At 37.5% G+C, this 72,089-nt stretch overlaps 1 protein-coding gene and 1 long non-coding RNA gene across 3 annotated transcripts; one reads left to right on the top strand and one right to left on the bottom strand.

Annotated features, from left to right (window-relative positions):
- Positions 1-23,782: 23,782 nt before the first annotated feature.
- Positions 23,783-28,739, bottom strand: LOC122235025. Of its 2 annotated transcripts, none has more exons than XR_006213107.1 (3): positions 28,675-28,739; positions 26,338-26,467; positions 23,783-24,781 (listed from the first exon to the last, which is right to left on the bottom strand). It is a non-coding gene; the product is annotated as an uncharacterized LOC122235025 (long non-coding RNA). The 2 variants fall into 2 exon arrangements; XR_006213108.1 differs by having other exon boundaries at positions 26,257-26,467.
- A 79-nt stretch (positions 28,740-28,818) lies between these two features.
- On the top strand, positions 28,819-36,253 carry LOC122234965 (tigger transposable element-derived protein 1-like). Its single transcript, XM_042973200.1, has 2 exons — positions 28,819-29,015; positions 34,821-36,253. Exons 1-2 carry the CDS (start codon positions 28,973-28,975, stop codon positions 35,063-35,065), a joined length of 288 nt encoding a protein of 95 aa, XP_042829134.1. The 5' UTR covers positions 28,819-28,972; the 3' UTR covers positions 35,066-36,253.
- The last annotated feature ends 35,836 nt before the right edge of the window (positions 36,254-72,089 follow it).

A 72,089-nucleotide genomic window follows, 5' to 3' on the forward strand; every position in this document is an offset into this window, starting at 1 on the left:
TGCATGCAGGTGCATGCTCTCTCGCCATAAGTAAAAAATTAAAAAAATTAAATTTCTTTTCATTTTCCTGTCATCACTTAATAAAATATGGATTAGGTGTTTACTCCCTGCATAGGAAGATAGCACAAATCAGGAAGAGTAAAAGAAAGCAGATTAGGAAGACAATGGTAAGTATGCTCAATGACCTTATACTATAGAGGGGAGTGGAATACAGGACGATATATATCCGTGTCGTATAAGGAAAAAGACATAAAATAGTAATATGATAGAGACACATGAAAACCAAGCCTTTTGGAAAAACAGATTATGCTAGCTGTTTAAAACCATGACAAGGAGTGCCGTCCAGTTCCTAAGTAAGCTGTTACATCCACTTAAAAACTGGAATATGGATGGGACCATTTTGAAAGCTGATTCTTCATAGGGTTTAATTTAGATACTCCAGCATTAAATTCCAAGGATTATTTCCTGAATTCCTGCTCTAAATTGTAACATTGGTTTCTTATTAGCATATATTTTATATTCAGATGATAACCACATTTGCCAGAATTAAGACCTTTAAATGGCTTTAATAGAAACAAGGATATAGAGATATATTATGTTCTTTGACAATAAACATGCATATTTCTCCATCTTTGATGAGTCTTAGAGGTTCTGCTTTTGTAGCCTTACTGCTTTGTACCTGAAAAGTCAAATTTCTAAATGTTTCAGCCATGTTGTGTGGGTCATTGATGCAGATACGCCCATGTTATAAAAAGATCTTCTTCCAATCTTTAGTCATTATTCTTTTAACAATAAATGGGTGTGTAAAAAGGTGTCTTGCTAGAGATAAAGCATGGATCATTTAGAAGATATTTTATTAAATTTAGAGCACATTATACAATCCTCCAAAATGGTGTTTTCAGCTGTGTGTGAAGGAGCACTAACATAGCAAGAATGTGGTGGTTTCCCAACCCTGGGGAGGGATCCCTACCTGTGCAGGAAGCATCAGTGGTTCCCAAAGAAGCAGGGGCCAGGAGGGACTGCTTCATCATATGCTGTACTAGCTTATGCTCTGTGAAGACAGATACCATGTTCTGTAACCTTGACTGAACGACCAGCTGCATTCCCAAGCTATATATGACAACATGGACTTGTAGATCTATTTGCTATCTCTCTGTATTTAGAATGAGGATAAATTACGAGACCTTCATTTTGTGGGTAATTTGTTAAAATTGTGAGACCAGACCTGGTTTGTAATACTTTCTATGAAGTCCAATGGAGCGGCAAATCTCACAATTTGAGCGTGCTATTGGGTAGCTTTGAAATTCCAAAGTTGCCAGTCACTTATTTATATTTACTTAGTGTATACTGTAAAATACCAAATGTATTCTATTTTTCGCATCATGCAAAAGTAAAACATCAGAGATTCAAGCATTCAACCATATAATGGGTATTACTCAATGTATGATGTGCTACGCAAATTGGATGACTAAGATAAATCTGTAAATAACTGGTGTAGTTGGGTGTTGTAGATATTATGACAGAAGTATGTATTATATATGTTAATGCTGAAAAAACAAGATGGGAACAGGCAGATTGTTTTGTTAAAAAGAAATAAAGCAAATACATGTTACAATAGAAAGAAATAAAACTATCTCTATTTGCAGATGACATGATCTTGTACATATAAAATCCAAGGCAACCACACACACACATGAAATCTAGAGCCCCTAAACAAGTTCAGCAAGGGTGTAGGATATTTGGTCAAAATACAACAGTATTTTTATACACCAGCAATGAACAATCCAAAATTTAAATAAAGAGGAAAATTCTCTTTACAACAATAGCATCAATGATGATAAAATAACTAAGAATAAATTTGAAGAAATGGAAAACCTGTCCACCAAAAACCATGAACCGTCATTGTGTATGAGGGAAGGGAAGGGGGAAGGGAAGGTAGAAGAGAATGTGAGAATTAAGAACATATTTATCTTTGTAGACAAGTGTTAAGCTTGCTTATGACTGGAGGGGACCATTTGTTCAACAGTAATTTCTTAATCCGAAATATGGATATAATGTTCTTATTTGATATAAACAGGTAAGTTAATCAAAATGAAAATTTTAATGTTCCCATTTTTTATAGATGCATTTGTGTCTCTGAGAGTATCTGAAGACTTTATTAAGTTCCCACACTACTTGAAAAAAAAAAAATCAGACATGATTATTGTTGGGTACCTGAAACATTCAGGTTCAGACGTCACAAAAATCACTTATAAAATAAAGCCTTGGTGACGCTTTGAATCTTTTTTGTGTTTTACTCTTGTTGCTTCAAAATCTAAGATCTCAGCCTTGCTTCCTGTTTGTGACTCAATTAAGAATGGGTTCATTTATGAAAAGACTTCAAATGAAATGTCTCAAATCCAGGAGTTTTCCTAGACTAGAGAGATGTTAATATTTTACAATATTAAAGTATGGCACATTTAACTCTATATATTATTGGAAAAGCTATAGTATTTTGTATGTTTTATAAGTGATTTCCCACAGCTGAGACCCATTTATGGCAACGTATGTAATAGATACATACATAATAAAAACTATTTGATGTTTTCTGGATATACTACCTTCCCAAAGAGCCATTTTTCTCTAAACGGACAGACTTTCCCCTTCAACCTCAGAAGCCTACGAACAAAGTAAGCATAATCCAACTAAATTTTATAGTGAATTTTTCCAAAATTATTTCGTATGTCTCCGACCCCTTCCACCCAAGAAATCTTTTAAATTTCTGTGTCATCATAAAGAAGCGCAAGTTAGTCTATTTTGAGTTTAAACATTTTAAACATTTGAATTCTTCAAATACTGTTTGAGTTGGCCAACCCATCGACATAGAGCCAAACCAACCTTTTGGAATACTTTTTCAGTCAAGTGATGGAACTTTACGGCCTGAATTTTTATTTTTCCCACTTTTTTTTTTTTTTTTAACTTTCAAATTACTAACTGCATTTCGAATAGGCAGCTCGCCATAGGGGTGAGGTTAGTTAGTGCATGCGCTGTGCCAGCGTCTTAAAAGCCTAGTAATGGTTTCTGAGCACTGAGCCCCTTCCGCCTTTGGTAACTGTTGCCTAAGTGCAGCCCACCCACCCTGCCCATTGCCTTGCTTTTAGAACCGTCTCGGAAACCGAGGAGGGGTGCCACCTTGCACTTATCAGTGGATGGAGGTGTATGCCCCCAAAAAAGCTTTCGAGTTCTTTCCCAGCTCCTGTCAATATTTTAAAATTACTGCTCCGCACACAGCTACGCTGAAAAAGGTCATCACCAAATTATTGACTTTATGATCACGGAATGAACATGAAAACACTTTAGAATGAATATAAAATAAAACGGTCCAGGGAGTACCTTAAACTTGGATTCAAAACCTCACAGCCGGCTTCGCCTGTTCGGAGGGCTGTCCCATGGAAGGGAACTTGAAGGGCCGTCGCTCTCAGGACAAAGCACAGAGCTCAAGGTGCAACTGACTCACAGTCAGGTGGATGTGAAGATCACACGAGGTCTAAGAGAAATCAACGACAAATTTCAAAAGATGGAGATTGTGGCTCAATAAAGGGAGGACATTCGGATAATGTTATCCTCGCTATAGCCCACACCAGAGCAGAAATTGCATTTCTAGTTTTTTCTCAGCAAGTAATTTGATCTTCTCAACCCCCCACGGACAAAACCTCAAATACCAAGATTAAAGGGGTACCTAGTGTAAGAGGAATGGTGGCTGAGGGGGGTAGGCCGAGCAGCAGAAAGAGCACCTACAGGCGTGAGAAACTGAGACACAGAGAGGGAAAGCAACTTGCCTCAGGCCACACAGCAGGGAAATCAGAAGTCAGGATTTGAACCCAGAAAGGCGGACTCCAAAACCCATACTTAACCGATGTTGCTTCTTAACTATGACTTTATGTTGAGTGTTCCGAAACAGAGCCCGTAAATACTTTGCAAACCCAGGTATGGGAAATATTTCCAGATGCTGGCCCAATTGTTAAAAATGAAGCATAAGGTTTTTCTTCAGGCTACAGTTTGCAGGGTGTGGCCTGGTTTCTGTTCAGCCCTGGAATGTTCCCCGGAATGATCACGGCCCTGCCGCTGGGGAGGTCCTTGTGATCAGAGCCCTGCATTGTTCCCTGGCAGTGCCTTCCTGGTGGGGTTTTGCATTTTCATCCAGGAGGTGGCTTCATTAAACCACATGAAACTTAAACTCAAGAATGCTGTCTTTAAGGGTGATGACCAGTAAGGCCTAGAACTTTACCTAGCAATAGTGCCTTCCATGCAGTGGGAAGGAATCTTTCAAACAAAACATCTATCTATCTATCTATCTATCTATCTACACACAATATACATAAATTTATATATATATATATAAATTATTATATATATATATATATATATAGTATATGTATTCATATATGTCTACAAATATATGTGGAGGGTGGAGGTAGGCAGGATTAAGGTGATGCATCCATTTATCCGTGCATGCATTATTTCTTTTACTTTCCAAATGCAGGCCTCTGCACTGTCCCCTTTAGTTGGAATACTTTTCTCCCGCTCTTTATTCCCTTAGTTTTCTACTTAAGGAAAATCTACAGAGAGAGACTCTCCCTCTCTGTCATTATCTATCTCAGGCATTTTTGTTCGTTTGTTTCCTTACTGAATGGATTTCCCCCCCCACTTTTCAGTTTGTTATTTTCAACTCTCTCCTCTACAAAAATGTGAGTTCTGCAAAGGCAGGGTCCACTTCTGTCTTGTTCTCTGTTGTTTCCCTAGCATCTAACACACAGTCTCGCACACTGTATGTGATGAATGCTTGTTTAAGAACGAATTGGGGTGCCTGGGTGGCTCAGTGGTCAAGCGTCAGACCCCTGTTTGGGTCATGGTCTCATGGTTGGTGAGTTCAAGCCCCACATCGGACTCTGTGCTGATAGAACTTTGAGCTTGCTTCAGATTCTGTGTCTCCCTCTCTTTGCCCCTCCCCAGCTCACACTCTGTCTCTCTCCATCTTTCAAAAATGAATAAACATCAAAAAATATTTTTAAAAAAGGAAAAAAAAGAATGAATTCAAACACAAAAATTCACTGAATTACTACTGCATGCCAGTCCACAAAAATAGAAATTACAATGATAGTTTCTATGAAAACTTACAGTCTAATTAAAAGTGTAGTTACAACATAGGAAGGACTATATATATATATATATACACATGTGTATACACATGTGTATATATATATATATATGGAAAGAGAGACGCCCTTTCTACATGTTTGGCAGATACATGGCTTTTTCTCAGTGCATGCACGAAAGATCATTGCAAGCATCTATTAATAGCTAATTAGGTGGGCTAGGAGCTGAGTTATAATAACACACGTAACAACAAGCAAAAACAGATGATGGAGACTCTATTTATAAATTTATCTCTAGAATACTTGCAGACAAAGCAATGAGAATCCTCTGCAGTTAATATAAGGCCAAGGCCAAGATGTGACCGTGTTAATGCACCCAACTTTGGGAAAGTGAGGTTTGACAAATACTTCTCTCTAAGAATTTCTAAAGGCACTGCATAGGATGAGGCAAGAATTACTCCTTACTGCCTATTTTCAATAGGTTGTGGCATATAAATGTTGATGTATTTAGCTCAGTAACTACAGACACATCCCTGAGACATTGTGGGTTTGGCTCCAGACCACTGCAATGAAGTTAATAGTAAGTAAAGTGAGTCAAATGGACTTTTTGGTTTCTCAGAGCATGTAAAAGGTGTGTTGACACTACACTGTCGTCTATTAAGTGTGCAAAAGCTTTTTGCCTGAAAAAAACAATGTATATACTTTAATTAAAAATAATTTATTGCTAAAACGTGCTAACCATCATGCGAGCTTTCAATGAGTCATAGTCACTGATCACAGATAATTATAATAAACACAGTAATATTGAAAAAGTTTGAACAGTTGCAAGAATTACCAAAATGTGACACAGGGACAAGAAGTGAGCAAATGCTTTTGGAAAGGTGGAACCAGTGTGCTTGCTCCATGAAGGGTGGCTACAAGCCTTTAATATATAAAAAATGCACTGTCTGCAAAGTGCAAAGTGCCTGTATGCATACATACATGCATAAACTGCATACTGTGGGCCCAGTCCATTTAGACTAATCTAATTTAAAAATCGTCTGTAGTCCGATGATGCCCAGATTGGTGAGGTTGGGTGATCACCCCTCTACAGATGATGCTTAGACAGGTTTGCCCCTACTGTGTGGGAAGACATTTTTTTAATTTTATTTTTTATTTTTTAAAATTTACGTCCAAATTTGTTAGCATATAGTGAAACAATGATTTCAGGAGTAGATTCCTTAATGCCCCTTTCCCATTTACCCCCTCCCCCCCTCACAACCCCTCCAGCAACCCTCAATTTGTTCTCCGTATTTATGAGTCCCTTCTGTTTTGTCCCCTCTGTTTTTATATTATTTTTGTTTCCCTTCCCTTATGTGCATCTGTTTTGCCTCTTAAAGTCCTCATATGAGGACTTTATGATTTTTGTCTTTCCCTCACTAAGTTCACTTAGCATAATACCCTCCAGTTCCATCCACGTAGTTGCAAATGGCAAGATTTCATTCTTTTTGATTGCTGAGTAATACTCCATTGTATATATAGACCACAACTTCTTAATCCATTCATCCATCGATGGACATTTGGGCTCTTTCCATACTTTGGCTATTGTTGATAGTGCTGGTATAAACATGGGGGTGCATGTGTCCTTTTGAAACAGCACACCTATACCCCGTGAATAAATGCCTAGTTGTGCAATTGCTGGGTCATAAGGTAGTTCTATTTTTAGTTTTTTAAGGAACCTCCATATTGTTTTCCATAGTGACTGCACCAGCTTACACTGCCACCAACAATGCAAAAGAGATCGTCTTTCCCTGCATCCTTGCCAACATCTGTTGTTGCCTGAGTTGTTAATGTTAGCCATTCTGACAGGTGTGAGGTGGTATCTCATTGTGGTTTTGATCTGTATTTCCCTGATGATGAGTGTTGTTGAGCATTTTTTCATGTGTCTGTCAGCCATCTGAATGTCTTCTTTAGAAAAGTGTCTATTCATGTCTTTCGCCCATTTCGTCACTGGATTATTTGGTTTTTTGGGTGTTGAGTTTGATAAGTTCTTTATAGATTTTGGATACTAACACTTTATCTGATATGTCATTTGCAAATATCTTCTCCCATTCTGTCAGTTGCCTTTTAGTTTTGCTGATTGTTTCCTTCACTGTGCAGAAGCTTTTTATTTTGATGAGGTCCCAGTAGTTCATTTTTGCTTTTGTTTCCCTTGCCTCCAGAGATGTGTTAAGAACTTGCTGTGGCCAAGATCAAAGAGGTTTTTGCCTGCTTTCTCCTCAAGGATTTTGATGGCTTCCTGTCTTACATTGAGGTCTTTCATCCATTTTGAGTTTATTTTTGTGTGTGATGTAAGAAAGTGGTCCAGGTTCATTCTTCTGCATGTCACTGTCCAGTTTTTCCAGCACCACTTGCTGAAGAGACTGCCTTTATTCCATTATATATTCTTTCCTGCTTTGTCAAAGATTAGTTGGTCATATGTTTGTGGGTCCATTTTAGGGTTCTCTATTCTGTTCCATTGTTCTGAGTGTCTGTTCTTGTGCCAGTACCATACTGTCTTGGGGATTACAGCTTTGTAGTATAGCTTGAAGTCTGGGATGTGATGCCTCCTGCTTTGGTTTTCTTTTTCAAGATTGCTTTGGCTATTTGGGGTCTTTTCTGGCTCCATACAGATTTTAGGATTATTTGTTCCAGCTCTGTGAAGAATGCTGGTATTACTTTGATAGGGATTGCATTTAATATGTAGATTGCTTTGGGTAGTATTGGCATTTTAACAATATTTGTTCTTCTTATCCAAGAGCATGGAATCTTTTTCCATTTTTTTGTGTCTTCTTCAATTTCTTTCATAAAATTTCTATAGGTTTTAGTGTATAGATTTTTCACCTCTTTGGTTAGATTTATTCCTAGGTATTTTATGTTTTTTTGTGCAACTGTAGATGGGACCGATTCCTTGATTTCTCTTTCTGTCACTTCATTGTTGGTGTATAGGAATGCAACTGATGTCTGTGCGTTGATTTTATATCCTGCAATTTTGATGAATTCATGAATCAATTCTAGCAGGTTTTTGGTGGAATCTTTTGGGTTTTCCATATAGAGTATCATGTCACCTGTGAAGAGTGAAATTTTGACCTCCTCCTGGCCGATTTGCATGCCTTTTATTTCTTTGTGTTGTCTATTGCAGAGGCTAAGACTTCCAATACTATGCTGAATAACAGTGGTGAGAGTGGACATCCCTGTCTTGTTCCTGACTTTAGGGGGAAAGCTCTCAGTTTTTCCCCATTGAGGATGATATTAGTGTTGTGTCATTCATAAATGGCTTTTATGATCTTGAGGTATGATCCTTCTATCCCTACTTTTTTGAGGGTTTTTATAAAAAAAAGCATGCTGTATTTTTCAAATGCTTTCTCTGCATCTATTGAGAGGATCATATGGTTCTTGTCCTTTCATTTATTGATGTGATGAATCATGTTAATTGTTTAGCAGATATTGAACCAGCCCTGCATCCCAGGTATAAATCCCACTTGGTCATGGTGAATAATTTTTTTAATGTATTGTCAGATCCAGTTGGCTAATATCTTGTTGAGAATTTTTGCATCCATGTTCATCAGGGAAATTGGTCTATGGTTCTCCTTTTTAGTGGGGTCTCTGTCTGGTTTTAGAATCAAGGTAATGCTGGCTTCATAGAAAGAGTTTGGTAGTTTTCCTTCCATTTCTATTTTCTGGAACAGTTTCAAGAGAATAGGTGTTAACTCTTCCTTAAATGTTTGGTAGAATTCCCCTGGAAAGCCATCTGGCCCTGGACTCTTGTTTTTTTTGGCAGATTTTTGATTACTAATTCAATTTCCTTACTGGTTATGGATCTGTTCAAATTTTCTATATCTTCCTGTTTCAGTTTGGTAGTGTATATGTTTCTAGGAATTTGTCCATTTCTTCCAGACTACCCATTTTATTGGCATATAATTGCTCATAATATTCTCTTATTATTGTTTTTATTTCTGTTGTGTTGGTTGTGATCTCTCCTCTTTCATTCTTAATTTTATTTATTTGGGTCCTTTCCTTTTTCTTCTTGATCAAACTGGCTAGCGGTTTATTAATTTTGTTAATTCTTTCAAAGAATCAGCTTCTGGTTTCATTGATCTGTTCTACTGTTTTGTTTTGTTTTGTTTTTTGGTTTCAATAGCATTAATTTCTTCTCTAATCTTTATTATTTCCTGCCTTCTGCTGGTTTTGGGTTTTATTTGCAATTCTTTTTCCAGCTCCCTAAAGCATAAGGTTAGGTTGTGTATCTGAGATCTTTCTTCCTTCTTTAGGAAGGACTGGATTGCTATATACTTTCCTCTTATGACCGCCTTTGCTGCATCCCAGAGGTTTTGGGTTGTGGTGTTACCATTTTCATTGCCTTCCGTATACTTTTTAATTTCCTCTTTAACTGCTTGGTTAGCCCACTAATTCTTTATTAGGATCTTCTTCAGTCTCCAAGTATTTGTTACTTTTCCAAATTTTTTCTTGTGGTTGATTTCAAGTTTCATAGCATTGTGGTCTGAAAATATGCACGATATGATCTCAATCTTTTTGTACTTACTTAGGGCTGATTTGTGTCCCAGTATATGGTCTATTCTGGAGAACGTTCCATGTGCACTGGAGAAGAATGTATATTCTGCTGCTTTTGGATGAAATGTTCTGAATATATCTGTTAAGTCCATCTGGTCCAGTGTGTCATTCAAAGCCATTGTTTCCTTGTTGATTTTTTGATTAGATGATCCATCCATTGCTGTGAATGGGGTGTTGAAGTCTCCTACTATTATGGTATTACTATTGATGAGTTTCTTTATGTTTGGGATCAATTGATTTATATATTTGGGTGCTTCCACATTTGGCACATAAATGTTTACAATTTTTAGGTCTTCTTGGTCTATAGACCCCTTGATTATGATATAATGCCCTTCTGCATCCCTCGATACAGTCTTTATTTTAAAGTCTAGATTGTCTGGTATAAGTATGGCTACTCTGGCTTTCTTTTGTTGACCATTAGCATGACAGATGGTTCTCCATTCCCTTATTTTCAATCTGAAGGTGTCTTTAGGTCTAAAGCGGGTCTCTTGTAAACAGCATATAGATGGGTCTTGTTTTTTTTATCCATTCTGTTACCCTATGTCTTTTGATTGGAGCATTGAGTCCATGGACGTTTAGAGTGAGCACTGAAAGATATGAATTTATTACCATTATGATGCTTGTAGAGTTGAAGTTTCTGGTGATGTCCTCTGGTCCTTTCGAATCTTTGGTTGCTTTTGGTGTATATATATATATATATATACATATATATATATATATATGTGTGTGTGTGTGTGTGTGTATACACACATATACATATGTATATATGAAAGTATATATATGTATATGTGTGTATATATATACTTTCATCTTTTCTCCCCTCAGAAAGTCCCCCTTAAAATTTCTTGCAGGGCTGGTTTAGTGGTCACAAACTCCTTTAATTGTTGTTTGTCTGGGAAAGTTTTTATCTCTCCTTCTATTTTGAATGACAGCCTTGCTGGCTAAAGAATTCTTGGCTGCATATTTTTCTGATTCAGCACACTGAATATATCCTGCCACTCCATTCTGGCCTGCCAGGTTTCTGTGGATAAGTCTGCTTGCAAACCTGATCTTGTCTTCCCTTGTAGGTTAGGGACTTTTTTCCCCTTGCTGCTTTCATGATTCTCTCCTTGCCTCAGTGTTTTGTGAATTTGACTATGATATGCCTTGTTGATGGTCAGTTTTTGTTGAATCTAAAGGGGGTCCTCTGTGCTTCCTGGATTTTGATGTCTGTGTCTTTCCCCAGGTTTGGAAAGTTTTCCACTATGATTTTCTCACATAACCTTTCTACCCCTATTTCTCTCTCTTCCTCTTCTAGGACCCCTATGATTCTTTTTTTTTTTTTTAATGTTTATTTATTTCTGAGAGAGAGAGAGACAGAGCATGAGAGGGGGAGGGGCAGAGAGAGAGGAAGACCCAGAATCGGAAGCAGGCTCCAGGTTCCGAGCTGTCAGCACAGAGCCTGACGCGGGGCTCAAACTCACAAACTGTGAGATCATGACCTGAGCTGAAGTTGGCCACTCAACCGACTGAGCCCCCCAGGTGCCCCCTATGATTCTGATGTTGTTCCTTTTTAATGAGTCACTGAGTTCTCTAATTCTTAAATCGTGCTCTTTGCCTTAATCTCCCTCTTTTTTTCTGCTTTGTTATTCTCTATAAGTTTGTCCTCTATATCTTTGATTCTCTGTTCTGCCTTGTCCATCCTTGCCACCACTGCATCCATCCGTGATTGCAGCTCAGTTATAGCATTTTTAATTTCATTCTTACTATTTTTTACTTCTTTTATCTCTGCAGAAAGGGATTCTAATCTATTTTCAACTCCAGCTAGCATTCTTATTATTGTGATTCTAAATTCTGGTTCAGACATCTTGCTTGTATCTGTGTTGGTTAAATCCCTGGCTGTTGTTTCTTCATGCTCTTTCTTTTGGGGTGAATTCGTTCATTTTGTCATTTTGAAGGCAGAAATGGAACTAATGAGGTAGAAAAATTGAAATAAAAAATTAAAATTAAGAAAATATTGAAATTAAAAAGTAAACACACACACACACACACACACACACACACACACAAATCGAGTAGATGATGCTCGATCCTAGGTGTGTTTTGGTCTGGGTGTAGAAAGTGGTTTGACAGACTAGAGAGAAAAAAAGGGGGGGGGGAAGGAAATCGTTTGAGAGTTTGAAAAAATGAATACACTGAAGTAGACTAAAATGAGATGATGGGGGTAAAATAGAATTTGAAAAAATATACACAAAATTAAAGAATGTAGTAGAAAAATTAGAGAAAATATTTTTAATAAAAATTAAAAACAAATATGAATTTTTTCATTTCCTGTATTTAAGAAAAAAGGAAAGAAACAAAAAGGAAAAAAGATAAAAAGAAAAGGAAAAAATCATTTGAAAATTTGAAAAAGTGAATACAATGCAGTAGACTAAAATAAAATCATGGAAGTAACACAGAATTTGAAAAAACTTACATAACAACGAAAAACATAGTAATAAAACTTAAATTAAAATATTTTTAATAGAGATTGAAAGTAAAAATAAAGTTTTTCTCTTTCTGCAGTCAAGAAAAGAAACTAAATGAAAAAGAGAGAAAAAGAAAAACAAAGGAAAAAAGAAAATTGAGAATTTGAAAAGGTGAGTACACTGAAGTAGTTTAAAATAAAATGATGGTAGTGAAGTAGAAATTGAAAAAAAATATACAGAAGTAAATACTAATAAAAATTAAAGAAAGATATTTTTGATAAAAATTGAAAATAAAAATGAATTTTTTCTTTCTGTATTCAAGAAAAAGAATTGTAAAAGAGAAAAAGGAAAAAAAAGAAAGAAAATTGAATAGATGAACCTGCTATCAGATTGAAGTAGGACTGAAATTGCTTCGTTTTCCCCTAGAAGTCAGCCTATGTAGCTCTTTATCGTCCCTAAATTAAGCCGGCGGTGAGACTTGTGTTCTTGAAGAGCGAAGTTGGCCCAGTTGGGCGGGGCTCGGTGTAACGGCTCCGCGCTCCACTAGATGGCGCCGCTGGCCTCCCGGGGTGGAGTGTTGCGGAGCTCATTGGTGCGTATGCGCCTGCGCGGCCGTGGTAAAAATGGCGCCACCCGTCTGTTCCCCCGGATCAGCAATCGCACACCCGTCCTCTGTCGTCAGCTTCTGTCCACTCCCCGCCTCTTCACTCTCCGTGACCGGGCCCCAGGCAGTACCTCCCTCCCGGGTTTGGTCTCAGATGCGGCCCTTTTCCCCGGCCCCTTACTTCCGAAGGACTGCGGCTTTGACCCGTCCCGGCCCTCCGTGGGAGGGTCTCACCAGCAATGGCCAAATGTCGGCCGCAGCCAGGAACGCCTGAGGGACCCTGCTGCTGCCGTGCCCCGAGACTGCGGCCGGGTGCCGGCCCGCCCCAGAAAAAGGTCGCGAGACAGTGTAGCAGCAGCGTCTCAGGGATTACGGAAACTCACAACACACGTCTGGCACCGGGCTTCCCCCTTAACGACCTGGTTCCAGCACCCGCGGATGTGGCCGCCTTCCGGGGTCTGCCGGGACCGGGTGGCTTCAACCGTCTCTACCAAATGTCCTTCCAGCCGTGGAGCCGCTTTTCCCCGTGTGGCCCGAGAACCTACCAGACCCCACTCTGCTCCTGGGGATTCGCCCTTCCCACCAGAGCACCGCCAGGTAGGGAGCTGGAGAGTTGCAGCCTTTGCGCTCCCCTCGTTTACACTCTTAATGGAATTGAAACCCTCTCCTTTCTCCTTTCTCCTTTTTTCATTTAGTCCCTGCGGCGGTTTCCAGTTTTCCACTTTCTCTCCAGCTGCTTTTGGGGAGGGGTGCTTTTCCCGTATTCTCCCTCCCTCCCCTATCTCAGTCTTCTCTCCGCCTGCAAAAGTGGTTCCCTACCTTTTGGGGCTTCTTGCTCCCCAGGTTCAGCTCTCCGCGCCACTTACCTGCTGAATTCTGTGGTTCAGGTTGTGCAGCTTGTTGGGTTCATCCTCCAATCAGTTTTCTAGGTGTGTAGGATGGTTCAGTGTTGGTCTGGCTGTATTTTTGGACACGAGACACACAAAAAGCTTCTCTGCTGTTCCGCCACCTTGGCTCCTCCCCTCCGGAAGTGATGTTGTTGAGTGGCAGGAACACTTGGGGTGGGGAGCATTTGGGAACAGTTCATCTCCCTTCATTGTTGGGGAAGGTGCTTCTCAAGAAGTGAGAAACGAGGAAGAACAGAATGGGTTGCAGCCTTTCCTTCCTAGACACGTGTGGTACATTTATGCCTTACAGCAAAGGATAAACTCTGTTACTGATTAAGAACCTTTATTTCTATGCTTTTTAAATTTTTGTAATGTGTATTTCTTTTTGAGAGAGACAGAGAATGCGAGTGGGTCAGGGGCAGAGAGAGAGAGGGAGACACAGAATCCGAAGCAGGCTCCGGGCTCTGAGCTGCCAGCACAGAGTCTGACTTGGGGCTGGAACTATGAGCTGTGAGATCATGACCTGAGCCAAAGTCAGACACTCAACCGACTGACCCACCCAGGCATGCCTCTATGATTTTTATAATACCTTTTCTACAAATATCTACATTGGAGAGAACATACAGCCACAGGAACACTAAAAGCCATTTCCGGAACATTCAGAATAAACCAAGGGAGGCTGAGCTGCAAGTTTTCTCTTTTTAAAGTAGAAGATATATAGAAATTTTCAAGATAAGCTAAACACACTCTGGCGTCCTGACCTACATCTTTCCAGAGCTTGTACCTTGCGACAGTCAATTGGACCTTAGAGTGTCATGTGAACTTATATAAACTGTTAAGAAACCACTTAGGAGCTGATTACTCCCTGACCTAAATAAGCCTGCTTATTCCTTTAATCTTCCTAGAATACTTAGCCAGTCTGCTTGATAACCAAATGGGCTATGGTAATACCGTGATTCCGATTCCAGAGATGCAGGCAGAACCTACTAATCTCAAATTGTACACTTACTAACACCTTGTACCTCCCCAAAGTGTGCTTAGTTTAATGTACATATTTGCTAATCTGGAGTGGATGAAACATACTACAGCAGGATCTAAGTGTTTATAATCTGAGTCAGGAGAAGATTTTCAAAAGCCAAAGTGAAGTAATTAGAGAACAATTGTGATCAAAGCCGGCATCATTATGTAAAATGCAGGCAGGAGTCCAGTACGAGGAGAGCCTCCTGTGGGCTGAGGCAGTGCTAACAAGCTTTCCAGAGCTCTTGCCAGGTGTGAACACAGATCCTGAAATGGCTCATCTTACCCTGGCTCTCATAAGAAAGTAAATATCCCGAGACACTGGCCCCAGAAGATTTTCCAAGCTTATTTCTCTGTGCACCAACCTTCTTCCATAATAACAGATTCTATTGTCCAATAGATTCCTTTGGGTTATCTTCCTGTGGGGATTTTGGCCATTTAATGCTTTTCCTTAATGAGGTCATTTAATCCCGTCAAGCACTCAACCCCATCAACAGAGAGGAGAGGTTCTATTTTATGGATAAGGAGACCAGGCTCAGCCAGATTATTCGGCCTTTCCCAAGCAACATAGCTGGTAAGTGGTAAAGACTGTTATTCCTGCCCTACTGCCCAACGTGCCATCTACATCCTTCTCGCAACCTGTGTGACCAACTTTTCTTTTCAGGGCCTGAACAAACCCTAGCTCTCTGTGGAGCCTTTTCCTTAACTCCTGGTAATATTAGAAGAGTGGGTCTGTCTCCAGGCTCTATAACTTTCTTGCTGAAAGGCCTTGGATGAGTGACTATTCTATTCTAAAATGCAGTTTGTTGTTTGTAAAATAGGGTGACTAGAGAGGAAAGTTCCAACAGTCCAGTCGCTCTTAATGGGCACCTTGCTCTCACACTGAAATATAAAGGTGGGATTATGGTTGTAAAATCTATGCCCCAATTTGGATTTCCAAAGTAGTTCTGAATTATATTCAAGTTCCAAGATCCAAGTCATGGAGAATGATTTAAAAAAAAAAAAAAAGCATAGGGGCAATGATGGGGTGGAATAATGTGAAAGTAAATAATTAGTGCAAAATTTTGAAAGGGAATTTTTTTTTCTGGCTATGACCACAAACCTTGGTGCATCCCCATGGATAACAGAATAAAAGTTTATTTTACTAAACTTTTGATCTTTTGATGTTTGGCTTCAACATTCTTTTTCTCATTTTCCTCCATAAAATATACCTCCCATCTTTGACTAATCACTGCTCCCCCCGAGCTCTCATAGTTCCCCCCTCCTCTGCCTACATAGACTCTGTTCCCATTCTCACAATGTTTCCATCTCAGCCCATTAATATCCAATTTCAATGTCTTGCCCAATTTCAAATTCTAGACCATTCTTTTTAGGAGAATTAACCTTGGTCTCTTCTGTGCTCTTAAAGTGACCATCTTTTGACTTGATTAGAACACTCTCAGTATAAATGACAAAAACCAAGTTGAACTAGCAAAATCAAAACCAGGAACTTTATTATAAAAATAAAGGATGACTTAGTGAATGCAGCCAAATCTCAGAAAAGAGCTAGAAGTGGGAGATCATGAGTCAAGGACCTGTCTCCATCTGTCCTGTCCACTTTCTGTGGATGATTACTTTGCCCACCACACAGCTGACAGGGATGAAGTTGGTCATGTGTCCAGTAAGGAGACAGCTCAAGTGCATATGGAATCTCTTAGTTCTAATTTCATTTCCTAGGCAAATAATTAATTGTTATCCTGGGCATGGGTCATGATGCAAATACACATTTCATACTGACTGAGAGGGGCATAGTTATTGTTGGCACAAGGACTGACAAGCAAGCTAATACATTTTCCAGCAGAATTCCCCAAAGGAAAGGTCATTTGTCTTCTTCACTCAAGAGACATTACATGCTGGTATTCTTTGCAAAGCTGTGACAGTCTTCTATTTAGAATAAGGTTATTCTTGGGGCGCCTGGGTGGCTCACTCGGTTGAACATCCGACTTGGGCTCAGGTCATGATCTCACGGTCTGTGAGTTTGGGCCCTGCATTGGGCTCTGTGCTGATGGCTCAGAGCCTGGAGCCTGCTTCAGATTCTGTCTCTTTCTCTTGTTTTGCTCCTCCCCCTCTCATGCTCGGTCTCTCTCTCTCTCAAGAATAAATAAAAAACCATAAAAAATTTAGAATAAGGTTGTTCTTGTTTCTGAAATTGCAATACTGGTAGGTAGGAACCTGAGAGAGGTTAAGGATAATAAAACAGAACAATAACAAACAATAATAAAAGAATTAGATGGTTTAATGCTTATCATTGCCACAGTTATTAAAGTGGTAACCACAAATCTTTTACAGTCTCCAGTGTTTTGCCTTTTCCAGAATACCATACGGTTGGAATCACACATTATTTCATATATTGGAATCAGACAATCTTTTCAGATTGGATTCATTCATGCAGTAATGTGCATTTAAGGTAGCTCCATGTTTTTTCATGGCTTGATAGTTTATTTCATTTTAGTGTTGAATAATATTCCATTGCCTGAGTGTACCACAATTAATTTATTCATTCTTCTACTGAAGACCATCTTGGTTGCTTCAGAGTTTTGGCGATTGTGAATAAAACTGCTATAAACACCCATGTGCAGGTTTTTGTGTGGACATAGGTTTACAATTCGTCTGGTAAAGACCAAAGAACGTTACTGCTGGATCATATGGTGAGGATGTGTTTACTTTTCTAAGAAACAGTCAAACCGTCTTCAAAAATGGTTGAACAATTTGTGTTTCCACCAGCAATGAACTAAAGTTCCTGTTACTTCACATCTTCACCAGCATTTGATATTATCAGTGTTTTGGATTTTGTTCATTCTAATACGTGTGTGGTGGTATCTCATTGTTTTAATTTGCAATCCCCTGATGACATATGATGTAGAGCATCTTTTAATGTGCTTATTTCCCATCTGTATCTCTTCTTTGGCAAAGCGTCTGTTAGTCTCTGGCTCATTTTTAAAAATCAAATTGTTTGCTTTCTTAAGAGTTCTTTGTATATGTTAGAAAACAGTCTCTTGTCAGATATCTTTTGCAAATATTTCTCCCAGGCTGTGGCTCATCTTCTCATTCTCTTGATATCGTCTTTCACAGAGCAGAAGCTTTTAATTTTTATGAAGTCCATCTTATTATTTCTGGCATGAATTATGCCTTTGATGTGCTTTCTAAAATGATATCAACATACACAAGGTCATCTACATTTTCTCTAGTGTTGTGTTCTAGGACTTGTATAGATTTGTGTTTCACACTTGGGGCTATGATCCATTTTGAGTCAAGGTTTGTTAAATTTTTGTGAGATATGTCTAGATCCGTCTTTGTGTGTGTGGATATCCAGTTGTTCCAGAATCATCTGTTGAAAAGATTATCTTTGCTCCACTGTATCGCCTTTGCACTTTCTCAAAGACTTGCCAGCTATATTTTTGAGGGTCTCTTTCTGGACCTCTATTTTGTTCTATTTACTGATTTGTCTTTTCTTTCAACTGTACTCTGATACGTAAATTTTAAAATATTTGAATGTATGGATGTTTTTCAAAGCTGTAGGTACAATGCAGAGGAAAATAGCTGATCTTGTTTGGTTTTAAAGATGACTTGAGATAAAGTGGTGTTGAGAACTTTAAGTTTTTGTGTTATAAAATTTTACCCTAAATAGAGCATGACTGATATTATCTCCTCTGCATTTTGGATTATTTAAAAGGGAAATTCTACAAGAGGGAAACTATATCCATGCTAATATTTGTTGGAAATGGGACCCTCCATCCATATATTTCATGCTAACCTGCATTTTACCAGCACATTCCTATATGATAAATAGGCTGCCTAACCAGGGGCTGAACTCTTAGACGGCAGCAATTACTTCCAGTCACATAGTATATGAGGCTGAAATCACCCTCCTAAAATTATTATGTATTACTATATTCTCTAACAGTATCGCAGTATAATTACATAACAGTAATTATATTGTTCTAGGGAAGGTAGTGCATCTGGTGTTCACACATCGGAGCGTGACACCCAGGGAAGACACTGTGGCGTATTTCAGTTTGTTTTCGACTTTAAATATAAAGAACTTCAGATTTCAAAATGAAAGCTGACTAGGAAGTGATATTGGTGACTGAGCAGGAATCTTCCGTAGCAAAGGGCAGCTAACGTTGCTAGGAATAAATCTTTATATCTGCTTCATCATGGGTTGAAAGAATTAGGTTATTAATGCTACGACTTCTAACGGGATCTATGATTTACAAACTTATACCATATTTCATGCTGTGTGTAAGTGCTTTAAATATATTATTTATAACATTTTTATTAGTCTTGCAAGAGGCTCCATCAATCTTTATTTTGCAAAAAGGTGAGTGGAAGCTTGGAAAAGCTGACTGATTTGGCCAATATCATGAGCTAAGCGTTAGTAGGATCTGGGAGTCAAACTGCACCCATGCATCTCCATCACCTATGTGTCTGCAAGTACAAAGTGACTTCAGAATTACACAGTTAATCGTGTTTTATTTTTGCTTATGACCCTCTGAGCCCAGGGGATTTCCCTTGCTCTCTCTCATCCAGTGGCCAAAGCGTGAATGTCTGACCCACCCTATACCCCCCCATAACTCCATCTCCCCTTCCACCAGCCAAATTCAGTTGAACGTCAGTTCAATTGACCTACATTCAGTTTGGTGTGCCGTGACAATCCGCAGGCATTAGAAAGAGCCAGAAATTTCAGAATATGTGTCTCTGCTACTTACAAGTCATTGGAATGTGCTGCCAATGGTCATGTCTTCTAGCTCAGCTGCAACATGGACTTTCCTTTCCATGATCTGAATGGGACTGAACAAAGTACAATGTTCCTAATGAATCACCTATCATGGTTTAAGAATAACTGGAAGGTTTAACATTCCTGCATTGTCAGAACAGTTTGGGATTCATTGCAATGGCATAACATTTCCAGGAGTCTGATTTATGAATCAGACACCGATTGAAATTTCGTCATATATGTTGTATTTTTTATAGATTTTGTCCTTTAATTATGAATCATTTAAACTTAGATATTAATTCTTCATATATTATAAATGACTTTGCTAATCTTTTATGTGCTTTCAGAGGGTCACTGTTATAAGTGCATTTTATGTGCATAATTTAATTTTAAAACTTATTTTTTTTCACTTATTCAGATGTCTACTAACATCTAATTTGTGCAAAGCTCATAGATAAGACTATCAGGAACAGACACTCTCAAAATCACTCACTTATGAGAGCTCTAGACTTCTGTGCTCCTGGCCTCTTTTCCACTAGTCCTTGGAAGAGATGCTCTTCTCCACTTTAAGGCTAATTCTTCCACAGCTGCTTTTGACTCTAATGCCCCCCACATTGTATCTATGCTACCCAAGTTATTTGTATCTTCTCCTTTCTCCCTATAGTCAACTTCTTGTTACCACGAGAATTTTCCCAGGTACAAGCTATAAAATGTGCTCCAATCATCCCATTCTAAAGCCCACATACCCACATGGGAATTGTTTTTCTTTAGTTTACTGTTGCATGACTCCATATAGCTCCTCAAAACTATGTACTGATTTTAAATAAATGGATAATACAAAATAATAGAAGTGAAGGTTAATATATGATTCAGAGAAAGATACTTTGTAAGTCTATGGGAATGAGTTTGTCTTATTTATTTTTGGAGTGTACTCTTTTTTTTTAATATGAAATTCATTGTCAAATTGGTTTCCATACAACACCCAGTGCTCATCCCAACAGGTGCCCTCCTCAATGCCCATCACCCACTGAAAGTAGGGTTATTTCAAATTTGGTTTTGTACTGCCATTTTCTGAGTGGTTTGTCACCACAAAATAGGGATTCTTAAATGAATTGCATTTGAATTAATTATTATTCACTGTTACATATTCTCCTTGATATTATATTATGAACCCAATGTTGAGAAATGAATCTTTCCCCTTCAGGTACTCTTTGACTAGAATTTCTATGTAAATCATGTAGTTACACTATTCCTCCAATTAATTACCACCAGGTGCCATTAGGGCTGAGGGCCTACTTGTGTTCAGGGGGCTGCCACACCACCGTGACAGTCTCACTGGGCCACAGTCACGTACTGTTATTTTTGTGTGTTCCCTCACATCTATTTGGACCCTCAGGTCTGTGGCCTAGCCGGGATCTACCCTACTCACCGTACGGTGAGTTCTCTTGTTCATGTCCTTAATACCTGCTCCTGCCAAGTCTTACATGTGACTAGTTTCCCAGAGTCCCACAGCCTTCAGAGGACCATTTTTAGGAAGGCTTTACACGTTTTACCCGGATGTTGTTCGTTACCTCTCATTCAGAACTACTGTATTAGGCCACTGTATTGGCAGTCATTTTATGATTGTTTTCATATACTGTCTGCTTGTGTCTCTTCACTTTCGTCCCTCAAATATGCCAATAGCTTTTCCTTTTTCTACAATGTAAGTCATGGCATCTCTATTACAGAGCAGATATACTAGGCGCCTTGCAAACTTAGTCACCATATCTATGCTACAAAGTGAGTATTCGTATCCTCATTTACATAGGTAAATAGGGTTATGAGAACTTAAACATTACTGGATATATGCTTCCAAAAGTATGCATAGTCCTATGACAGCTATTTTTAATAAATATTATATTTATTATCTCAGAATGATAACAATGTAAATGAAAAACAAATTCATGCTATTAAACATTTCTAATTTTATTATGGAAGTTATATATCATTAATTCTGAGAAAAACAGCTGCATTAAAAACTAGGTATTTATAAGCTCTTCAAAAAAAACTTAGTAAAAATAGATGTAACATTTAGATAGCCTTTTTTTTTTACACCATATATTTTGCTAAGGATTTTATCAACCTTCAAAAAAAGTCAATATTACCAGTGAATAAAATTTCAAATGAAAGGATGAGATTTCATTTTGTCTTGCTTTAAATAAAAATTATAATATATAAGTATGTAAAAGTCTAACACAGCTGCTAAACTAGTAGACTGGAATATATGATACATTAATAAGATTGCATATTAAATTTGGCCAAATTATATATTTGTGAATATCCATAATTTACATGTAATGTGTGTAACATGTATCTGTGATAGACTTTACATATTTCACATTTGACCATGTACTTGAAGAAAATAATACAAAGGAATATTAAATCAGTACTCAAGAAAGTGTTGGATGCTTGGTGACCTGGGGTTAGAGAGGAAAAGAGCTGTAATGTGTCAGGTGGACATAGAGTTATGGTCCTTCAATTTCCTGGGCTGTTAGACAAGCATTCAAAAGATAAAATCAGGATGCAGCTGTCTGGGTTCCTCAGAAAGCTGCTTCTGAGATGGGGGACAGTGCCTGGGAGGTGTTTCAAGGAATGCCGAGGAGACGAAGGGCAAGGATGAACAGATGTGCATGAGAAGAAACTATGGTATAGTTTCAGCAGAGGACTCATTGTGGTTCTGAGCTCTGGACGACTCAGTCACCTGTCGGGCTGAGAGGATGGGTGTTTCCAGGTATTGAAGATCATCATGTGATTTTGAGATTATTGTGATTTCTCTCTATTTCCTACTAATACGGTGAGTCATTATTGATTGACTTTCTTATTTGAAACCATTTGCTTCAGGGGAATAAACCTGTTCAATCAGTATATAGTATAATTTTATATGAGTATTAACTTGCTAATTGGCTTAAGATACTTGTATCTGTGACAGAGATCCATCTGTAAATTTTTGTTTCTTGTCTTTTTTAGGCATACGCTGACCTCACAAAAATTTTTGGAATGTGTTCCCTTTATCATTATTACCTGTGGAATTTGCATAAGGTCAAAAACATTCCCTAATTTAATATTTGAGAGAATTCAGGGCTCCAACTACCAAGGTTGAATCCTGAGGAAGGATTTACAACAATGATTTATAACAGATATATTCAGATTTTATGCTGCTTCTTCTGTCATTTAGGGAAATTATGATTTTTCATTGCATGCCAATTGTCAAATTATTGGCATTGATTTAGCATGATATTATTTTAGTATGTTTCTGAATGTCAGTAGTTCTGCAGTGATATCTGCTTTTCCAATTCTTATATCAATAAATAAAGTTTTCTATCCCACTTTTTTTATCAGTTTTGCTATAAATTTATAAATTTTATTAATTTTACAAATAATCAACTTTTGGATTTTGTTATTTTTTTCCTAATACGTGTTTGTTTTCTACTACATAAACCTTGTCTTCTTACCATCTTTTTCAACTTTGTGTTAAATTTGTTCTTTTTCTATCATTTTGATATGAAGATTTATCTTATTGATTTTCAGGTTTTCTTCTCAATATATGCACTTAGTATTACAAATTTTTCACTACAGCATTGTTTTAGATGCATCCAACATGTTTTGATATGTTGTGCTCTTATTATAATTTAGTTCAAAATATTTCTACTTTCTGTGTGTTTTACAAATATTATAAATTATTTAGAAATGTGTCATTTTATACTTAAGAACTATGGAATCTTTACACTTTTCTCTTGGTTATTAATTTCTACCTTAATGCCACTCTAGTCAGAGGACATACTCTGAATGAAGTCAATCCTTTGAAATTTATTGAGGCTCTCTTTATGGCCCAGCATATGGTCATTTTTATTATTGTTCAATATGTACCTCAAAGAACTATAAATTCTTCATTCTTCAATGTTGTGTTCTATATATGTAAATGAGGTCGTTTCTTAATTATGTATTCATAGCTACGTTACACAATTTCTTAATGTGTTACTCAGATTTTTTTATATCCGTGAACACTGGTTTTCCTGTCCACTTAGATTTTCTCAATTATTTTGAAACATTTTAACATCTCCCACAATGATTATGGACTTTTTTTCTCTCCATTTAATTCTCTCATTTTTTGCCTTATCTATTTTGAAACTAAATTAGACAGATTTAGAATTATTATATCTATTTTTCTGAAGTTATGTTACAGAGATTAAGAATCATACAGCTTTTTAGTGAATTGGAATCTTTATTGTTTAGAAAGGTCCTTATTTATCTCCAGAAAAATTCTCTTACCTTAAAGTACATTTTGTTTCATATCGGTATAATGACAGAGGCTATTTTTTGGTGCTTTTGCTGTATTTTAAGTATTGCATTCTCAAAACTTTATCTTTTGATTTAAAGTGTGACTCGTATATGTATAACAGAGTTAGATTGTATATTTTCATTCCATAGCATAGTTTGAGTTTCCTGGGAAGATCCTGAGACAAGGATTTGGATGCACAGCATTTATTTCAGAGATGATTCCATGAGTCTTTTCCAAGGGAAGGGGTGAATTAGATAGAGAAGAATAGGAAGCAATAGCGGGTGACTGAGCCCAGAGTAAGGGGGTTCTGCGGCATGTGACAAAGACTGTGTACCTCAGATACACTCTCCACAGTCCGGGAAGTAAAGGGGTCAGGCTGTTCATCCATCAGCTCTGAAGATGCACGCTAGAGGACTGCTCCTGGGAGGCGCTTAGGTAGAATGCTGTAGCCAAAAAGGAATGCTTCCAAGTAAAGACACACAGGGTAAAGGACTGGAGACGGGGTCTCCACTCATGGAAACGGTGAAGGCTGGCTGACGTGGGTGGATCAGGGCCAGTACCAGATTCATCAAGTTTGCCAAATTTGTCTTTAATTGAATTATGCATTTACGTGTCGTATGTGAATGTTTAGTGTGTATTTTAGATTTTGTGTATAGTCATCCTCAGTACATACGATGTAAAGAATTTATATGAGTTAAAATTTGGAATAAAGAAATGGGTACAATATTAAAGATGGAAACACAGAAACGGGTCGCCAGAGAGACTGTGTAGTATCTCAACTTGGAGCATAAAGCGCTACTCTCAGACCGTCTTGTCAGCATCCTAACTTACTGTGCGTGTGTGTGATCTTGGGCAGGTTCTATAATCTCCTTAATTGCATCCTTGTAAATTGCAGCAGACAGTCCATTTGCTACATCTTCATGGTTATTTTCACAGGCCGCCTTGCCTGACACGCGGTGAGCTTTTCACAACCTACATCAGACATTTCGGGAAAGGTTGATGTTGAGACATCACTCAGTAAAGGACACTGTCAAAAGGGATAGAAAAGAAGATTAAGATTCAAAACCCAGAAATCTGAACTTGCAACATCACTCAAAGACATTCCAAATGAAGCAAGTGAGACAACAATGCTTTATTCCTTCCCATCATACTCCCGGAGGAAGGTGCAGTCTCATAAAACTGCAGATGGAAAACGATATATCCTGTCAGGTTTGGTTAGGGAGTGGGCACTTAAATACCTTTTCAAAATATTTATCTTAGAGCATTTCCTATTGATTTATTCCTTGGAAAAATGCTATGCATGGTAAAAAGAATTTTTGGTGTAAACATAACTTTTTCTTATTTAGTACCATATGTCTTCCTTGGCTCTTAACTTTCTAGGTCTGTTGTCTGAGTCTTCCGGATTTTACCAATAACATCCTTTCACTCAGTAATTGAATAATTATATATATACACATTATTTATATTATCATAGCATTAGTTGTAGCAATCATATATGAATTAGCATGAAAATATACTCAAAATTGTGCTATATGTGGGGATAGCATGAAGCAGGTAGTTTACTACTGAGTCTTTGGATACCTAGAATATAGGTCAGGTCTAAGGAGCCCAGGGCTAAAGAAGAGAGAGCCATGATATCATGGAGAATGATAATCAATTTGTTAGCTCCTGTGTGCTATGGAGCAGTGTAGTATTTCACAGTGTAGGCTTTAGGTTAGGTAGGACCAGGGTTTATAACCTATTCCTGGGGCTTACCAGGGAGCTCTGGAGAGATTTCCTACCCTCCTGAATCTTAGTGTCTTTATGTGTAATAGAGGAGATGTTAATACAGGTAAGTTATGAGTGATCTACCGGCGAGGAATGACTTAGTTCAGTATCTGACTCTCTTAGCTGCTCAATAACTAATAGCTGTTGTTACTATTTTACTCCCCGCGGCCCTCACTTCTAGGATTACTTATTGTGTACACATGTGTGTGCATGACTTAAATTATGCGTACAGGAGAAAAATTAACTGTGTTGACTGTGCTTACTGCTGAGTCCAGAGTGCCACTTTTGGGCCTCCACGCCAATTTTGGCCTTTTTTTGGATTCAATCATGAATGGGTTTTGCTACTGTCGAGGAGACCGCGGACATTTGTGTGCGTGACACTCTTCGGATTTGACACTGCACAAACCCATTTGTGGGACACAGCGGCCTAGAGCTAGAACAGTATATTGCTGCTTGGCGGTTAGGTTTCTCTCAAGGAGCAAAGACATATACACAGTGTCTCTTCCAGTACATAGGAAAGCAGCCAGGAATTCCCATGCTTATTCAGCTATACCAGAAATTTATGCTCTGGAATGTAAATATCCCCTAGGCAGAAAATATCTTATACAGCCTACATTGAAAACAATCTCTTGTCCATCTTGTAAAAGAAAAAAGAACACTCAGGAAAAAAAAAAGAATTAGTAGGTGTGAAACATCAGATGAAAGACTGAAGGATACCATGAAAAGCATATTTACATAAAGATATGTGAATGGGATTCAAAAGGAAACAAAAATTCCCTTCTCTTTGATTGCAGGATGAGGTAAAATGATCTTTACAAATAAGCATTGGTCCTCCAGTCGTGAACAGCTGTGCACGTTGAATCTTGAAGTGGCAAATTCAACCTTTAGTGGCAAATTCAACCTGTAGTTGTAAATTCCCTGGGGCTGGAGTCAGTGTCTCCTCATCCTATAATAATAATTAGGGTTCTGATTAATATAAATAACTGTTAATATGATAAATGATGTTCAATAAATAGTTGTCAAGTTAAATGAATTGTTCACAATCGTTATTCAACAAATACTTGTGTGGCCTAGTTTAAAAACAATAACCTTTGCTCAAAAAACTACCTGTACTTCCTTCGTTGGTTTGTTCATTACATAGCAGGTAAGATTCAGGTCTGTGAGGTAAGATTCTAAGTACTTTGAATATGTTAACTAATTTAATACCCACAATTCTAGGAAATAGTACTTTTAGTGTTTATTTATTGGGGGGGGGGGGGGGGGGAGGGGCAGAGAGAGACGGAGACACAGAATCCGAAGCAGGTTCAAGGTTCCAGCTGTCACCACGGAGCCCCAAGTGGGGCTTGAACCCAGGAGATGTGACTCCATGACCTAAGCTGAAGTCAGACGCTTAACTGACTGAGCCTCCCAGGTGCCCCTGTACTTTTACTAATCTGTTTGATAGCGCAAGAAATCTAGGCACAGAGGGTATAAATTCTCCGTCGAAAGTCTCAGCAGCATGAAGAGCGGGGCTCCTGCCCAGGCAGAGCAGCGCCCCTGTGCGTGTTCTCAGCACTGTGCTCTGCTGCCTCCTACTGATATCATTTGGGAACTGGCTCCCTGTAGATACCGAACCCTGAAATGTCATCTACGCTCCTTAAAAAGCACAGTTTAGTGTAAAGTCCTTTCCTACACCCTGGTTCTCACAAGCCGGTCACACAATCCCTTCTTAGCAGGTACCTGAGGATGAGAGGGGTTTAACATTTTTCTGCCTGATTTTGGGCCACGCCAAATGTATCTGTACACGGTGTACCGCCAGAGAAAAAATCATCTCTCTTCTAGAGCTTTGGGGGTGCGGTTGGGGGCGTGTAGAAGACGCTCTGACATAGTCGTTTAGGAGTTCAAGCTTCAAGACACGGTAGGGGAAAAACGCACTCATTCGCGTGGATACTAGGGTGCATAGAGAGATTTTCTAACTAAACGAACAGTGGATACCACCATTTTATATTATGGTCTTCATAGGCATCCTTAAATAAGGCCAGATTATTAACATTCTTAGTGTTTCCAATTACTAAAGTAGCTGAAAACTGGTTATTTTGTCTTCATAGCGCCTTGCCTGGATCATCTCAGGAAGTCATCAATATCTTTTTCTTTGCTTACCTGGTAGGAAAACCTCATTTTTGTAGCAATTGATGCCATAATTTCTAACTGATATCTCTTTGAAAATATGTATTTTTAAAACAGAATATATTCTAGTCTCTTTTTTAAAATGTTTATTTATTTATTGTTCAGAGAATTCAGAAAGAGAGAGTGTGTGTGCACACAAGCAGGGCAGGGGCAGATGGGGAGGGAGAGAAAGAATCCCAAACAGGCACTGTGCTGTCTGTGCAGAACCCGACACAGGGCTCGAACCCGTGAACCATGAGACCATGACCTGAGCCGAAACCAAGAGTTACTCACTAAACCCACTGAGCCCCCCAGGCACCCCTATTCTAATCTTTTTTTTAAGTTATTTTTAAATTCTTTATTTCAATGTACTCCTTAAGCACATGTACATAACATTTTTAATTAGGAAAAAGGCACAAATGCCAAGTGTGGACTTTTGCTTTAAAAAATGGTATTTTAATGTGTCTTTTTTTTTCTTTTTTGCTTAATCCTTTAGCGCAATTTTTTCCTTGTGATAATAATGTGTTTAACTGTCTTAGGATTCCATAACATCTAAGAAATGCCATGCATTTATAGCAATTTTAATAACAAGGATACCTCAAATTTAGATATTATCTTCTACGGGTACACTGCATAGGCTCAATAAGACAACCTTTAAAGATTATTTTTATAATCCTATTTTCAAAAAAGAAAATGAAACTCAAAGCAACTTGTCTGAGCTTTTGTAGCTTGAAAGTTAGAAGCCAAAGGTTGATCTCAGCCTTTCCTTTAATGGGCATTTCCACCTCACCCTTTATCATTTTGCAATGTGTTAACATTCTTTGTCTACTTTCTTTCTTACAAAGTCCCTTAGGAGATAAGAGGTACATTGGCTAATGAAGAAATTAAAGTTCAGCAAGGTTCAGCGATTTCCACATGTGAAAAATGTTAGAAAGGAATTTAAAAACCAGGTATCTTGCCTAGTTCAGAGATGGAACCAGCATGCCACTGACATGATTATTTGATCACCTGTTATGCCTTTGACTAAGCAGAACGATCAATGTGGTACCAGCACACAGTCAACTCCTGAAAAGTCTGAATTAGAATGTGCCATGAATCCTCTCTTTACATCATAATTAGCATCTTCAGAGCCAATGACTCGTTCCTAGAACACCATTTTGACCTAAAATGCCGTGAACTGTAGAGCAAGGTCACTAAAATGGTGACACAGGTTGTTCCTTACTTCACTCCCTCTCACAAGAAGAATAACTATCACCTATTTATGAGCAAGACATCACTGAGAGAATCCTAGCATCAGTGGGTGAGGATGATGGAGCCCCTGCACCTCAGAGCCCAAATAGACTGGAAGGGTAAGAAACGGCTACATGCTGACTGCCTTGCGTCTCCCCCAAGATAGTCCACAACCACACAGAGCGTCCTCCCCTGAGCCTCTGTGTCCTCCAGGCAAAAAGATTGCCCATAAGGGACAATTCGCCCCCTCCTCCAACAATGGGGTCAATTTGTAGGAGCACCTGTTCTGATCTCACCCCACAGGGATGGCAGGAAAACCAGTAGGGCTCAACCACTGAGTATCTGTCTGTGATAAAGGTAAGAGACTGCAACAACCGACAACCAACAAACACATGGATCTTGGTGAGCTGAGTTCCCATCTGCAGAGCCTAAGGAGTCATCCCAGCCAGAGGCTTGGCTTATCTACAGAACCAAGTTGAGGATGCATTCTGACCAGGGAACTCGGTGAGGTACAGATCTTCCTAATCCTCAGACAAGGAGGTTTGCCAGCACCAGAGCCCCATTTCCCATGCTCAGGCAAGGAATGGAGTCATGGCCCTACCTGCTAGGGAGAGTGTCTTCCAGCCTCATCTGATCAGGAGGAATGAAGACAACCTCTGGAAGCGGAGTGAGCAGCCCTAGAGCCCAGAGGCTGATGGGAAAAGGTGATCACTCATAGAGCAAAACCTTGGCATGGAGGCGTCCTGTGCTATGCACAGGTATAGAGATTAATTCATAGGCAAGGCTAAGGGTGGTCATCAGGCCTTTCCAAGAGGAGAGCCTGTTTGGGAAATTGAAAGTAACCTGGAGTGGCCCCTGTCCTTCCTTTTCAAGCAAGGGAGTCTAGACATAGCCCCACCCATTGTGGAGATGTTTTCCAGTTCCACCTGACCAGAAAGGCTAGTAGAACTCCTAGAAGCAGTACAGCCCAACAATGCACAATTCTAGAGAAAGGCAGACAGAACCAATAATTTGCAAAACAAATCCAGTGGCCCCATTTGGCTATGAAACTTGGGGTGCATGTTGGCTTAAAACAACAAAGAGGTTTACTGATGTTAGAGCTGTTTCCCTTGCTGCTGCCAAGAAGGAAATCTAATTCATAGCCTCATTCATTGCTGAGTATAGCCTTCAGCCCAAGGCCAAGGAACATAACCAGAGCACACAGCCAATTCAACAGCCCTACAGACAGTGGCACTTGAACAGCGATCACAGCCCTTGGCTTCCCCCATTACAGAACAAGTCTTGTTGTCTCACCTGACCAGGGAATTCAATGAATACTCTGGCCTGATTCAGGTACCCAAACAAAGAGCTATGCAGGTCATGGATCCTGTCTTGCTTCCCTGCTAAGGCAGGGAAGCTAATTCATACCCCTGTCTGTTACTAATATGTTACGCAGTCTCAACCACATGGTAAGCCTGGCCAGAGAAACCAGGCAGCCACAGAGCCCATCCCACAGCCTTACTTGGTTAGAGAACCAAGACAGAATTTCTATCCAACTGTTCTCAGCAGAGGCACATCCTCCCCCCCCCCCAGCCCATGCCCATCCTCAGAGCTCAAACGTTCGTCTTGCCCCAAAATAGACCATACTAGCAAGTCTTACCTGCCCAAGGACATTACCATCAGACACACCCAGAAACCCAAACTGAGTTGAGTGTTTGGGTGAAGAATGGTCTCTGCCAGAACAAATCTATAAAGTCTGGAAAAGGAGCACAATTACTCAAATATGCAGATATCAACATAAGAAATCAAGGGTCATGAATCATCAGGTAAATATGGGACAATCGAAGAAAACTAATAAAGCTTCAATAACCGACCCTAAGAAATAGAGATCTATGAACTGTCAGACAAAGAATTCAGGGATAAGCCCCTTAACAAAGTTTAGTGAGCTACAAGAAAGCACATTTTCCCCAAGCAAAATTAGGTAAATGATTCATGAACAAAACAAGAAGTTTGACAAGGAAATAGCAACTATCCAAACAAAAAACAAAAATCCATAAATCTAGAATTAAAAAAATACACTACTGAAATGAATAACTGAATATAGTTCCAAAAGTAGATTTGACCGTTTGGAAGAAAGAATCAGTGACCCGGATCAGAGGGCATTGTAAATTACCACATCAGAGGAGTAAAGAGAAACAAAGAGAGAAAAGAGTGAAGAATGCCTATAGGAATTATGAGACATAGTAAAAAAAAAATGCATTATGTGAATTTCAAAAAGAGTAGGAAAAAAGAAAGTGACCAAAGTACATTTAAAGCCATAACAGCTGAAAATATCTTAAGCCTGGATAGAGAAATGTGTATCCAGGTCCATGAGACCTAAAAGGCCCTAAATAGGTTGAAATGAATAGAGCAACACCAAGACACAATACACTTAAATTGCCAAAAGTCACAGACAAAGAATTGTAAGGAGCAGCAAGAGAAAAAAAGAGAAGTTACATAAAAGGGAACCTACATAAGAACACTGGCAGTTTTCTCAACAGAAAATTTTCAGGTTAGAATGGAATGAAATGACATATTCAAAATATTGAAAGAAAATAGCTGTCAATCAAAAAATTTATACACAGTGAAACTGCCCTTTCAGAAATGAAGGAGGGAGATCTCAAACTAAAGTTGAGGGAGTTTCTTGGTACCAGACCATCCTTACAAGAAATGCTGAAGAAGTTCTTTAAATAGAAGTGAAAGAATGCTAATTAACATTATAAAACCCTAGAAAGGAATATAAATCTCACTGGGTAATGATAAGTATATGGTCATAGTTAGATCTTCAATATAATGGTGCATAATTCACTTAAAAATCTAGTTGAAAGATTTTTTAAAAAGAATGCAACAAAAATAACCCTAGCTGCAATAATCTATTAGTTATAGAATGTATAAAAAAAGCAAACATGTAATACCAATAACTAAAATGTGAGGAAGAGAAGAAGTAAAAGTCTAAAGGTTATGCATTAATTGAAGTTACATTGTTATTAGTATTAAATAAGATGGTATAAGTTCAAGATATTTTATGTAGGTCTTATGGTAACATCACAACGGAAAATCCTGTAGCAATTACACAAACAGACATAATAAAGAACTTGAAGTCTACTGATATCAAAGACATCAAAACACTAAAAATGACAGCAGGTTAAAAAGCGAAGAACAATGAATCTACAAAACAACCAGGAAACAACAAAATGACAATAGTAAGTCCTTACCTATCAATAATTACTTTAGACATAAATGGATTAAATTAGCTAATTAAAAGACATAAAATGGTTAAGTAGATAAAAAGAATCCAATAATATTCTGCCCATAAGAGACTCACTTTAGCCTTAAAGATACACGTAGACAGAGAGTAAAGAAATGGAAAAAGAGATTTCAAGAAAATGGTAACCAAAAGGGGAAAAAATGCAGGGATAACTATACTTATACCAGACAAAATATGCTTTCAACTAAAAATGGTAAAAAAGAGACAAAGAATGCTACTATATAAATGGTAAAGTTCCCAATGTGTCAAGAAGACAATAATTATAAATATTTGTGAGCCAAAATCAGGCACCTAAAAATATAAAGCAAAAATTAGCAGAGATATAAACAGAAATAAACAGTAATACAGTTAACAGCTGGAGACTTAATATTCCACTCTTAACAATGGATCACCCAGGCAGAGAATCAATAAGGAAACAAGATTTGAACACTATATACCAAATGGACTCTAACAAACATATACAAAGAATTCCATCCAAAAGCAGAGTACACATATGACTCAAGGGTGCATGCAACATTTTCTAGGATAGACCATATTTTGGCCACAAAACAAGTCTTAGCAAATTTAAGATTGAAATCATACTAACCACAGTGGCATGAAACTAGAAATCAGTTTGAGGAAAACTGGAAAAAAAATACTAGCAAACCAAAATCAGCAGCACATTAAAAGGATCATTCACTGTGAAATAGGGTTTATCCCTGGGGTAAATACAACAATTACAACCATATGTGGAACTAATTAATAGAGAAGCAGAATGATTGAAACAACAATGACAGAAATGAAGGGAGAAATAGAAAATTAAACAATCATATTTGGAGACTTCAGTATCTCACTTTTAATAATGAACAGAATGACAAGGAAAATGATCAGCAAGGAAATAGACTATTGAATAACACTATAAACCAAGTAAACGTAAAAGACATATAAAGGACACAGTACCCAACGATCCCAGAATGCACAGTGTTCTCAAGGGCGCATGGAGCACTTTCCAGGATAGACCACCTTCTGGGCTGTAAAATAAACCTCAATAAGTTGAAAACAATAGAAATAAAACCAGATATGTTGTCTGACTGCAATGAAATGAAATTAAAAATCAAAAACAGAAAGAAGTTGGAAACTTATAAATATGTAAGCAATTAAAAGTGTACTTCAGGGGCACCTGGGTGGTTCAGTCAGTTAAGCATCTGACTTCAACTGAGGTGATGATCTCACGGTTTGTGAGTTCAAGCCTCACATCAGGCTCTTTGCTGACAGCACAGAGCCCAGAGCCTGCTTTGGATTCTGAATCCCTTTCTCTCTGTCCTTCTCCCACTTGTACTCTCTCTCTCTCTCAAAAATAAAGAACCAGTACAAAAAAAAAAAAATTAAAGTGCACTTCGTATATAAAAATGAATAGGTCAAATAAGAAATCAAAGGAAAATGCGAAAATACTTTTGAGATGAATGAAAATGAAGACACAACATATCAAAACATACAAAAACTTCTGGGATGCTGCTAAAGCAGTGCTTAGAGGGAAATTTATACCTTAGTGCTTACATAAAGAAAGAATAAATATCTTACATCAATAACCTAACCTTTTACCTTAGGAACCTGGAGAAAGAAAACAAAAGTCACCTAAAGAAAAGAAATAAAATTTATTAGAGTGGACATTGAATAGATAATAGAAAAATAATAGAGAATATCAATAAAAACAAAAGCTGACTCTGACAAGAGCAGAAAAACTCACAAAACTTTAGCTTGCTTGGATATATATATATATATATATATATATATATATATATTACGGCTAACTTTAAAGAAATGAAGAGCATTATGAAAAAAATGCTATGAATAATTGTATGGCTCCAGAAGATATAGATGATCTGAATTGATTATTGTCTAAAAACAACTAAGGAGATTGAGTTAGTAACCATTAAAGGAAAGCTCATATCCAGACAGCTTCCCCATCAATTAAGGAAGAAGTAACACCAACATTGTAAACTCTCCTGTGAATAGAAGCAGAGAGAACACTTTCAATCTCATTCTATGAGGCCAGCACTACTGTAATATCAAAAACTAGACAAAGACTTCAAAGGATGCCATAGAGCAGTATCTTTTATGAATATGGATTCCAAAACCCACAATAAAATACTATTAAACTGAATCTAGAAACATAAAAAGAATTATACATAATGGCCAAGTGGGATTTATCTCAGAAATACAAAATTGGTGTAGAAGAGGCATTCGACAAAACCGTGTGCCCTTTTTGACAAAAACACTCAACAAACTGGAATATAGGCACGCCTCGTTTATTGGACTCTGTCCAATACTTTGCAAATACTGTGGTTTTTAACAAATTGAAGGTTTATTGGACTCTGTCCAATACTTTGCAAATACTGTGGCTTTTAACAAATTGAAGGTTTGTGGCACTACTGCATCGAGAAAATCTATTGACACCGTTTCCCAAAAGCATTTGCCCACTTCGTGTCTTTGTGTCACATTTTGGTAATTCCCACAACATTTCAAACATTTTCATTATTACATTTGTGATGGTGAGCAGTTATCTTTGATGTTATGGTGACTGGGTTAGGGTGCCACAAACCAGTCCATATAATACAGCAAACTTAACTGGTAAATATTTAATGTGTTCTGAATGCAGAGATGGAGGAAACAGCCAGAGGACTAGAAGTGGAGCCTGAAGATGTGTCTGAATGGCTGCAATCTCATGATCAAACTTTTACGGATGAGGAGTTGTTTCTTAGGGATGCGCAAAGTAAGCGGTTCCTTGAGGTGGAATCTACTCCCAGTGAAGATGCTGTGAAGACTGATGAAATGACAACAAAGGATTTACAGTATTACATGAACTTAGTTGATAAAGCAGCTGCAGGGTTTGAGAGGATTTGACCCCAGTTTTGAAAGGAGATGTACTGTGGGTAAAATGTGATGGAACAGTATTCCCTGCTACAGAGATATCATTTGTGAAAGGAAGAGCCAATTGATGAGGCAAATTTTGTTGGCTTATTTTAAGAAATCACAGCCACGCCAGCCTTCAACAACCACCACCTTTATCAGTCAGCAGCTATCAACAGTGAGGCGAGATCCTTCCCGAGAAAAAAAGATTATGACTTGCTAAAGTTGAGGTGATAGTTAGCATTTTGTTTTAGCGATAAAGTACTTTTAAAATAGGAAATGTACATTGTTTTTTAAGACACAATACTATTGCATACCTAACAGATTATGGCATAGTGTAAACCTAACTTTTACGAGTACTGGGAAACCGAAAAAATGATTTGACTCACTTTATTGCAATATCTACTTTACCGCAGTGCTCTGGAGCTGCACCCACAATATCTCCAAGGTATGCCTGTAGAAGGAAACACCTTCAACCTGATGAAGGGTATCTATGAAAATCCTAAGCTAGCTTCATGTATTTAATTGTGAAAGATAGGAGGCTTTCCCTCTGAGTTCAGGAATAAGACAAAAATGTCCACTCTAATCACTGCTATTCAACATTTTACTGTAGTTTATTTCCAGAGTATTAGGTAAGAGAAAGAAAGAAAAAAAAAAACTTATTTTCAAAAGGAAGAAGTAAATCTATCTCTGTTTGCAGATGATGTGACCTGTCATATAAAGTCCATGCAAAGATAATTAAAAGCATAAACAAGCCCTTCAAGTTTGCAGGATATAAGATCAATATGAATAATCAAATGCTTTTCTACATACATGCAATATAAACAGTCTTAAAGCTTAATACTGTATAATTCCATGTACAGTAGCATTAAAAAGAAAAAAAATACTTAGAAATAAATTTCACTAAGAGAATGCAAATGTATACACAGAGAACTATAAAACATTGCCGAATCATACTAGAGATCAAATTAAATGGAAAAAAATCTCACGGAACAGAAAACTTATCATAAGATGGCAATATTCCCCAAATTAAGATACAGATTCAGTGCAATACTATTGAAACTCCAGTTGACTTCTTTGTATAAACTGAAAGCCGATTATAAAATTTCATAAGGAATTTTAAGGGGTACAAAATAGCCAAATCAATCTTGAATAAAAAGAATAAAGTAGGAGAATGTGGAATCCCCAATTTCATATTTTACTATAAAACGACAGTAATCAAGACACTGTGGTATTGGTACAAATATAGACATATAATCAATGGAATAGAGTTAAGATTCTAGAAATAAAACCATGTGTTCAATTGAGTTTTTACAAGGCTACCAAGACCATTCTATGGGGAATGAGTAGTCTTTCAGCAATGGCGCTGAGACAAATAGATATAAACACAATATGCAAAAGTACCTGAAAGTGGATCCTGCACTAAACCTATAAATTCTCAGGAAAAAACAAACATCGGATTAATATTCCTGATCTCAGATTTGTCAAAATATTCTTAAAGATGACAGCAAGAACAGAAACCACAACCATGAAAATAGATACATTGGGTTACATCAAAATGAAACAGTTTTGTACTTCAAAGGGCACTGTTAGTAAAGTAAGAAGGCTCACCACCAAATGTGAGAGAATGTTTGCAAATCATATATCTGAAAAGGGGCTTGAGTGCAGAATGCAAATAACCCTTACAAGTCCATAATAAGAGAAAACAATTTTAAGGATCTGAAGAGACCTTTATGTGAGGAAGATATACAAATGGACAATATTCACATGAAAAGATCCTTGATATCTTTAATCTTCAGGGAAACGCAGATCAAAGATGTTACTTCACTTGAACTAGGATAGCTAGAATTAAAAAGTCAAATAATAACAGCTATTGGCAAGGGTGTAGGAAAATTAGAACGCTTTTACACTGGTGGTGGGATTTTTAAAATGATGCATCCTCTTTGGAAAACAGCCTGGCAATTTCTCAAATGGTGAAACATAGAGTTACCATATGGCCCAGAAATTCTAATCTCAAGTACATGCAAAAGAAATGAAAACAGGTGTTCACACCCAAAGATGCTTACAGCAGGAGTATTCATAGTAGCCAAAAGGTAAAATCCAGTCAAATGTCCATCTACTGATGAGTAACTGATAAAACAAAATGATGTATTCAGAGAATGGACTATTACTCAGCCATGAAAAGGAATATAGTACCAATATTAATGTAATTCTGTATCACTGACAGTAATTTTATACAAAGTGAAAGAAGCCAGTCATAAAAGTTCACATATGGGAAGTTCATTCCACTTAAATGGAATACCCAAGACAGCAAATCTATGGAGACGTCAGGTAAATTAGTGAATGTTTAGGGCTGGAGAGGAAAAGAGAGATTGTGTGATGTGGGGGACATGATGGCAAGAGGATACAGGGCTTCTATTGAGGTGGTGAAATATTCTGAAATTGCCTGTGGTGTTGGCTGCAGAAGCCCGTGAATGTAGTAAAATCCATTGACTTGTACACTTTAAATGTGCTGATTATATGGTATGTAATTAACATTCTGATAAAGCTTACCCTTTTTTAAAACCATATTTATTTGGATGTAGGTGACACAATGTTATGTTAGTGTCAGGCGTGCAGCATAGTGATCGAACTTCTCTACATGTGATGTATGCTTATCACAAGTATAGCTACCATGTGATGCCACACGAGGCTATTACAGTAGCATTGACTGTTTATTTATGCTGTACTTTTCATCCCCATGACTTACTCCTTCCATAACCGGAAGCCTAGATCTCCCGCTCCCCTTCTCTTATTTTGCCCATGCCCCCACCCCTTCCCCCTGGCAACTAACAGCTTATTCTCTGAATTTCTAGCTCTGATTCTGCTTTCCATTTGTTCGTTCATTTAAAACTTAACAGAATTTTTCAAAAGCATGATTAGAAAAGACATTCAGATGAAGAAGGGAGAATGCCTAATTAGGCGGCACAGGCGAGGTGCAGAGGAAAGACTGTCTGGGTAGGCGAGGGAGCAGAAGAAGACCTCTAAAGGTCTTGTATGTAGTGGTAATGAGTTCAGATTTTATTCTGAGACAAGAGAATTCAATTCAAAAATTTTAAACAAGTGGGTGACTTATTCAGCTTGCTCTTTTACCACAAATTGGTAGCGTGGTGATGACTGGTTTGGTAAGAGGCAAGTTTGGAGGTAATAACTCCCAATAACTCAGGAGAGAAAGGAAGGCTTGAATTTAGGTGATGGGGAGAGGGAAGAAAGGGTATAGGCTAAGGATATTTCAGACATCAAATGATCATGTCTGGAGAGTTCATGTCAGCGATGGGGAACAAGGGGATAATAGGACTCTGAGGACCTCCATGTGATGGAGCTGAATGGTGAGTCCCTTCCCGGAAAGTGTCCTTGCCCACCCCCTCAGACTCATGTGCATTCTCCTCTTGCCTTGATGGTTGCTGCTCTTCAAGAGAATTCATCCTTCTGGCTGTGGCTCTTCTGTGACAGGAATTGAAGTTACTCAATAGCACCTGAGTAACTAGGCATATAGGAATGTGATAGGCAGGATATTGACTTCGTATCTAAAAGTCAGTAAGAAACAACACAGCATATTGACAACCTGAAATTGCTTCTCCTTAGCAAAGAAACGAGTTAGTGATTTTAATTACAAAGGCTTATCAAGAGAATGTTTTCAGATAGCCATAAAGTAATCAGAAAGTGCATTTCTTTGTTTATTTTTAAAATCATTTTGAGGCAGTTTGCAGTATTTTAAAAAATATATAACATTCAATAGTACACTTAAAAACATACTGAACTATAAATGTGTAAATTACATTTTCATAGATCATGTCAAATAGTAATTTACAAAAAGCTTCCAATTTGAGCACTGACATTATTATTACAGTTTTCCAGAAAAGGAAATTAAAATTTAGGGATACTAAGAGAATTCAACTACTGAGTAGTAAAGTCAGATCTGAACTTCATGTATTCTAGCACCAAACTACAGTCTCCCTACCCGTCCGGTGTATTTTTATTAACAAAATATTTGTTTTTAAAAATAAGGGACGGTACCACAGATAGAAGGTTGTGCTTATCTTTTAAAGTTATCTGAGAGTTGCTTTAAAAAGAATTCTCGTAAATTACTTAATTTTGTTCTATTTAAAGAGATTTAAGAGCCTTTATAAATGCAGTCATGTTGTAGCTACATTTTACTTCCCTAGAAAAGCCATAATTAGGTCTATTATTGGCTCTACATGTTTCTCCTTGCCCATTTTCACTGTATAGACAGAAAATGGAGCTCTTGTAATGAAAAATAATTTTCTATGGAAATTAAACTCTACTGTGATTTCATACATACGAAGTCATGGAAAGCTCTCTTACCGATTGAAAAAGGTGTCATAGAATTACAGCCACCATTCAGGGTGGGAGAATGGGCATTAATGTCTTTCTCTTTATCAGTAGTAATAATCAGCATTTTGAAGACAAAAAATAATTTATTATTTCTGTTAAAAAACCCTGATGAAGTTTTTATCTCAAGAGTGGGAATTGGGTTTTCAGATCTGCACCTCGAAAATCAGTAACTCCAGTTTTTGCCAAAACACAAAGCATGATGGGCAAGTAGCAAAGGCCCGTGGTTTTCCAAGTTATGGATAGTATTGCAAGTGGAAGCAAGTTAGGCCTAAAATATATTCTATTATGAAATAGCACCTCTTGGCCAGTGATAAGTGAACAAGAAACTAGGTAATTTTATTTAGGCTAATAAATGAGATGACTTGGAAAAGCTATGACTCTCATGTCCTTATATCCAATCAGTGCCCCTTTCCTGGAGATTATTTTCCTAAGTTTCTGGAAACGCTTTGTTGCTGTTATTGTTGTTGCTGTTATTGTTGTTGTTGGACTCTGCATGACATCAGTCTTTCTGCACTCTGACCTATTCTTTATACTACATTCTTTATTTTTCATAACACTTAAAGAGTCTCCCTCACACTCTCTTCAACACAGAAGGTGACAAATATCTATCTCTGTGACCCTGAGAAGCACATTTAATTGCTCAGGTCTCAGTTTCCTCATCTTTAAAATCGGGGAGAGAATTCAGAGAGATCAAACAATGTAGTATAGTCAAGAAATGGAATTTTGCCCAATAACTTTCTATATATTTTACATTTTGATGCATACCTCTCAAAATCATTGAGATCAAAACAGACTTTAGTGAATTTATTTTCAAAGAAGATGCAATGTTAAATCTCTGACCTATATCAAATACGGGGGTGTTCTCTTTTGGTCTGGTTTCTCTCTAATATAGGGCAGCAGCTTTTCCTGAGTTCACCATTACCCCCAAATACCAGTGGTATCAAAAGAGCTCCAACTGCAAACTGCTAATATGGAAAATCTTTCCACCTTTCTTTCTCCTTAGGCCACTTCAGTATTTTGACCCAGAAGACTAGCCAGTATAGATATTCCATTTCAAATAGTCTGTTAATAAGCAAAAATTACAAACGCTTGCCTGTGGTACAGTAAGAAATACTGGGATATCACAGTAATATGCATGAGTAGCTGGTGCCCCCAGATGAGTTACTGTGTCAGAAAGAGGAAGACACAGACATAAGCATTCTCGATGTACACGTTTCCAGTGAGCTAACAGTTCACATAATGGGCATCTTTGCTTGCAGAGTAAAGTGACTCCAATTGAAAACAGGCTGATCATTGGATCTTTACCTTTGAAATAATGCATTTGCACAACTCCCCAAGGTAGAAGTACATAAACCCAGTGCTTACTTTTCCATCCCAACTACTTCTAATTGTACTCGTTTGCTGATGAAAGGTAGGAGGCATCAGTGAAACTTGGGTACGCAAATAGAATTTGCTACTTTGTGATTGTTGAATCTACCAGTTTTTCAAGTTGTGTTTAGCAACTGCAGACTGATCTCCTGATGGTTTCACATAGGTAAAGCAACTCAGCTGAATCCTTTCTGTCCCCAAACATCAGCATCAACACTCTGTTGCTTATTTAGCCCCAAATGGGATTTATGCAAATCTCTCATCAGTATAGAAATCTGATGATTTTAGGGTGCCAGTATTTCTAACACTTTGTGGTGTCTGTTATCCTGGTTGATGGAAAAATAACTGCCTAACCATGCATGCTTTCTTTCAAGATTGATTTTTTCCTAAGTAACCATGAAGTGTATCATATTGCAATATAGCCTATTCTTAAGGGCATTATTAAAGTAACCTTCTTCTAAATCACTCTGAGGGTACCCTGCCTTCAAACCTTCTAGATAGTGAATATTATACCAAATCATTACTTTAGGACGGTGATCTTTTAACAGTGAGAGGAGAACAGAGTGTCCTAAGGCCATCAGGGAGGTCTTGGTCAAACTCACTCCAATTGGATACAAATGACATTGTTGGGCTGTATTAAAGGATAAACTGAGACACATTACAATTTTAAGAGTTTATTTGAGCAAAGATCAATTAGAACTAAGCAATGAATAAGTGGTTAGGAAGGCTCCACCAATAGGAGGCAAAGAAAAGATTTATAGAAAGAAAACGTGGAAGCAAAGAAAGGAAATTATTTGATTGGTTATATAGGTTCGAGCCTCATTGGCTGTTTCTGATTGGTTGTCTTTAGTGCTTTGATTTTCTAACCTTGAGACATTTAAAGGCTTAGATTTTGGTTTGCGTAAGTGGGCCGCCTGGGCATTAGAGCAACTCCAGTCTAATGGCCTCCTTGTTTAATTAACTTAACAGTAGGAATATCTCCCTTAGTCCCCAAGTGGTTGTAACACACAGTGAGATTGACTTACAAAGACTAAGAGAGGATTGAAACTTCTTCAAACTGTAAATTTCTGGAGTTTTCGCATTTTTTCTAGAATATATATTATATTTCACAATAAAAAGTTGGGAAAAAATAATACATTCTAGTCATCACTTCTGCAGTTGACTCCAACCATCCTGCCTGACACCCCTTTTCTCCTTAACTTTCTTTTTTTCCTCTGGGCTCTATTTCTTTCTCTCTTTTCTTCCCTTACATGTTCTCTATTTCCTTCTTCCTTTCTTTTTCCTTCCCACTCTTCCTCTCCTTTCCTTTCCTCTCTTTGATTTCCTACCTTTTCTATTTGACATGTGGTTTGCACCACAGTATAGACATTTAATAAGAGGTGGAGAAATAAAAACAAACAAGACATGCTGTTAGATCCATGACTCTCATTGTCCACAAAAGCATTTCTCATATATATATAATTTTTTAATTTCCTGAAGGCATTTAGGGAATTTTTTTATTTTACTTTTTATTTTATTTTATTATTTTTTGTAGAGGTGGTCTGCACTAAAACTAAACACTAACACGTGAATTAGGGAGATACTCTGTCATATATCCCTTTTTAGTTATTTATAATTCTCACGAACATGTTCAAGTCTTTGAAAAGGCTGCACTAAAGTATTCCAGAGTTTTAGAAACACTTGAACTTGAAGCTTTTCTCCCCCTAAATAATTCTTAGGAATGTTCCGAAGAAACATTTTTTGGAAATGTCACTCGTGTTTCAGTATCCTGGACAACAATAGAACAAGGAGATATCCATTCTGGCCCTCAATACATCATTCAAGAAAGGGAACACCTTACAGCACAAGGGGTACAGCACAAGTAGTTCCTGAATTTTCTAGAAGTTTGACATTTCTTTTTCAAATCAAGCTGAAACTCTGCTTCCTGAAATGTTTAGGTATTTCCTCTCTATTTTTTGTCTACTTATCCTAAATCTATATAATCTCTTTCCTACGTGGAGATTATTGAGGCATAAAAAAGCTATTCCATTCTCATTTCACTGAATGAACTCTCCTCTTAGCAAAGCATTAATGATTCTTCATCTCTCCTATAGGTGGCAGAGTTTACAATTTTCCTCACCACATTTTGTCACTCTTGTGTGTGAAAATATTGTTTTTATAAATATATATTTCCCCTATTTGTAACTATTTTCACCTAATCTATCAATTCAATTAAAGAAATGTTTATCGAGTGCCTTCTAGATAACAGGTGTTCTGCTAAATTAATGGGCATTGCCATTAGGAAGCTCACACACATAAGTACAGGATGACATATGAGTACACAATTCATAGTCTAGTGTGTCTCAGAGATGAGCTCAGCATTTAGCCTGCATTCCTACCTCCTCTAGTGTGTTTACAAAGGGCAAAAAGGTACACCCCACATATTTTTGCCGCAAGAGTTTTACATGAAAATCAGATTCAACAATTAGATTAATTACTTTAGATTCAGAAGGTAAAAACGAAAAGAAACCCCGATTCTTCCTTCGTTTCCTGTTTGTAGCTATAGAACAGGATTTTGTAGACACATTTTCTGTATATTTTTTGTCTTCCTATTCTTTTCCTTTTTCTGCCACAATATTCCAGAATGGAGTTTCTCATTGCTGGCTGTCAGGAAGGAAATAGCTGTACTCAGATTTTCAGTGCTGGTGAGCAGTTTCACGAGTGGTAGAGAGGAGCGCGGGTTTACAATATGAAGAGGCTGCCTGATTCTGGTTTCTCATCCTTGGAGTTCAGTTATAGTGTGGTGTTCTTGATCTCAATGGCTCCAACAGTGACCTTGAGACTCCTTAACTTGACACCATTGCCATAGGTAGTAGTTCTTGTGATGAGTTAGATTTGGAAGACTTTCTGGTCCAGCCTAGAATCTGGTCATACATTTCTTCCAAAGATGTTGTAAGCACAAAATATAACATTATTTCTTGCTCAAAGTACCTAGGTTGAATTTTGTTTCTTATACACAGTTCGGATTAAAAAGGTATTTGCTACCAGAAACAGTTAATGCCCAATACTGTGAATGAGGGAAATGTGAGGCTTTCATTCAACTAGCAATGAGATGAAAGCAATGAGGATTTATATGCTGTTGAATAATTAGATTCCGATGGTCCAAGATGCACAGTGGAAAATATAACTCAGATTGTCGGAATTGGTTTTTTTTTTCCAGAATGAATCACCTAATGAAGATAAGAATTTAAGAAATCAATTTACTGCTAGAATAGAAATGGAATCTATCAATCTTAAGGTTGGCCTCAGCTTAACTCTAAGAATGATAGGCTCATGCATCAAGCGGCATAGTAGTGTGGAGCAAGATATGTTAAAGTGCAATATAATTAGCACCTGGACCCAAGGGTAAGCTAGCTAACGGGACTGTGATTGCCCAATTGTTAAGAGAGGAGACCAATGGTGAGACTCCAATATGGAAGTTAAACATAGAATTTATCCCTAAGTCAGGACAGTTTTTTTTTTTAATTTATTTTTTATTTTTTTTTTAACATTTATTTATTTTTAAGACAGAGAGAGACAGAGCATGAACGGGGGAGGGGCAGAGAGAGAGGGAGACACAGAATCGGAAGCAGGCTCCAGGCTCTGAGCCATCAGCCCAGAGCCTGACGCGGGGCTCGAACTCACAGACCGCGAGATCGTGACCTGAGCCAAAGTCGGACGCTCAAGGGACTGAGCCACCCAGGCGCCCCAGTCAGGACAGTTTTAAGAGAGAAAGGATGAACTCAATAATTATACCAGGATACATGAAACTCTTTCATGCAAACTGGAATGGGAGGTACCACCCATTAATGATACCAACCTTATTAATGTTATTGAACCCATTACATCCTGGAGAAAGCAGAGTTTTCCTTCATTGACATGGGCACCTTTTCTCTGGATGTGGACTTACCTTCTTCAGGGCTAACCATGATAGCATCACCACCCATATATCCTGAATGCGTTGTTCATCACCACTGTGTTCCACACATTATTAACTCTGTGCTATAGACTTACATCACAGAAGAAGAAATGAAGCTGGGTTCATATCCATCAGGCACATTGTTTATGTATTGGGGTCCTGCATAATGATGGAATGGAATATTCAAGAGTCTGTTATGTCACCAGGTGGTTCCTTCTGAGATTAGAGCTTCATTCCCCAAGTCTCTCTGAAACAGCGATTAATATATACTGTGGTTTCTCTTATGGTCAAAGTACCAGATTTCTGGGTCAAAAAGATGGAGGTGAGTGGACAACAGCCACAATTATACTTAATGACCTCCATACCAAATATTTTCTTCCCATCTCCTTGATTCTAGGGTCTACTGGTTATAGATATTAGTATTTAAGAGAGGGAAGCTTCCACCAGGGGAAGCTATAATGTTCCCATGGGAAAAGAAATTTACCATCTAGAATGCTAATGCCCTGAACCAAGGAATAATAAAAGTAGATTCCTCTGTTATCTGGATGCTAGATTTAGATCAAGGCAAATATTATTACAATGATTAGGGAGAAATTTATCCAGAGGCCAGAGAATCATCTGGGACTTCCAGCACTGCCATTTTTGGTAGTGAAAGTTGATGGAAAATATGCTCAACCCTATTAAGGAAAACCTCAGACTTCTTAAAAAATGAAGATTTAGTAACCTGACTGGTAAAAGATGCTAACTGGCTTATCTCCTGGCTGTGGGCAAAGAATACACGGAACAGAGGATGAAGAAAGGAAGTGATAAGCACCTACTGTGGGTTTTTACGAAAAGATGGCATTAGTAGTCCCTAGATCTTCTTGATGTGTTCTGTACTTATTTTTTACTGTCAATAATTTTTTCTTCTCCCTTTTTGCCATTATTTTACATCAAGTGTGTTAGTAGTGATTCATCTAAAATTTGGTTCTTAAGTTACAGAATATTAATTTGGAATTAATTAGAAAGGTAATGAACACCACCTAAAAAGGATGCAAAAACTAATGGTACTTTAGAGAGAAAGCGATCATGTTTTTCTTTATAAATAGGAAACTTGCATTATGTTGGATAGAATAATAAAGTTGATGTTATTACTAGGTTTCATTGTATTAGGGTAAAATATGCATAGGATAATATTTACCATTTTAGCAATTTGAAAGTATACAACTCGGGGGCATTAAATGCATTTGCAGCTTTCTAGAACCATCACCATTATCCATACTTAAACCTTTTTCATGATCCCCAACATAAAGTCTGTACTCAGTAAACAAGACCTCTCCAGTTCTCTTTCCCACCTCCGATAGCCTCTGTTCCATTTTCCGTCTCTGTGGGGGGCCGGGCCCCGGTGCCAGGCTGAGACCGGGTCGAGCAATGTTCCCTGTTGACTCAAGCCAACCTGGTGGTTCCCCCTCCCATTCCCCCACTTTCAAGGGCATACGAAAGCCTTGTCAAGGCCGAGAAAGTTAATTCCTGAAGCCTGTGGTCTGCAGGTGTTGGCAGTAATGCTACCTCCCTTTTTCTACCCCGAGTCAGATAGAAACAAACATGGGAATTGTGTTTTGCTAGCAATCTTATCAACAAGGTCTCGTGACCCGTCTAGAAAATGCACAAGAAACACAGAACTAAATGTTTTGGTGGGCGGCGATTATGTGAAACCTGCTTATTCTTAGAATGACCTGACCCATAAGAGTCTGGATATAAAAGATTGTGTACAGCAACAATAAAGCTGTCACTTGGGCCATCAGCCCAGGGGACCCTCCTGTTCCCAAACTTTCTCTTCTCTCTTTTTTTCTTGCATTCCCCTACCCTCAGGACCCTGACCTCGGTGTTTGTCGCGCCGGTCGCGACACGTCTCTATGAATTTTCCCATTATAGGTTACTTCACATAAGTGGAGTAATGCAATATTTGCCCTTCTATCTGTAGCTTATTTCACTTAACAAAATATTTTCAAGGTCTATATGTGTATTATATATCAACATTTCTTTCCTTTCTGTGGTTGAATATTATTTTTTATTAATTTTTAATATTTTTATTAATTTTTTATTAATTTTTACTTATTTTTTTATTTAATATTGTTTTTAATTAATTTTATCATTTTTTGCTCATCCATTCATCTGTATGTAGATGGGCACACGGGTTATTTCCACTTTTCGGCTTTTGTAAATAAGGCTGCTATGAACATTGATGTACAAATAACTGAGTTAATGCTTCAGACTTCTTTGAATATCTACCTAGAGGTGGAATTGCGGGATCATTTGGTAGCTGTAAGTTGAACTACTTTTTTCTTACTTTCTTTTTAAGTTTTTATTTAAATTAAAGTTAATTAACGTACAGTACAATATTAGTTTCAGGTGTACAGTGTAGTGATTCAACACTTCCACACGATACTCAGTGCTCACGACAAGAGCGCTCCGTAATTCTCATCCCCTATTTCGCCCATACACCCATCCACCTCCCTTCTGGTAAATAGCAGTTTATCCTCTATGGTTAAGAGTCTGTTTCTTAATTTGTCTCACCCTCTGTCTTTTTCTCCTTTTGCTCATATGTTTTGTTTCTTGTTTTCCACATATAAGTGAAATCATGTGATATTTTGTCTTTTTCTGACTGACTTATGTTGGTTAGCATAATACTCTCTAGCTCCATCCATGTTGTTGCGAATGGCAAGATTTCATTCTTTTTGTGACTAATATTTCATTATCTATCTATCTATCATCTATCTATATCTACATCTGTATCTATATCTATTTATAATCTATCTCACATCTTCTTTATCCATTTGTCAGTCAATGGACACTTGGGCTGTTCCCATAATTTGGTTATTGTTGATAATGCTCCTATAAACCTCAGGGCACATACGTCCCTTTGAATTAGTATTTGTGCATTCTTTGGATAAATACCTAGTGGTGCAATTGCTGGGTTGTAGAGTAGCTCTGTTTTTAACTCTTTAAGGAACCTCCATACAGTTTTCTAGAGGGTCTGCACCAGTTTGCATTCCCACCAACAGTGCAAGAGGGTTCTCCTTCTTCACATCCTTGCCGTGCGTGTTGAAGTGTTTGAGGAATGACCAAACTATTTTCTGCAGAGGCTGCACCATATTACATTCCCACCAGAAATGGACGTTTTTGCAAATTTTCCTTATCTTTATGAACTCATGCTACTTTCTTGTGTCTCTACTGACAACCTAGTAGGTGCTTATGGTATTCTGTTGTGCTTTTGACTTACATTTCCATATGGACTAATGATGCGGAGCATATTCCCATGTGCTTATTGGCCATTTGTCAAATATTTTCTTTAGAGAAATCTCCATTTCTCACATTTAGATAAAGCTCTTATGTTTAGGTCTTTGATTTAGTTTGAGGTAATATTTACATACAGCATTAAGTTTAGGCCCAAGTTCATCCTTTCACATACGAATATTGTTTTCTCAGCACCATTTTTTTGAAAAGACTGTCCTTTCTCCACTTAATATTCTTAACCTCTTGTCAAAAATCAACTGACTATACATGTGAGAGTTTATTTCTGAGATATCTATTATATCCCATTCACCTATATGCCTATCATACCGGTATCATAATGTTTTAATTAATGTAGCTTTTATAGTGTGCTTTGGAGACAGGAAGTGTGAGCACTGAAACATTTTTGGTTTTTTTCAAGGATTTGTTTTTGACGGTTTAGGACTGTATGCAATTTCAAATGAATTACAGCATTGGCTATTTCATTTATACAAGAAAGGTTGTTGGAAATTTGATAGTGATTGCATTTAATCTGTAAGTCATTTTGGATACTACTGACTTTTAATGTTAAGTCTTCTTATCCATGAACTCAGGATGTCTTTCTTTTTGTTCAGGCCTTCTTTAATTTCTTTTGACAATGCATTCTTTGTACCTTTAAACATACATGTTTTTTATTTACTTGGTTAGATTTATTCTTACATATGTAATTATTTTGAATGCTATTATAAATGGAATTGCCATCTTAATTTTCTTTTCTTTTCTTTTCTTTTTTTCTTCCTTTTCTTTCTTTCTTTCTTTCTTTCTTTCTTTCTTTCTTTCTTTCTTTCGGTTGTTCATCGTTGGTGTAGGGAAATGTAACTAATTTGAGCATGTTGATCTTGTATCCTGGAATTTTGCTGAAGCTGTTTCTTAGCTTTAGTAGCTTACTTGTGGATTTTTTGGCATTTCCTATTTATAGAATCATATCATCTTTCAATAAAGATGGTTTAATCACTTCCTTTCCAATTTGAATAACTTTAATTTATTTTTCTAGTCTAATAAATCTGACTGGAAATTCTGGTACAATGTTGAATAGAAGTTGTGAAAGTAGACATCATTGTCTTATTACTTAGCTCAAGAGAAAAACTCACCTTTCGCAACTGAGTATGATGTTAGCTGTGAATTTTTCATATATGGCTTTTATCATATTGAGCTTGTTTTATTCTATTCCTAGTTTGTTGATTTTTTTTTTTATCATGAAAGGGTGTTGGTTTTTGTCATATGCCTTTTATGCATCAATTAAGATCATTTGACCTATTAATGTGTTGCATTGCATTGATTGATGTTTTTATATTGAATCATGGACAATTAGTTATAGTAAATTATCATTTTAATCTGTTGTTGAATTCCATTCGCTATTCTTCTGTTGAGAAAGTTTACATCTTTGTTCACAAAGGATATTGGCCTAAACTTTTCTTTTTTTATGACATCTCTGGCTTTGGTGTCAGAATAATTGGTCTCATAGAACTAGTTAGATAGTGCTCACTCCTGTTCAATTTTTTGGAATAGTTTAAGAAAGATTGGTGTTAATTATTTATTTTTTTTAAAAAGTTTTTATTTATTTATTTTGAGAGACAGAAAGCCCGGGCAGAGAGAGAGAGAGAGAGAGAGAGAGAGAGACCCCCAAGCAGGCTCCACAACAGAATGTAGCCCAATGGGGGGCTTGAAGTCATGAGCCCTGAGACCATGACCTGAGCCAAAATCAAGAGTTGGATGCTTAACTGACTTAACCACCCAGGCACCCCATGGTGTTAATTCCTTAAATGTTTGGTATAATTCACTGGTGAAATAATCTGTTCCAGAACTTTTCTTTGTCTGGAAATTTTCGACTACTGATTCAATACCTTTTAGTGTTACAGTTGTATTGCAATTTCTATTTCCTCTTGAATCAATTTATCTAATTTGTATGTTTCAATATTTTTTTTCATTCTTCTTGGTTATCTACTTTCTTGACATGAATTGTTTGTAGTATTCTCTTTTAATCACTTTTTGTCTCTGTAAGATCTCTAGTAATGTACCCAATTTCATTTCTAATTATCGTAATTTTCATTTTTTCTCTTTATCTAAGACCCACTTTTGGTTTCATTGATTTTTCTCTATTATTTTTCTGTTCACTATTTTATGTCTGCTCGAATCTTTATTTTTTTTCCCCTCCTTCTCAAGCGTTGGGTTTAGTTTGTTTTTCTTTTTCTAATTGCTTAAGATGTAAGTTAGGTAATTAATTTGAGATCTTTCTCCTTGTTTTCTATTGTCTTCAGTCGATTTTTTTCTTTTTTTTTTTTAATATTTTAGTTAGTTAACAGACAGTGCAATATTGGCTTTAGAAGTAGAATTCAGTGATTCATCTCTTACATACAATACCCATGGCTCATCACCACAAATGCCTTTCTTCTTTATGTTTTTTTAAACTTTTTTAATGTTTATTTTTGAGAGAGAGAGAGAGAGAGAGAGAGAGAGTGAGTTCAAGCGGGGTAGGGACAGTGAGGGAGGGAGACACAGAATCTGAAACAGTCTCTAAGCTCTGAGCTGTCAGCACACAGCTTGATATGGAGCTCAAACTGACAAACTGAGAATCATGACCTGAGCCGAAGTCAGATGCTTAACTGACTAAGCCACCCAGGCACCCACCACAAGGTAGTCTTAATACCCATCATCCATACGGCCTCTCACCCACCTCCCTCCATCAACCTTCAGTTTGTTCTCTATTGTTAACAGTGTCTTGTGGTTTCCCTTTCTTCTCTTCTCCCACTTCCCATATGTTCATGTGTTTTGCTTCTTAAATTCAAAATATGAGTGAAATCACATGATATTTGTCCTCTGATCAGTTGATTTTGTTTTAGTAAAATGTCTTAATTCCTCTCTCATATTTTTTTTGTTTACATTATATAGGTATTTATTTTTGTGTGGTTACTATTGGGTAACATTTAACATCCTGAGTTATAACAATTTAATTTGAATATATACCAGTTTAACTCAATAGTATACAAAACCTATGCTCCTATACGATTCTGTGTTCTTTCTTCCTGTTATTAATGTCACAAATTAAATATTTAGTATAGTGTGTCCAGTAGCATAGATTAATAACTATTTCATGCATTTGTCTTTTAAGTGATATGGAAAATTTAAAAAACAACTAAAAATAAAAATTGCAATACTATTATATTTTATAATTGTCCATGTATTTACCCTAATCAGGGATCTTTATTTCTTCAGACAGATTCCAGTTATTGTCTAATGAGCCTTCATTTGAAACTTGAAAGACGTCCTTTGGCATTTTTTGCAGGACAGGTGTAATGAAGATGAACTCCATCAGTGTTTGTTAACCAAAAATGTCTTGATTTCTCCAGTTTCGAAGACTAATTTTGCTATATACAGAATTTTTACTTAACAAAATTTTCTTTAAGCACTTTGAATATACCTATCCACAGGCTTCAGCTTCTGACATTTCTAATGAAAAATGAACTGGTAGTCTTATGGAGGGTCATTTTTATGTGACAAGTCTCCTGTTACATTCAAGAGTCCCTCTTTGTCTCTGACTTTCTGCAGGTTTTTGTTTGTCTGTTTGTTTTGTTTCTTTGTTTGTTTGTTTTTAATGTGGCTCAGTGTGGGTTTCCTTGATTGGTCCAACTTAGAAATTGCTTAGTTTATTAGATTTTAGATTCATGTCTTTTATAAAATTTGGACAACTTTCAGCCATTATTTTTTTTAGATATTCTCTCTACTCCTTTCTGTCTCTATTCTCTTTCTTGGATTCCCATAATATGTATGTTGGTTTCTTTGGTGATGTCTCAAAGGTTTCTAATTCTTAGTTCATTCTTCTTTTCTTTTTGTTCTTCAGACTCAATCATTTCAGTTGTTCTCTCTTCAAGTTGTCTTTCTTTTGCCTGCTCAGATCTGGTTTTGGAACTCCCTAGTGGATTTTGTATTCAAGTATTATGCTTTTAAGAATTTCTTTTCAGTTTATTTTTAAAATTTGTATCACTTTATTGGTATTATCATTTTGTTCATAAATTATTTTCCTGTCTTCATCCATGTCTTTCTTTAGCTTTTTGAGCATCCTTAGACAATTATTTTAAAGTCTTTCTGTAGTAAGCCTGACATCTGGTCTTAATTATGGATAGTTTCTGTTGAATTATCTTTTTTGTTTCTTTATTTGGGTCATACTTTTTTGTTTCTTTATTTGTCTTATGAGTATGTTGTTGAAAACTAGGCATTTGAATTTTATAATCTTATAATGTTGTACTTCTGGGAATCAGATTCTTCCCCTTCCCCATGCTTTGTTTTCTCTTCCCTTTCTTTCCTTTTTTTAAATTTCTTTTTTCTTTCTTTCTTTCTTTCTTTCTTTCTTTCTTTCTTTCTTTCTTTCTTTCTTTCTTTCTCTCTCTCTCTCTCTCTCTCTCTCTCTCTTTCTTTCCTTCTCCTTTCCACTTTTGAATGTGTTTGTTCTCCGAGGATCAGCCTGAGATGAAAACTTCAGGTCTTTTCGGGTCTTTCATAAGTCTGCATCTTTCCATGGATGTGTATGGTGGCTTTATGAATTCTCACCATATATACTGTTGCTTTTAAATGTCCTAATTCTTTAAAGCCTGGTACAAAAAGAGGAAAAGAAAAAATGGGAAAAAAAATTATGTGTTGTTCCTTTTAATACCCTGGAAGCCACTTCACCTATCAGAGGTAAAATAATGACAGCTAGCCTCTTAGCAATCAAAAACAGCAATTAGCAATCAGAACACACAACCTGGGCTTTGGGAGGACAAGTTCCTTATTGTTCATCCTACTAACTGTAGCAAGAAGCATCGAGAATATGGCACAGTTGCCTGCCTTGGGCAGCGTTGTGGGGAATGGGTTGCTGTTGAAATTGGCTGAATTTAACCACAATTTACCAGCCAACTGTAAGCATTTAAATAAACTGCAGCGTCCAGAAGAGTGATTTCAGACACGTTCTGCCCCTACAATTGTTGTCTAGGGGGAAAGATGAGTTCCCAGTGCTTCCTATTTGATAGTCTTCCTTGATGTCACTCCCTACTTGGGTGTAAGTGTCGGTAGAAAGCTTCATGTGGATGCTAAAGAGTCAAAGGTAGCCTGGTAAATATGACTGTCATTTGCTATCCCTATACTATCATTCCCTTATAGTATATCCTTTGCTTAGAATCTGAAAACTAAAATTTACCTTATAAGACTTCTTTGATGCAAGCATTCAGATACATAAATTAGAAGCATTTTATTTATTTATGTATTTAGGATTTAGCAGAAGAAACTGAAGCAAATACCACATTATACCTTCTTTTCTTTTTTCTTTTTTTTAGTTATCAACAAGGGGATGTTTTATTTTGGGTTTTTGTTTGTTTGTTTGTTTGTTTGTTTTGTTTTTGTTTTTGTTTTTTCTGCAGTGGAGTCTTTAGTTTCCTGGGTACCAAATTTAGTTTCAATGTCCTGTCACCAATAGTTCCATTAATATGAGTAGGTATGGCTGTTTTGTGGACTGTAGATTGGGCAATGCATTTGTATGCAACAGCTCTTGATATGCCCCATTTTGAGCCACTGAAAAGTGCCAGTTGTCTGAGTGTCTGGGGATCTTCTGAGACAGCCAGAGTGAAACTGACTCCTCCAATGTGTCTGATGGTGATATTAAGCACCTCATCTACTGCATTTAATCCATTCCCCCTCACCACCTATGGGATCTCTTCCCTGGAATGATTGTGGTTGGCATTTTTGTGACAAATGAAACAAATAGACGTTATAATCTCTAGAGAAAGCACAGAGGAAGAAGTTATTCATGCCATTGAAACATATTCTATTTGAATTATTAACCACACTTTTGAATGCATCAGATAAAATACTAATGTTGAACTTCATGTTGTTTCCAGATAGTGGTGGTTTTGGGCCTGTGTATTTCATTTCTGACCTAGTGTAGTTAGAAATTGTACCCAATAGGAGAACTCTGCATTGGATATTGGCAAACTGTTTCCATGAGCTACCTTTCAATCAGAATAAATTTGGGGGATACCTGGGTGGCTCAGTCAGTTGAGCGTCCAACTCTTGATTTCAGCTCAGGTCATGTCTTCATGGTTCATGAATTTGAGTCCACGTTGGGCTCTGAGCTGACAATACAGAGCCTGCTTGGAATTCTCTTTCTCTCTCTGCCCTTCCCACCTCTCTCTGTCTCTCTGTCTCTCTGTCTCTCTGTCTCTCTATCTCTCTCTCTCTCTCTCATACACACACACACACACACACACACTAAATAAATAAACAAACAAACAAACAAACTTAAAGAAAAAAAGAGAATAAATGTGGACTTACCAGGAGTAGAGGCATGGCTCACTTGAAGTTACATTAATTCCAAAAAAGTGTTTTATCTATGTTTAAAGCACAGGACCATACATAATGTCTCCTGGATTTGCATATCTTCAACCTTCAGCATAGCACCTGGGCACTTAATGTCACTGACCAGTAAATGTTCACAAATTTTACTACTCTCACTGTATGTATTTTCATAAATTGTGCAAAAAATCCCTACCTTCCCATTTTCAGAGGTGACTTGTGTTTTTCAATTTACTGATTGGTAAAGAATAAGGTAGGCTAACGCCCAGAATAGCTTTGTTTCTAATTTGATATTGCAAAGTTCACAACTTCTCCCCAAAGGGCTTGAATTAGAATCTGTGTATTATGAGCTGTTATCTGTTACTCTGGCAACATAATTAAGTGGAATGGTTGAGCACAATTCTATTAATTTACTGTTTGCTGTTATTTAATGCAGGTTATATTCCATTCCACCTCCAATGTCTTCTCCAATCATGTGTCTTTGGAGAGTATTGGTGCTAAGTTAAGTATCATTGTGATCCTAGGATTAATTTACTTTTTTTTTTATTATACAGAGATTGCTTTGTTATAGTGAAATTCAGATAATACAATATTTGTTTTGATAGCATGGCTTACGTTTTACAATATTTTTTCTCATTTGCTCCTCACAACCTGTAATTTAGATAGATCAGTTATTCGTTATTATCTACATTTTATCAGTGAAGAGAGTAGAATTTATACAGATGAAGCGATTTACACAAGGTCACACAATTCAATTTGACAGAGTTCGATCTTCGCCTTTACCTCCTAATCCTTTCTCTAATGCTTTGTCTTTTAATAACACTTCTTCTTTGGAGTATCTCACTTGCTAAGTTATCTGTCTCCCCAACCCATGGAGAGAAAGGCAAGGCTGTGAAATTGAATAAGTGATACTGCACACGTTTTCCTATCTTTCACTTCAAAGACATAGAGCAGTCATGTGTCAGTGTGCTAGGTGTGGCAGGGGAGGGTCTAGAAAGAAAGAAGGAAAAGAGTACTGAGAGAAGAAATTGACTAGAACTAAATGTGGTGGTGACTGTAAAATGTTGCTATAGTTGATGTCAGAGAAATTACTGCTTGTGTTCCTTCTGGGGGTTTCATGTTTTGCGGTCTCACGTTTAGGTTTTTAATCAATTTGAATTGTATTTTTGTATATGGTGTTAGAAAGCAGTCCAGCTTCATTCTTTTGCATGTAGCTGTCCAGTTTTCCCAACACTATTTATTGAAGAGACTGTCCTTTCCCCATTGTATACTCAATGCTTAATATATATACAGATATATAATGGGATATATATAAATACATATTGGAATATATTATATATATGTATGTATGTATACAAATATATGATAGAATATATATAAATATGTATGATGGAATATACACAAACAATGGAATATTATGCAACAATAAAAAAGAATGAGAAAATGCTATTTCTGGCAACATGGATAGACAGGATATTATACTAACTGAAATTAGTCAGACTGAAAAAGAAAAATGCCATATGAATCCACTCATTTTTGGAATCTAAAACAATGAAGAAACCAGCAAAAAATCAGAATCATCCTTATAAATACAGAGAAAAAACTGGTGGTTGCTAGCGGGAGGGGTGGGGAATGGGCAGAATGGGTGCAGGGCAGTGGGAGATACAGGCTTGCAGATATGCAATGAGTAAGTCACAGGACTAAAAAGTACATTATAGGAAATATAGTCAATGACATAGTACTAGTGTTTTATGGTGACAGGTGGTAACTACCTGTGTGGTGAACATAGCTTAAGGTACAAAGAAGTTGAATCACTATGTTGTATACCTGAAACCAGTATGATATGGTATGCCAACTACACTCAAATAAAAACAGAATTTTTCAAGTGATAGTGACTGAAGAGAGTTTCTTCAGCTATATATACCTAGTATACTTTAAGTGACAGAGAAAGGAAAAAAAAACGTTTATATAAAACATTATATTTTCAAATATATATATTTACCACCTACAAGGTTCAAGGTTATTTTAGGCTAAGGACTTTCCTTCTACAATAACATTATGCAAATTAAAGAAAAGTACTCTCATAGTTAAAATTAATATAGAGTTGATTTCCCAGTTTCCAGGATGTACTCAATATGAAGCCATTAAATATATTTAGCCATCAAATGAAGTCTTTTCTCAGCATATCTATGTTATAATCTGAACTTTTAAGTATTCCTCCTTACCTGCTTGTTTCTCTCTTTGATTTATACACTCAACATTCTTCTTCAGATATCATAAATATTTAGTTCAACAAATTAAATTCAACAAACGCTTACTGAAAGATTACCATTATTCAAAAAGATCTGTAGAATAAAAAAGACCATCATAGGCTAAGTATTTGTCAACCTATTTCATATATATCTTTCACTATATATATATATATATATATATATATATATATACACACACACACACACACACACATATACATATATACATGTATGTATGTGGCATGTGTGTTGTCGTTTTTTTGGTGTTGTTCATTTATTTATTGTGTGCGTGTGAGAGAGAGTACACACGTGTGAGCTGGGGGAGAGGCAGAGTGAAAGGGAGAGAGAAATCCCAAGCAGGCTCTGTGCTGTCATCCTTCAGAGCTCGATGTGGGGCTCAAATTCACAAACAGTGAGATTATGACATGAGCTGAAAACAAGAGTCCAATGCTTAACCAACGGAGCCACCCAGGTGCCCCTGTGTTGTCAGTTTTTAAATTTTATATTTAAAATTCACTAGAAAAGTTATTTTGTTTCATTTTGTTATTTTTTTAAAAATTTAAAAATGTTTATTTATTTTTTTTTTTTTGAGAGAGAGAGAGCACGAACTGGGGAGGGACAAAAAGAGAGAGGGAAACACGGAACCTGAAACAGGATCCAGGCTCCAAACTGTCAGCACAGAGCCAGATGTGGGGTTTTAACTCATGATTGGTGAGATCACGACCCGAGCCGAAGTTGGACAATTAACCAACTAAGTTACCCAGGCATCCCTTGTTTGACTATGTTCTAACTGGTGTTATTTGTATGGTCTCAATATATGCTTTTTCATCATGCTTTTTTAAAATTTTTTATTTTAGGGAGAGAGAGAGAATCTTAAGTAGGCTCCAGGCTCAACATCGGAGCCTGACATGGGGCTCGATCCCACGACCCTGGGATCATGACCTGAGCTGAAATCAAGAGTCTGACCCTCAATTGCCTGAGCCACCCAGGTGCCCCTCCGTCACGATTTCTTACTTTTTGCAGTCAATTCTGATTTTATTCAGGTCTTCTAGATCTGTCATTTGTCTCCTCATTATACACGTCTCACTGAATACCTTCATATTTTTGTGCAAGTTTACAGTTTTATGCTGTAGTGGAGGTATTTGGGTTTCAGATAGTGATTTGAGACAATAGCAAATCTAGCCCCTTAGGCAGGATTTCAAAAAATAACATTAATTTAGAGACTACCCTGGTTCACAGACTGTTGTTCCACATAGAATTAAGCAGACCTGGCCACTGATTCAGGATCAATCAGGACACAAAGTGCTGTGTTTCCAAAAGGAAATTTTGAGAGGACCAGAAAGTTCAAGTGTTCAGGCTTGCTCACTCTGTTTTTGGAGAAATCCATACAGGAAAGCACACTCAAAGGGGGGGTGGGCTGTGCAATCCTAATAACTGAGATTGCTGGAATATATCCCTGCCCTGCAGCCCACGTACTTGTCCGGGGTGGGCATTCCTGCTGCAGCAGCATACCTTCTCCAGACAGAGCTACAAACACACTGACACACTTTTTTGTACCATTGTCTTTTCTGTGTATTTTCTTTCTTGTGTGTGTGTGTGTGTGTGTGTGTGTGTGTTTTAGGCCCATGCTTCAGCAAAAAAGCAGAATGTCATAGTGTGGGGAATTAGGTTCTACTTATATAAATACATTAGAAAAAAGCTTAGGGCAAAAAGCCACCACCACGGGGTGAAAGCACCCAAGATATTGTAATGGGATCATGAATAACTTGTTATATCACCCGCAGGACATTACTTTCCATCTGATGCCAATGTACCTTGATCACAAACTCCACTTGCCCCCCACCCCCCAGACCCTTTGCTTCTTACACACACAAGGTAATGATTACTGTCTGATTGTTTTCTCCATGTTCACCACGTGTGTAAGAGCTTGTTTTCTTCACATTCACCACGTGGGTAATACCTTGAGGGCTCAATAAAAACAGACACGAAACCCCTTTTGGGGACTCTTGTCTCCGCCTGGACATTAGCCTCTCTCATATTCAATTCTGTGTTTGCTCTCTTGCTGGACAAGAGAGAACTTCAGACATCATAGGACCTGTCTTTCTTAGTTATAGTCATCTTTAAATCTCGCCTCCCTGATATTAAAACCATGTTTATGAACCGTAAATTGCTGGATACGATTCTACCTCCCAGGAGAGTTATATTCAACCTATGAAATCAGTCTCTCCCCCAAATCTTGTTTCTATATTTTTAATAATTTTGGCCAATGGTTTCAGGTCCAAAGGCAGTGAGAGATTAGCTCTATCTCATACATAGAGTTGAAATAAGCCACCAAAGCACTTATAATCCTCCATTATCTACTCAACCAGAAGGCTCATGTTGCGATGACAAACAAAGGTAACTCTAGCATATGCACCGACCCTTACAGAACTATCTTTAAAAAGTGATTCGAAAATCCTGAGTCTTTTCATGGCTAACTTACGCTTTATTCCATAGGTTAGGTAATTGTAAATAAATCTCGAAAATGCTTTGCTGGTATAAAATGCATTACTGAGAGAACACTAATTAGGAGAATTGTTATAGGTTTGCTTTTCCAAAGTGAGCACTTCACAACTGGGTCCGCTGGGCGCAGAGAACATGGTGTAGTGTATGGAGTCACAGTTCTATTGAGAACTTTCTAATCCAAGCCCTCCCCATGCACCCAGCTCACATCACATGGTCCTTATAGAATCTCATGTCTTTTGGTTGTAACATGTTAGTCAGACTTCTAGGCTTTGAAAATATACAAATTAATAAGCAAAGTCTTTATGAGAGCAGATCAGAAGACAGAAAAGAATGAGGAATCACATGGAGTTTAAGTTCATGTGGAGAAAAGGCTCTGGAAACAAAACAAAACAAAAACAAAACTGAGTTTACAAAGGGTGGGAGAATGACTATAATGATATGGTTATAGCTACAGTTTAAGAGTGATCAGAGATGACCTCTGTGAAGAAGTGGTAAGTCAGGAGAGACTCGAATGTGTGTGGGTGTGATTCATGTGGATATCTGGAGAAGATTTCCCCGATAATATAAATGCAAAGGACCTCAGGCAATATGAGTTTGGTGTGTTTGACATGGAAAGAAGATGACGTGGCTGCAGTGAAAGTGAATGAGGACAGGGGAGACTAAGCTCAATCCTGAAGGGGCTGCCTGGCCATATCCAGATGTTTGAATTGTATTTTAAATTGGGAGGACAGTGTTAAATGATTTCAACATGGAAATTAATCGCCCAATTTACTTTAAAAGATCAGTTTGACAAGGTAGCAACCTATCTGTGTGAAATGTTTCCTAATTTTAGAGTAGCTCTCTGCTCTGTAGAGAACAGAGAGTGGGGAGTAGACAGGAAGGCAGGCTGAGAGACTGGGTGGTAGGCGATTTGGGTTACAGAGCAATAAATAGTTGGCGTGTGGACGGTAGTGGGAGACACGGTATCGTGAGAATTGGTCAAATTTGCGGTATATTCTGAAGGTAGGACTTAGCGAACTTAAACTTTATAGGTTGTGAGAAATTAAAACTACCAAATACCTTTTATCTATTTTTGTCTGAGAAGCTCGATGACTAGTAGTGGCATTCACCAAAATGAGGAAGACAAGGAGAGTGGCTTGGGGGTGGATAGGGACATGGTACAGGAAAAAGGGAGTGTGAAAACACGGGTTCTGATTTCACTGCATCAGGATTGGGTTGTTTGTTAGATTTCACCATAGTGGATACGGTGAATAAATAAGTAGATAGATGCACTGTTCTGAAGTCCTTGTGAGAAGTTCAATTAAACAACTTGGGCGCCATTACATCATACCTATATTAGTATATCCATGACCTCAGAAGCTGTGGAAGTGGATAAAACTATGTAAAGAACGGATGTAGACTGAGAAAAGGAGTTTTGAAAATCTAGCTATGGAACACCATGTGCATCAATATTTAAAGGTTAGAGATGGGAAGATCCAGCAAAGAAGACAGGAAAAAACAGGTTAAGAAAAAGCAACAACAACAACTTAAGACGGCGATGTTTTGGAGAGTAGAAAAAGTGTTCTGAGAAGACGGAACAGTCAAGTGGCCAGTGCTTCGGAGAGGTCACGGATTTAGCCCTGAAAATTGGTGTCGGGATTGACATCGTGAGACCCCTGGGAAGTTTGGCAGGTGCCGTTTCGGTGAAGTGGTGACTGTCGTCTGGTTGAGATGAGTTCAAGAAAGAATAGGATTTTTTGCAGTGGTTCGGATGCAGAAGACACAGTGGACCTTTTCTGTGTATATAACAGTAAGACAAACTCAGACAAAATAGAAAGAATACTTTTGTGTGCATCTGCGATGATTGTCTTTTCAGTGGGGCAATCCTTTTTCCAAATGACTTGCTAACCTTGGGAGAAAAGAATGTTGTTCTTGTACTGGATGAAAGGGAGACTTGGGAGCAGTGGTATGAGAATTGGAAACGGCTGTTTTCCTTACCTGCACCACTTTCCAGCACTAGAAATCAGTGTAGACGGGCAAGGCTTATGGGTTAGCGTGAAGAGTTGTCTCATAAGAGGTTAAGGTATAGAAGACACAAGAGATATCCTTGTGTAGATGAAACAAATAGAGATATTCAACTCACTTATGACCTGCAAGTGATATTTAGTGAAGGAACTGTCACTTTTGACTTGTGTTTCCTTATGTCACTCTTCCAAATCCATTTACTTACTGCTTCTGTTTTATCTTCCTGTTTTATCCTCAATGTTCGAACCAATGCACAGTATGTCACTAAACACTTAGTACTGAGGTGCTGTGTGGAGGCGGGGAGCACAGCCATTCTTGTCTCACTCAAATAGTAAGTGTGACCAAAGCTGATTTCACTGAAATGTAACTCATCAGTATTGGAAATCATAGTTATGATAGAATTCAGCATAAGCATTAATGGTTACTGACTTAGAAAGCTCATTTCTTCATATATACAAACACACACACACACACACACACACACACACATATATATATATATATATATATATATATATACTTAGACATATAGACATATATATGTTTATATGTAACAATATATTGTACATTTTATTTTTATATATAATTATATACTGTATATTTATATAATTTATTGATATATACATATATTTTTTATTTGAGAGAGAGCGAGCACAACAGTGGGGAGAAGGACAGAGAGAGAGAGAACCTCAAGCAGGCTCCTTGCTCAGTGACAGGGGGCTCAATCCCACAACCCTGAGATTATGACCAGAGCCAAAATGAAAAGTCAGACACTCAACTGACTGAGCCACTCAGGCACCCCTATACTATATTTATTTATTATTTAATTATTTATTTACATATACTATAAAATATATAAAAATTATATAAAAGTATGTTACATTTATTATCATATATATATATTGGAAACTGTGAGTATATGGTATTTTGCATACAAATTCATTGCTTGCATCCAGATATTGAAAAACAGTGTAGTAGAAACATTAGTGTATTCACACGAAACACTCATCTATAGTTAAAGTCTAAGATGGGTGACGTAATGGTTGAAAATTCATTCAAATTCAGAAATTTGTTGAGAACTTATTGCATGCCAGGCAATTTACACTTACTGTCAATTTACAATTGCATTTGAAGAATTCACAACCTAGTCTGGTGGAAAGATATTGAAACTAAATATTGCAATATCACTCACTAAATATTTGTATCAGAATTAAAGGGAAATAAGCCTACTCTAGGCTTCAGTGTCCTGAGGAGTTATTCAATAGGCAGTGAGATTCAAAGCAAATCCTTAAAGATGAATAGCCATTAGCCTTGTCCTGGACATTTGATAGGCTTACAAGAAGGAAGAAGGGATTCCAGTTGGAAATTACAGCATGAGAAAGGTGAAGGGGTCTTGAACCAGTTTACAAGCCTTGTCTTTTCCTGGTCTTTGTGATTTTGCTTCACAGTAAATGAATAGGGAACAGTTTTGTCTTTGCTATTACCGGTCTCCTTTCCACTAATCTTTCAAGTAAAGTGAGTCGCCAAATAACTTGGAAGGACCCAGCCCACTGTTGCGTTTTTTATAAGCCTTATGTTTCGCCGGGTTGCCTGGTTCAACACTCACCTGTCCTCTTCTGCCACCTCAGATAAGTTACTTGATCTCTCTGGCCTCAGGTTCCTAATTTATACAATAGAAATAATAAAAGTCTCTATCTCAAAGGAGTTTTTGAGGAGTATATTATTAATTTTCGTTTGAAAATTAAATATGTTAATAGACATCCAGTAAAATACGTCAGCATTGCTATGAACCTTTGCAGCCATAATCCTTTTCCCTACGGCTCTCAGATAGTGACTTCCACCTAATAAGAAATTAAGGTGTGACAGTTTCTGCTTGCTAGATCAAGCTAGGTAGCTGGTTTAGGGAGACTGGGCCGTGAAGGAAGTCAGATAAATCTGGGTTCATATCCAAGCTCTATCATTAACCGATTGCGTGACCTCATTAAACCTCATTGATGCATCATTAAACCTCAATGATTCAAAGTTGTTATCAAATGAAATGAATTTTTACAATGCTTGTGATATGGCAACTCACAAATAAATAAATTACCTTATCATTATGTTTTAAGTGCATCACTAATAATAGTACTAATAATTACTGTTAAGTGATATACACTAAAAGACAATGTGCATGGAAGATTATAAGACACCTTTACATTTTAAGATTTGAACATCAGCTTTAGGAGCTGAACTTCGAGAATCATTTTACCTGAGTATCAATTTTCTCTTCCCTGACAGTCTTTATATTCATAGGTTTCAAATATGTTTGAACACGGCCTTTTACTATGACTTCCCTCACTGTAGGAACTGGAAAGCTAAATACTCGGTTTTACCAGAGTGTCTAGTGACGGGGATTCCAGATGCATTTTGGGTTCAGCCAGTCAGATGCTGGTGGGAGAACTGGAGCATGGAAGCAAGGCACAGACTTTAGTGTTGCTCACCACGCACGTTCTTCGTGCTGGCAAGTAGGGGTGGACAGTCATCGAGTTTTCCTGCGGAAGTGGTCTGTCGCAACCATTCCAATGGTCCAAAGGCAAGACGTTTGCTATTCATTCCATGACGGTACTTGCAAATAAGCAGGTCGTGGCTCTTGATCCGGGCCAGCAGCTCATGGTGAGAATCTGTTACAGCAGCTTACAGGCTCCCATTTGAGGTAATGTGTTCCTGGAGCTGAAAGTTTCAGGGGCATTTTCCCAGCTCCCTACTTCTCGAGTGTCCCAGATTTACCATTTTCCCTGGCAGACATGTCCCAAAGCTTTATTTTGAAATCGTTTCTGGACGTAAAGCATGGAACAGATTTTTGAGCCCCACCAAAATTTTCTTTCCTCTCTTCAATTCCTTTCAGCTTAAGATAGGTGAGATGTTTTCGGTTACCTGCGACAGATTCCTGTGGTGATAGTGATGATGCTGATCGTGGTTTGGAACATGACTGGTTTTCTCAGCTATACTTTCTTATATGCAGCATTAATTAAGAAGGAGATCAAAGCTACTGCTTATTACACGGACAAAACCTTCTTAGATCTTTGTATCAGGGGATGTCAGGACATTGAGATTAGTCTGCTTTGTTGAAAGGGCATTTTTCATTAAGTGAATGAGTGCTAAGTTCAGTAGAAAAGAGACTTGGGGTGACTTTGATTTTGAATAAGCTTTTAAGAAAGGAGCATCGCATGGGTCTGACAAAGGACCTTAGTGCTGGTTACTCATACGCTGCCACAGAGCTCTGATGGTTTACAAACCGCTTCGGATGTAACAGACAGCATTCTGAAGGGAAGTCGTAGGTCTAGCACATTTTCTATTATGTCTTTGTGCTTGTATAAATTAAAGCTGCCAAAATGCCTTTCATTTTTTTTAATTTAAGTTTGGTCAAAAGATGTACTCCAATTGCAATTTTGTACATTTCTGTATCAAATTACATTTTCCAGGGAAATTACTATAAAACCCTAAAAATAGAAGTTTATAATAGAAAGTGCCAGTTTAATTCATGAAAACCCACAGAAGCACAATAATGTGAATTTTTCAGTGAATTACACTCAGTCTATTGCAGATAAAAATATGCATAAAGGAAAGAAGTACTGAGGAATGCTTTGGAAAAGCCAACACACTCTGCTTTTATCATTTTTGGGCAACAAAAAAGATTACTTCTGGGATTTTTTATTAAATTACATGTATTGTTCATAATTGTTGGGGCTGAGAAAAATGAAGACTGCTGGATGTCCAAAATAAAGCAGCTTAGACTATAGTAAAATTGATAAAAATCGTAGTATAATTTCAACTGGCTAGAGAACAGGACATATTTTCTGATTAGGCCTTCTAGTTTGAGATCACCATTTTCCTTCTACATAAATATGTTTATTTATCTAAATATTTAAAATGTCAGCATCTATGAGTTCTAGGAAATAAGGGGGAACATTTTGGAACTCCAAATTTTTTCATAAAACATAAAAACACAAAATCTGAATGTACAAAAATATAGGGGCAGGAGATTCAAGTGGTAGATAGTGCTTTTCTGGCATAAGATTCTTCTTGTAATCTTGAAAATGGATGTCTAAAACAGTACTTAAATGATGTTTCCTTCTTTGTATGTAAATGAAATTAGTTCCACTCTTAGGGCAAGAGAAAAGTTAACACAAATAGGGGAAAATATTGAATAGCACATTAACTCTAATTCTAGTCGGATCAATGGGCTTGTTTCAATGTTAACTTTACAGTCAATGTTATTTTCCTGTGCCAATCAAATGTTTATTTTGCATCCATGCTTTTGCTACAGAGTGTAAATTTGTTGACATTCTAACTTGGCTTATTACATTGCAACTTATTTAAGAGAGAGTCTTTCTTATGCCATTTTTAGTGTCTGCTTAGTGGGTGATACATTCAGCATGTCCAGCTGAGTACCTGGATTTGTAGCGTGGTAAACATTCAGCCTTATTACATATTTTCTACCTTTCATTTATTTTAACTTTTTAATATTTTCATAATCATTCTTATTTTCTTACATTATTTTTTAGAATACCTCCATCCATCCTGCATCCACTTCTCAATCCTTTTCTAGGATTTTTGAGCAATTTCAATGAACCACGTTTAATATGGTGCCCATATTTTTTTCTAAAAGTACACAGTGCCATACACCTTTATTTTAAAATGTAGCATTGCAAGTAGAAAGCTCAGATCACATTATTATCGGAACTGAGGCCAGGTACCGTACTCACGTTGGGGCGAGTGGGGGCCAGGAACTTCTTCCACACAGAGCTGACCTATAAACAGTTTTAGAAGATGAACAAGAGAGGATCTGGCTATGACACAGTCATCTTCTGGGGTCACCCCAAATGGCCACATCTTATGGCTTTCCACAAATTAAATTCATGAATCTTTTTCAAATTGTTTATAATGAGTTTGCCTTACGTTATCTGTCTGCTCTGTCTTATAGCAGTCATCATGTATTTATACTTATTATTACAATATTTATAAATTTTCCTTTCAGGTAGCTACTCATCTGACTATCTTATGATCTCCATATAGGAAGATTTCATACTTGTTCCCTACAGAATTCAGATGTACCCGTGTCACTTCTGTATGGGACAATAAAATGTGATTAGAAATAATGTTTATTAGTCCTGGAAAAAAAGCATTAAGTACCCAAATTGTGGTTCATCATATTGCCTTTCACTGTGTGTGGTAGGCAGAATAATGCCCCCAAGGATATCCATCCCTATTCCCCCTGAATGTGTGAATATGTTACCTCACATGCAAAAGGGACTTTACAGATGCGATTCCTGTAAGGACCTTCGGTTGGGGGCTGCTTACTGACGATGCCCAGAAGGAAATGTGACTATAGAAGAGCACAAAAGAGACAGCTGTGTCAGGAGCACTTAACCCACCATTACTGGCTTTGAAGATGTGGGAAGAGGGCGGGGAGCCAAGGAGTGTGTTTTGGTTTCCTAGGGCTTCTGTATCGAGTCAGAAAGTTGGTGGCTTAAAACAATAGAAATTTACCCTGTCACAGTTCTGGAGGCCAGAAGTCCAAAATTAAGAATCACATTCCTGCTGAAGACTCTGGAAGGGGGTTCCAGTCCTGGCTTCTTCAAGCTTTGGGCGTTGCCAGCCTCCTTGGCTACGGTCACTTACGTCACTTCTATGTCTGCCTCCAACTTCACATCACCTTCTTTTCTACGTGTCTGTTTAATCTCCTTCTGCCTCGTTTTCACAAGGGCAACAGTTATTGGCATTTAGGAACCCCGCAGACAATCCAGGATTAGTTCCTCCTCTCAAAATCTTTAATTGAATCGCAGCTTTTGGCCATAGAACACAATATTTACACTTTTACCATACGAGGTAATATTCACGGGTTCTGGGGATCGGGACGCGGACAGAACTACTGGGGGGGCCACCATCCAGCTCACTACAGTGGGTGACCTCAAGCAGTTTGCGAAAGCAAGAAAGTAGTTTCTCCTGAAGAGCCTCTGGAAGGAATGCAGGCCTGCCCATACCTTTATCTGAGCCTGGTGACACCCTTCTCGGACTCCTGACCTTCAGAGCTGCACGGCAACAGATTTATGTTGTTTTAAGTCACTGAGCCAGAGAGAATTTGTCACAACAGCAATACAAAAGTAGACACTGTGCCTAGGCAGTTAGCAACGTCGTCGATGGAACTGCTCTGTTGCCCAAGTGGGGACGTGTGGGGTGGAGCCATAGCTGATGGACAGGTGGGAGCATCACTCAACCCTTGGCATAAATTACTGAGTTTAGAGGTATTCTGGAATGGCAGCGTAACCTCGCCTGTCCCCGATGATAAACAACTCTTTTGTTTTTAGCTTTTTCAGAATGAGGGAAATGAAAAATAAAACAAAGCAAAATAAGCAAACAAGCAAAAGAAACATGAGATTTGAAAATAGGCAGGCATAATTTCTTAAATGTCTCTTTTATTTGTTGTAAGAGATTAGATGGATCCCTCGGTCATTCTGATCTTGTTCATTTTTGTAAAATGAAAATAGAAATAACTGAATTTCCGGTTGTGTTTAAGCCTAACATGCTTGCAGAACTATAGTTATGCTTAAATGGACAGGCTACTAATTATTATTCTTTCAGAATGTTAAATTATCTTTATGCCTTTAAAAAAAATTAGCACTGTCTAGTTTCTTCTACTCAATTTACTCTTACGGTCCTTGACATTATTGTTCTCTAACCAGCAGTAGGTTGTCAGTTTGAGTTTTGACCACATATGAAGAAGAAAGTCCTGCACGGATTAATGTAATTCCTAACAATCTCCCTTTTTCCTTGCTTGCATAATCTTCTCTTTTGGAGCAGAGCCAACAGACTGGCATGAGTATTGCACATTTTATTCAGTTTCAATTATGTGTTAAAAATAATCCTGTTGAGCTTTTATCAAATAACAGATTCTTGAATTTACAAAAATCTGTTTGTTTTCATAACCCATGGAATTACTTTCCTTTTGATGGTAAACCTCGAGAGCACGCCTCAAGATGAGATAGCTAACATGTGATAAAATATTATGACTGACCCTACATACATGAAAGGTCATTTAATAGGTCCACTCCTTATAACCCAGGATAAAATTTCTATTATCATTTCAAAAAAGATGCACTATCAAAGACACAGTAAAAATATCACTGTATGCAACAACAAAGATATTGCAATATCCTTGTAAAAAAATATGTACTATACTTCTCTCTCTACAGGTACTTTTTTATATGCTATGTAAAAAGGAAAAAGCAAATTGTATACATGAATTACTGTAGCTTCTGTAAATATTTATATAAGATGGTATATATCAAACATATTTGCTATTTCATGTGACACTTTAAAAAAACTATAGTTTGGATTTACAATTTTGTTTTAAAGCAGATGCATTTTTCTACAGCTTTAAATACTATGGTCACTTTTCTAAAACATTCATTATTTTGTTTTTTATGAATATTTTGCATCCTATGTATGGGCATTCATGTGTATACACTTAGGTATACATGTATTCAGATAAAAATGAATGTTGTTATTATTCTAACTCTTCTGAAAACCTAAATGTAAATTTCATTGCATAATATATATTCAGAAGCATATGGGCTTTTTTGTTCAATTTTGTTTTCTTTCAAAACATTGACGTTGATAATTTATAACCACCAAAACCAGTAATTGGGGAAATAAAAAAGGCCTCTGAGCTAGCAGACTTATGAATACATGCTGTTAGAAATAGAATCCTCAAAAAAGTAACACAAGAAAAAAGCCTGAAGGTAGACTGAAAAGTGATATTACTGATAAATGGAAAATATCATTTACTTGGGCTTAGCAAAGTTGAAATATGTCTTTTTTAGCAAATATGAGATATATTCCTGCCCAAACTTCTCACAGAGTTTGCTAATAAGAAAATAGTGACTTGGAATGAAAACTTACTGAAAGGAATCCAATTTTGTATGTTTCCAGAGGAACGAAACAAACTGAAACATGATTAATTAGTTACGTTTAGCATCACTAAGAACAAGTTTATGAATAAGTGGTTGTGTTAAATTTACAGTGACTGTTAATACCAACATAACAATCAGGATAATTTAGTTATATATCAGTGTTCTTTGTAGCATTCAGATACTCACCTTTCTCTACTCCACGATTTTTTGCCGGTATGTGCTAGTTAATAAGGATGAAGTGGAATTCAATGAAGCACTGAGAGGTGGTAGAATATTCTTTGATAGCTGTCATGTCTCAATAAACTGAATTACATGTCTACCGTGTACCCTCTGAAAACATCAGACTTACCATCTACTTGCGTCATGGAAAGGTAAAAAGCTCAAAAGCATGATTGTTTATATGTTTGCCATTAATGAACAAGGAAAACATATATTGATACCCTCGTTATATGCTTCATTCATAGTGACTTTTAAAATGTTTCACTCTAGAAACAATGGTTAATTTTTTCCCACAGACAGCAATGATTTTCTTTGTACTTAAATCTCTGTAAACAAGTTAATTGGGGACTTCTACAAGGCAGCAGAGAAAATTTTCTGTTTGTATAATAAAAGAGTGTGTGTGCTGTGCTGTAGGTGCATATAGACTAATCAGGGTAAAACTTCCTGAGATGCTTGTGGCTTAGGGAATAATTGACTCAAATGAATTTTTTTTTAATGTCCCAATTCAACCCCTGACACGAGAACATCTTTTACTTAAATGGTACTTAAATAGTGAGATTTTCACTGGAGTCAGCAACTCTTTTTTAATTGGAATGTTTAAGTCATTAATATGGAATCTAATTATTAGCATGTGGGTATTGATGGATATGATTTCATCGTGAGCTTTTTCGTGGCACTCTGTTCTTTCCTTCCCTGCTTGTGGATTGGAAAGGGAAGTCATGATCTTACTACCTCCAATAAAATTGTGCTTCCAGCACAACCAACGGAAAACAGAATAGCCAAATAATCACTGGAAATCTGAGAGGGAACACTTGTATTCTTTATCAACTTGTTGGCCCCCCCGCCAAGAACACAGCCATGTAAGGAAATGGGATCTCCCACTCCTAAGTGGGAGACCGCGTCACCTCTCACCTCCCACCCACCCAAGACATATTCTGAGTTGCTAGAATGGGAACTGTGGTTGGCACTGGGGTTTGGTGGGAAGGAGAAGGGCTTCTCTAGATTTCACATGAAATAGTGTTGCAATGAATAAATCTGAACTTTAAACCAAATCAGAATGCCTGTTGAAACATTTTATTGTGAAAAAAATCGAGGATGCACAAATAATTTGAGAACATTGTAAAACAACCACATATCATTGCTACTCATCTTTAATAATTATCAACATGTGGTAGTTTTGTTTCATTTATAAATCCTGACCTCCCAATTCTCTTCTCTCTTGCTGATGTTTTACAACAATTCTAAGACTTCAGTTTAACCCACAAATTTTCAGTACATATCTCCATGATGTAACACTTTTTAAAAGACAAAACCATACTATGCCTAAAAATTAAATAATAATTCCTTAGTGTTATCTAATATCCAGTCCATCTTCAAAATTTCTCAACTGAACCATAAATAACTTTTTATAGAGTTTTGTTTTTTGTGTTTTTTGTTTGTTTGTTTGTTTTATTCCCCAATCAGGGTAAGAATAAAGTCACTCTGTTGCATTTGACCTGTATGTCTCTTAGATTTCTATTAAACCCTAGGGTTCCAAACACTTCCTTCTTTGTTTCTATTTATATGTTGGGGAAATTGGACCCTCTGTCTTGAGAATTTAGCACATTTTTCAATGCATGATGCTCCCCTGTGGAATCTTTTAACAGATTTCTGTTGAAAGCACCTCAAAAACTTCCTGGGTGTGATCTGAAACTGGCTTCCTTACATGGAGGGCAAGGAGAGACCAAAGAAAGAGGTAGGCCGCTCCAGATGGGTAGGTGCAAGGGAATAAGCAAGGGAACTTGTATATAAGCTTTGCCTTCGATAACAAGGCAAGTAGATGACATCCACTCACTAGAATCTTGAAGGTTTATACAATAACAGCTTTAGCTGGGCTCCGTCATGTGTACCAGCCAGGTCTCAGCATCACTTCACTGTCTCAAGGTTGTGTCCTTGGAGTAGCCTCTGGTAGTGGGGACATTCCAAGGACAGAGAACGGTTTGAGGAGCCTCTGATTGACTCATCCAGCTCACAGGTCAAAAGGGCTCATCATGCCCTTTTGATGACTTCATCACACACTCCAACCCTCAGTGACCTACTCTTACAATTTCATACGCACCACCACCCACCTCCCCACAATCTTCTGCACTGTGTCCTGAGCCATCGTCAGGATTTCCTAAGCAAGGAAGTGGCTCCCTTGGCTGCTATCTGGCTGCCCTGGAGGCAGATACCACAGTAACAACATAGGCTCATGCAAGAGAAAACACTAATTTTTTTTCCTAATGATTCACAAAATCATTCACAATTTTTTCCACCCCATGATCTGAGCCACTGCTTTATAAGGTCTCCTATACTGAGGGTCAGATTACTTAGGGCATTCACTTGTGTCCTTATGTAATTTCATAAAGGTGATACATTAGCAGACTCACGAATATGAACACACAGCATTCTGTTTGGATAACGGTACAGGTGTCTCCTCGTGAAGCAGGTAGAATGTCCAAGTCCATCCTATTTTGGAGGACAGCTTTCCTCATCAGAGACATTTCAGAGTTCAGTAAGGACAGGCTTTGTTGGCTATCCCTCAAGGTTTGCTTAGTGAATCTGGTAAGTACTTCTATGTGTTCTATAATGTCTGCCAGGCCATTGGAGGAAACAAAAATGGAGACCAAATGATCATATCAGTGAGAGACAGAACACACCCATCTGGCCTTGAGGAAAGGAGGATTGGCTGCTGTTTTCACCATAATGCAGATTCTCCCCTCTGCCCAGGGAAG

Source organism: Panthera tigris, chromosome F2 (assembly GCF_018350195.1).
Source record: "Panthera tigris isolate Pti1 chromosome F2, P.tigris_Pti1_mat1.1, whole genome shotgun sequence".
Lineage (NCBI taxonomy): Eukaryota > Metazoa > Chordata > Mammalia > Carnivora > Felidae > Panthera > Panthera tigris.

Excerpts from the sequence above, each read along its gene's own strand:
- LOC122234965 (XM_042973200.1), top strand. The coding sequence starts at position 28,973 with ATGATGGAGCCCCTGCACCTCAGAGCCCAAATAGACTGGAAGG. Across the intron at positions 29,016-34,820 it reads AGCCCAAATAGACTGGAAGG|AGATGGAGGAAACAGCCAGA; the intron begins GTAAGAAACGGC and ends TTCTGAATGCAG.